This window comes from Phytophthora cinnamomi (assembly GCF_018691715.1).
Source record: "Phytophthora cinnamomi strain GKB4 chromosome Unknown Contig50, whole genome shotgun sequence".
Lineage (NCBI taxonomy): Eukaryota > Oomycota > Peronosporomycetes > Peronosporales > Peronosporaceae > Phytophthora > Phytophthora cinnamomi.
The window spans coordinates 691,013-759,847 of NW_027150983.1; the positions used below are offsets into that span (position 1 = coordinate 691,013).

General features: G+C 53.8%; 12 protein-coding genes across 13 annotated transcripts; 5 read left to right on the plus strand and 7 right to left on the minus strand.

Moving 5' to 3' along the window:
* Positions 1-14,030: 14,030 nt before the first annotated feature.
* IUM83_06573 (uncharacterized protein) lies at positions 14,031-16,131 on the minus strand (the record flags this gene model as incomplete). The annotated part of the gene is made up of 3 exons (XM_067930795.1): positions 14,031-14,087; positions 14,158-14,209; positions 16,022-16,131. The coding sequence occupies 3 exons, from the start codon at positions 16,129-16,131 to the stop codon at positions 14,031-14,033; spliced, it is 219 nt and encodes a 72-aa protein (XP_067789717.1).
* Positions 16,132-17,943: 1,812 nt separating this feature from the next.
* Positions 17,944-20,175, plus strand: IUM83_06574 (Intraflagellar transport protein 81; the record flags this gene model as incomplete). The annotated part of the gene is made up of 2 exons (XM_067930796.1): positions 17,944-18,343; positions 18,455-20,175. 2 exons carry the CDS (start codon positions 17,944-17,946, stop codon positions 20,173-20,175), a joined length of 2,121 nt encoding a protein of 706 aa, XP_067789650.1.
* Positions 20,176-20,281: 106 nt separating this feature from the next.
* On the minus strand, positions 20,282-22,089 carry IUM83_06575 (STE/STE20/MST protein kinase; the record flags this gene model as incomplete). Its single annotated transcript, XM_067930797.1, has 2 exons — positions 20,282-21,914; positions 22,022-22,089. The coding sequence occupies 2 exons, from the start codon at positions 22,087-22,089 to the stop codon at positions 20,282-20,284; spliced, it is 1,701 nt and encodes a 566-aa protein (XP_067789651.1).
* A 552-nt stretch (positions 22,090-22,641) lies between these two features.
* On the minus strand, positions 22,642-23,985 carry IUM83_06576 (pyruvate dehydrogenase complex dihydrolipoamide acetyltransferase; the record flags this gene model as incomplete). The annotated part of the gene is made up of 1 exon (XM_067930798.1): positions 22,642-23,985. One exon carries the CDS (start codon positions 23,983-23,985, stop codon positions 22,642-22,644), a length of 1,344 nt encoding a protein of 447 aa, XP_067789652.1.
* Positions 23,840-24,238, plus strand: IUM83_06577 (uncharacterized protein; the record flags this gene model as incomplete). Its single annotated transcript, XM_067930799.1, has 2 exons — positions 23,840-24,001; positions 24,182-24,238. 2 exons carry the CDS (start codon positions 23,840-23,842, stop codon positions 24,236-24,238), a joined length of 219 nt encoding a protein of 72 aa, XP_067789874.1.
* A 210-nt stretch (positions 24,239-24,448) lies between these two features.
* IUM83_06578 (putative secreted RxLR effector protein) lies at positions 24,449-26,527 on the minus strand (the record flags this gene model as incomplete). 2 transcript variants are annotated; one of them, XM_067930801.1, is made up of 2 exons in its annotated part: positions 24,723-24,742; positions 24,850-26,527. In XM_067930801.1, 2 exons carry the CDS (start codon positions 26,525-26,527, stop codon positions 24,723-24,725), a joined length of 1,698 nt encoding a protein of 565 aa, XP_067789870.1. The 2 variants fall into 2 exon arrangements, with proteins under 2 accessions (XP_067789869.1, XP_067789870.1); XM_067930800.1 differs by having other exon boundaries at positions 24,449-26,527.
* A 588-nt stretch (positions 26,528-27,115) lies between these two features.
* IUM83_06579 (cmgc mapk protein kinase) lies at positions 27,116-31,390 on the minus strand (the record flags this gene model as incomplete). Its single annotated transcript, XM_067930802.1, has 2 exons — positions 27,116-27,137; positions 27,240-31,390. The coding sequence occupies 2 exons, from the start codon at positions 31,388-31,390 to the stop codon at positions 27,116-27,118; spliced, it is 4,173 nt and encodes a 1,390-aa protein (XP_067789716.1).
* Positions 31,391-31,873: 483 nt separating this feature from the next.
* IUM83_06580 (Coiled-coil domain-containing protein C16orf93) lies at positions 31,874-32,902 on the plus strand (the record flags this gene model as incomplete). Its single annotated transcript, XM_067930803.1, has 5 exons — positions 31,874-31,876; positions 32,021-32,103; positions 32,198-32,305; positions 32,387-32,548; positions 32,626-32,902. The coding sequence occupies 5 exons, from the start codon at positions 31,874-31,876 to the stop codon at positions 32,900-32,902; spliced, it is 633 nt and encodes a 210-aa protein (XP_067789633.1).
* Positions 32,903-32,979: 77 nt separating this feature from the next.
* On the minus strand, positions 32,980-33,400 carry IUM83_06581 (Replication factor A protein 3; the record flags this gene model as incomplete). Its single annotated transcript, XM_067930804.1, has 2 exons — positions 32,980-33,177; positions 33,257-33,400. 2 exons carry the CDS (start codon positions 33,398-33,400, stop codon positions 32,980-32,982), a joined length of 342 nt encoding a protein of 113 aa, XP_067789714.1.
* Positions 33,401-33,550: 150 nt separating this feature from the next.
* Positions 33,551-35,520, plus strand: IUM83_06582 (metal-dependent amidohydrolase 3; the record flags this gene model as incomplete). The annotated part of the gene is made up of 5 exons (XM_067930805.1): positions 33,551-34,111; positions 34,204-34,246; positions 34,324-34,577; positions 34,647-34,779; positions 34,844-35,520. 5 exons carry the CDS (start codon positions 33,551-33,553, stop codon positions 35,518-35,520), a joined length of 1,668 nt encoding a protein of 555 aa, XP_067789732.1.
* A 652-nt stretch (positions 35,521-36,172) lies between these two features.
* On the minus strand, positions 36,173-37,940 carry IUM83_06583 (uncharacterized protein; the record flags this gene model as incomplete). The annotated part of the gene is made up of 4 exons (XM_067930806.1): positions 36,173-36,786; positions 36,903-36,958; positions 37,038-37,065; positions 37,199-37,940. The coding sequence occupies 4 exons, from the start codon at positions 37,938-37,940 to the stop codon at positions 36,173-36,175; spliced, it is 1,440 nt and encodes a 479-aa protein (XP_067789634.1).
* Positions 37,941-38,963: 1,023 nt separating this feature from the next.
* On the plus strand, positions 38,964-42,606 carry IUM83_06584 (Multidrug resistance protein ABC Superfamily; the record flags this gene model as incomplete). The annotated part of the gene is made up of 3 exons (XM_067930807.1): positions 38,964-39,777; positions 41,335-42,476; positions 42,595-42,606. 3 exons carry the CDS (start codon positions 38,964-38,966, stop codon positions 42,604-42,606), a joined length of 1,968 nt encoding a protein of 655 aa, XP_067789635.1.
* Positions 42,607-68,835: the final 26,229 nt, after the last annotated feature.

Consider the following 68,835-nt stretch of genomic DNA (forward strand, 5'->3'; position numbering starts at 1 on the left):
AAAACAGAACGCAGATACTCAGCAGCTTCCTCGCAACAAGCGGAGAAAGAAGTCGATGCTTCGATTGAATGCAGACGATGAAGAAAATATCGAGGACGACAAAAAAGGTTAGTGTTTTTCGTACGGACTTCTGGTCTGGGAGACTCACCTAGCGACAATTGTATACGTTGTAGCGTTTTTCGGGGGCATCGATGACCCACTGTTTCGTGTATGCGGAAGCTGTGGGGAGCTCGCAAACTCAGTGAATGCCGTGCTAAGATTGTACGAATTTGAATCCAGGTTTTTGATCCCCTTCGCAACGAGGAAGGAGCAGTGGAAATTATACCGGAGGGTCTTGTCTCGAGTGTGTCTGGCGGGGATACGCAGTCAACGCAGTCGATTTGGCTGTGTGATCGATGCTATCGATCACTACGCTCGCGAAGCACACCTAAGTTCTGTCGGAGCAGTGGATTCCGAATCTGTGAGGTGCCTAAAGAACTGGCTGTACTTAATCGGATGGAGGCAAGAATGGTCGGATTGGGGATCTCGTTCACTACGTGCGTGAATCTCTACCGTGGCGGCCAAGAATTCACTCGAGGCAATGCTATAAATTATTGGAATGACCCTGGAGCAAGAGTAAGAGAACTACCGAGGCCGTTGAAGGAATGTGGGGTTGTTTTTCTCACGTCCAAGTCGGACAAAACCACAGAGTATTTTCGCGTCCGGCCTGCATTGGTGCGGAGCGCGTTGAAGTGGCTGATTGCTAACAACGATCTCTACAAAAACGTCTCGATTTCGGAGGAAAATCGCCGTGCGCTAGAAGAAGTAGACACCACACAAGACATACCAACGATATCTGTAACAGATGAGGAAGTACAGGAGCTAAGAGGTCACACTCAGCAGGTCAACAGCGAGAATCGTGATTATCCCGTCACTAGCAGTGAGCATGATTCGCTGACTTTACCAGATTGTGTGACGGACGAACTCCAGGATCCGGCGCTCGACCCCACCTGCAGCACGGAAGATTGTGCAACATGCACTACCCAGTACGATGACGCGAGCGTGTTTGCTCAATCTCAATTGGCGAGCTCAAATGGAGATGATGAAAGAAGTGACGTACTTGACAATCTAACTGAATCGTTTGAACTTGAAGGCAGTCAGGGCAATAAAGAGAGCGAATTAGAACAGCTGATGAGAGCGGCAGGTGTAAATGCATCGGATCCTGCTATTCCTATTGGTGAGCTGCGACGTCAAGAACATCCGATAGATGAATACGGGACGGAGCATTTAATGCTGTGTTGCTTCCCTACCTTGTTTCCGGATGGAAAAGGAGGATATCACCCGGTTAATGATAATGAAGGTAGAATGCACGAGTACAGCTTAGCCGACTTCTGCGCACACCTTATGAGGTGGCATGACAGACGTTTTATAATTCACGGGAATTTCAAGTTTTTCTGCATGAATTTGATTCAGAGAAGACAAATCGATGGCCTGGTGAGACGAGTTCGTGTTACGGACAGCCGTGTCGCTGCAGTAGAAACTGCAGGGTGTGGGCGTGATCAAAGTCCCAGAAGAGATTGCGGACATCCGTTTAACGAAAAAGAAGAACTCAATGCTGCAATCCAGGTGTTAGATTCGTTAAAGCCATTTTTTCGGGTAATACGGGGTAGTGGGTTGTACTGGTTCAACGCCCGCGACGATTTAATGGCCATGATTGGGAACCGTGTGCTACCAACAAGGTGGCCTACTTTCGTTTTAACCTTGAGCGCCGCTGACTCTATTTGGCCGGACTTCGCTCGAGCATGTAACCCCGCCCTGACACTAGCAGAATGCAGGCAACTTTCTTTGAAGAGCGAAGAAAATACTTGAATCAAAACCCCGACATCAGTGCGAGGCATTTTAATCGGCGCTTCCAGACGTTTTTTGATACTATTTTGTGCGGTAAAGCACAACCACTAGGCAAGATCATTGATCATTTCTGGAGAGTTGAGTTTCAGCAGCGTGGTTCACCCCACGTTCATTGCCTACTCTGGATCGAAGATGCCCCAGATGTGCTAAAGCTGTCAGAAACCGATGAAGGACGAGCGGAGCTTGCCGCATTTGTTGATAAACATATATCGGTTTTGTCGAAAACACTACAACAATTAAATAGCTGTTCGTGTACTACATGCGGCGTGCATCGCACCGGTAAGGTGGATATCTTGGCGTTAAGACCCCCAGCAATTGGAACCGTCGAATGGGAATGTGATCTTTCCAGGCTCGTACAGCGCGTACAACAGCATGAGTGCTATGCAAACTCATCGTGTAGGAAAAAAAGCTCCAATTGTCGCTTTGGATTCCCTAAAAATCTGCAAGAGAAAACGATTATTGAAACAAATGTTGGCGCGGATGGAACTCCATCATTAAAGGTACATTTAAGACGTGAGGTGTCCACGATCAACAATTATTCACCGCATTTACTATCTTGTTGGCGTGCTAATATGGATCTACAATTGATCGGTAATTCATATGGAGCCGCAGAGTACGCGGGGGCTTACATTAGCAAAGCAGAGCCTGATACGCTACGCTTTCGACGCGTAATTGCTAGAGCGATCCAGCGGTGTGACCCAAACCTGTCGTATCACTCGGTTCTGAAACGCGTAGCAAATTCTACGCTGTCTGTGAGAGAAGTTGGTGCTCCCGAGGCGATCTACATCTTACTAAGAACGCTTCCTATGCATAGTAAGTCGCGGTCGGTCGTAAAAGTGAAAGTCCTGCGCCATAATCTTAGATACTACCGCGTGGAGCCGCAGGGAGTAGAGGATCTCATTGCACTGAACCAATTTAACTCGAATTCAATTAGAATCGAGCCCATCGAGCGAGCATACATGAACCGGCCAGCTGATACTTTATTCGAGTCGATGAGCTTCGCAACATTCGTTGAGGAATATGAAGCGATACCTGAGATAGTCAAAAAGCAAAAACGTGGTGATATCTGGAAACGGGTGGACGGGGAAGGGTGGATAGCACGCCGAAACAAGGCGGTGGTGGTGCAGAAGTCCCCGTGGATGCACCCGGTTTCGGGGAACGCAAATTTTTGCTTTTCGGAAGTGTTTCTGTATGTTCCCTGGAGATCATTGAAAGACTTGCCACAGACTGATGAGCAGTGTATCAAACGCTTTTTTGAAGTACAAGAAGCGAATTTGCATAAAGAGCTTCGGCAAGAGTCCAATGCTAAGCTGGCCCGGCAACACAAGCTAGATCTACTCAGAAATTCCCGCGATTCATGTAGTATTTCTTCTTTCCCTGCTTCTGAATACGTTTTTATTGACAACCCATGTGTAGGCGATGAACATTCTCAAGAAGAGCCAACGGATGAAGTCGCTTCGGGAAACCTCAATGGCGTTGACTTAAAACCTAGGCATACCTACTCGGCGGAAGTCATGAGCAAAGCTCGTGATTTTATAAATGTGCGTTTAAAGCCGTGGTCGAAAGAGAAACAAGACCAGCGTACACTAGGAAACGTATTTCACGAGAATACCAGGAAAATATCGCATTATCGCTATCCGATAAATGACTGTGAGGAAACTAGAAGAGAAAATAGTACGGAAACAATGGCCAAATAGCAGTGGGTGCCGTTTGCCCTTGCAATGGAGCAGTCTCGAAAACGGTTTAAATGTTCGCTGGAAAAGTCGAGTTGCAAACCACTCCAGATGATAATAAATGGCGAAGGCGGGTCCGAAAGAGCTGGTTGACCCGGCACATAGTGAAAGACGTGCATAACGTCTTCGGTGAGCACGGTTCGACGCGACGAAGATCAAAACGCGTTCTACTACTTGCTCACCAAGGGACAGCAGCGTTTAACATCAAGGGGAAGACGCTATGTTCGGCCCTTGGGTTTTCCTCTTTTTCTAAGTTTGCATTCTCTGTACCATATAAATCCTTGACAGAAACCAAAACTGGTCCGACTAAGCTGAAAAACATGCAGCAGCAATTCAAGGACGTGCACCTCGTCATTGTTGACGAGTTCAGCATGATTTCGTGTGGGATGCTGTACTGGATAGATAGGCGGATGCGAGAAATCTGGCCGAGTGACTCGGATGGGTTATTCGGAGGTAGAGACGTTTATTTTACAGGCGATGCAGCTCAGTTAGACCCTGTAGTACCGAGCTCGCTTTCAACACCACTAGTTAAAATGTCAAACGTGGTTCAAAGACGCGGAAGGGAGATCTGGTTTAGTATTCAGACTGTGTGTACCTTAACGAGCCAAAATAGAGGCAAACTTGATCCAGAGTGGTTTAGTGCTCTTCGTAGATTGAGGCAGAAGGTGTAGTGGGTCTAACTTGACTCACTACTTTAGCTTACACGTTGCGCAACGTGTATGAGGAAGCGTAAGTACTTAGTAATTACTTAGGTTAATTATATTTGAATACACAAATATAAGTTAACTTAGACAAGACTCCAAGTAGCTAGTTTAAGGTAAAATGAGAACTGTATTGCTTGTAAATTGATCTTCCTCTAAAATCTGCTAAAAACTGTTTATCATCTATGAAAGGGTTGACAGCGGCTGGCTGTCAGAGCTCCGCTAATATGCATGACTCTGATTGGTAGAAAGATGCTGCTTTCTACCAATAAGATCTTTGGGTATGTGTGGACCACTCACTGTGGTGGTCCACTTCAATGTATCCATCGGTGTGTCTTACACCAATGTGAGGAAGTATCCAAAACGTTTAACAGATAACCTATCTGTTAAATTCACAAGTGGCTTGCAGCCACTTGTACGTGTAACCCCGTTACACCATCCCCCCCTTAAGGTTAGACGCGCGGGGTCTCCGCACGTCAATCTTCGGAATTGACGATTCGTCAATTCTTCGCGTTTGGAGAAGAAACCCGCGCTCATTCAACGATGAGCGCGCCACAGAAGAAGACCTCGAAGTCGGTGGGGAGTCATCTCTCCATCGACGACTACTTCGAGCGCCAGAAGGCGAAGTACGGCGACGTCGTCTACTTCGACGACGACGATGAAGACATGGAGGGCGAGGAGGACTCGCCCTCAAAGCGTAAAGACTCAGTGTCGAGCGAATCGCTCGACCCTCACGCCAAGAATGTTCGCCCGCGTGAAGGGGACGAATCGGACGCTTCGAGTTCGAAGCGTTCGCGTACTGAGAGTGATACCCCACTCACTTCCGCTGGGGCTCTCAGTACTCCGCGCGCTGCTGCTGCAGCGCGTGATTCCAAAGCTCAAGGCTCTCCGCGCGCTGCGCCTGCAGCGTGTGATCCATGGATGCCGTCCGCGCCCGAGATCGCGGACCGGTTTGGGAACTCGGTACCTCCGAATGAGGTGCCGTTGTACGTATGCAGCGCCATCAAAGATGACGCTGTGGCTGCCGAGCTGCACTTTGATGCGGAAACGCATCAAAGGCGCGATTACTACATCGGACTCTTTCATGAGCTCCGATGGTTTCAAAGCAAGAAGACTTCTTCTCGCAGCAAAGTGCCCGAATGGCAGGCACTTTGTCAAAGCTGGAACGCCTTTGTTGAGAACTTCAACAAGAAACCGAGTGCTTACCGTGATCGGATTAAGCAAGCGCGTGATCGCTTCGAGACGTACTCGAAGCATGGAAAGTTGGAGCAACTCCACGTTGCTGCGGAGGAGGCAAATGTGCCGTGCGCTGTGCCCGAGGGCTTTCAGTGCACGAAGTGCTTTCCAGGCGCGGTCCGCTTGAGCGACCGCGACCTGAACGGGTATACGTCGTTCCGTGTGCCCGAGAGTCTCAAAGAGCTCCGTGCTAAGTTCTTAGCACGTGAGGGTGCGGGCGCTAGCGACGATCGCAGCGCTCGTGTTACTTCCGCTGCGCCAGCGCGTACTGCTCTTCGTACGCCCTCACCATTTCCGGAACGTCCTCCAGCAAGACGTTCCGCGGCTCCCATGTATCTCGATGGGGAGGAAATCCTCTCCAACGAATACGAAAACGAGCCCCTTGAGGGTTCGTTTTCGGGATACTATGGTCAACAATCCGCTCAACAAGCCAGCGGGTTGAGCCGCGGGCGTCACGGATCGGCGGTGGCGGGGGTGGGAACACGCCCCGGGTATGATCAGCCCCGGGCTGATCAGTATGCGCCTCTCCACGACCGGGTGACCGTCGTGGAGCGTCTGCAGGGCGCTGAGTTCGCCGCCCTGAAACAGGAGCTGGCGAACCAGAAGGCCCAAGTCGCGGCGGTCTCGCAGACCGCCTCGAATATCCAGGTCGAGCTGGGGACCCAGATGAAGGGGTTGCTCCAGCGCGTCCGCGCGCTGGAGGAGAGGTTGCTCGTCGCCGAGGCCAAGTCCTCCGCTTCTGCCTCGGCTCCTGCCGAGGCTTCGGGTCAGCCGAGCAAGATGGCTCGTGCTGCAGGTATGGCTTCAGCCGTCCGACGTAAAAGGTCGGATGGAGGCGCATGCTAGACGGTATGTCTAGCGTGTAAGCGTTGCCGTGCCGTGCCAACACAGTGAACGGCCCGATGAAGCGCGGAGCAAGCTTGCTTGCTCCGAAATCCGAAACTGCATGTTTAGGCAGGTTTTGCATAGCTAACAAAACCAATGAACTAATCTTGAATTCATTTGTGTTGCCTCTGCCCACATTGTCTGCGTTCAGCTTCTGTTGGTCAACAGAAGCTGCTATTGCATCTTGGACAAACCGAATTACGACTTGTCTTTTGGTAAGGAAGTTGATTGCATCCGAGCTGAAGTCATTCAGCTCGTTCTCCGCTAGAGGTCCGGCCTCTGCGTGGTTATTTGCGGTGTCTGCGCCCTGCGCAGACTCGTGGTTGTTGTCCTTGTTGGTGGAGGAATCTGCGCCCTGCGCAGACTCATGTGGTTTGTCCATCGTTGCAGCTGACACTGGGCCAGTGTCAGCGGTTTTCTGCGGCTGCTGTATTGCAGTCGTAGATCCTTCCCCACTTAAAGTGGGGGTCATCACTCCGAGTAAACTCGGTAGACGTGGATGCCGTATGGCATTCACGTAGAACGGTGTATGCCCGGTCGAGGCATGCACTGAGTTATTGATGGCAAACTCTGCCATCGATAAGCACTCGCTCCAGTATTGGAACGACTGGGCGTAGCTCTTCAAAATGTCGACGAGCACGCGATTCACGCGCTCGGTTTGACCGTCCGTCTGCGGATGATCCGCAGTCGACATTGAAAGCTGGCTCCCAAGAAGTGTAAACACTTCTTGCCACAGGTGCGCTGTGAAGCGCGGGTCTCTGTCCGACACGATGTCGGACGGCATGCCATGGTGTTTGAACACCATGTCGACGAGCAGACGGGCTGTCTGCATCGCGGTCACCTCTGCTGGCACCGCAGCAAGATGTACCATCTTGCTGAAACGGTCTACAAAGACCACAACACCGGTGTTCCCTCCGCTATCCGGGGGAAGACCAAAGATGAAGTCCAAAGACATGGACTTCCAACACTCCGACGGAGTCGGTAGTGATTGCAGTGGAGCCTGCGCGAATGGCGCAGGCTTCATGCGTTGGCATACTTCGCAAGCACGGATGTACTTGCGTACCCACTTATACTGGTGGAGCCAGTAGAAGTCGCGCGTGAGAAAGACGTAAGTCTTCTCACGTCCGAGATGTCCCGCAGTCGGGGCATCATGATACTCGTACATGATCCTGAGTCGCAGGTCATGGTCATTTGGCACGACAACGCGATCCGCGTTGTCGTCGATTGCATTGTAAAGCAGTAGTTCGTCGTGCACACGAAAGCGGTGTGCACGCGCTCGAAGGTGCTTGGGCAGCTTCTGACGGGACTTGTCAGAAGGCGCTGTGCCATAGGCCAGCAAGAGCTTCGCATCCGCGTCGTGCGCGTACGCAGCCTTCACATCATCCAACAGAGATGATGTGGGTTTGCTCGATCGCATGGCGTCAATGGCATTGACGTCAACAGCTTCTGCATAGTCCGGCCGACGTGATAACGCGTCGGCCACCACGTTCAATCTTCCGGGTTTGTATTCGACCCGGAAGTTATACTCCGCAAAGAATGATAGCCATCTCGCCATTCTTTGTGAAATGTGTGGTGACTTCACTGCAGTGCGCAGTGATGCATGGTCGGTGTAGACCACAAATGGTCTACTTCCAAGCAAATACACTCGGAACTTTGCGAGTGCGTATTTCATGGCAAGGAGTTCCTTGTCATGTACCGGATAGTTGCGCTCAGCTGGTTTCAGCTGACGCGACTGGTAATAGACGACACGATCACGGCCCTCGTGATCGTGCTGCATCAACGCGCATCCGATCGCGAAATCGGATGCGTCACACACTACGTGAAATGGGCGATCTTGGTCAGCCACTGCCAAGATCGGCGCCTCAGTCAAGCCCCGCTTGACTGCAACGAATGCTTTTTGGCAATCGGGTGTCCAATTCCACATAGCTTCTTTCTTAAGAAGTTGTGACAGCGGGCGGATCTTGCCCGCATAGTCCTCCACGTACTTGCACAAGTACGTGGCTAAGCCAAGGAACTGCCTCAGTTCCTTGACACTTGAAGGCGTTGGCCATTCATTGATCACTCTGACCTTTTCCGGGTCAGGGCGAACACCATTCTTCCCTACGAGACACCCGAGGACGGGTATCTCGCTCGCCCCGAAGATACACTTCTTCAGGTTCGCGTAGAGCTTATGTGTTCTCATAAGCTCAAGTAGCTTTCGGAGATGCACCCTGTGCATCTCAATGTCGGTCTTCCCGTCCACAGCCCGGCTGTGGATGAATACATCATCGAAGTAGCTCGGTGCGAAGTCGCGCACCGAGCGCAACAAGTGCGTCACGCACCTGTTGAAAGTCGCAGGGGCATTCTTAAGCCCCTGTGGCATTACTAGCCATTCCCAGAGCATGCTGCTTGGCGTGCTCACTGCCGTGAGAGGGATATCGCTCTCACGCATTAGGATTTGATAGAATCCATCTCGCAAGTCGAGAGCACTGTAAACGGTGCTCCCGGCCATCGAATCGATGATAACATCTTTTCGCGGTATCGGCGTCTGCGCCGGTACCGTCGCATCGTTCAGCTTGTTGTAGGCATGAACGATGCGCCATCCGCCCTGTGGCTTCTTGACACAGAACGTCGGAGCAGTGTGCGGGGACTTTGATTCCCGCACTTGTCCTGCTTTACGACGACTTTCAAAGAAGTCGTCGATCACTTTCACTTGCTCTCGCGGCAGTGGCCACTGCCGCGTGACACAGTACTTCGTGCCCGGCACGAGATCAATCTCGTGCTGAATGCCCTTATCCTGCGGAAGCTCCGCAGGAATCTCTTCCGGGAGTACGTCTTTGTACTCCCTCAACAATTCGTAATAGGGACTCGACTTCAGCGAGTCCCAACCTTGTTCCTCGAAGCGCTCTCGCTTCGTCTTCGCACTGAGAGTGTCTTCACTCTCAGTGGTACTTCCCATGAAGAGCTGCCTCAGCTCTTCGCTCTCGCTCGCCGTTCTTTCGCTGTCCGAGAGAACGCAGACTTGCTCGATGCGTCCATCGTGCAAGTCGCGTGAAGCGCTTCCAGCTCATGGCTGGAAGCGAAGTCAACTCCGACGCCGTCGTCGGAGGACTAGCGAGTTCCATGTCACGATACTGGAATTCAGTATCGGTGCGCGTCAAGACGCTTAGCGTCTTGACATTCGGCGTCACCGCCGCAGTCTTCCCAGCAGACTGCTCTTGTTGCGTCTCGGTCCCGGACCGAGACTTGCGCAGCGTTTTCCGCTTGCGCCGTCTTCTTGTTGTGCGGAGCCCGGCTCCGCACAGTTGTTCTTCTGGTCCAGGCCCGGCCGTGGACAGTTGTTCGCCGGCGGACCCTGTCCGCGGGCGCGCGGTATCAAGCCCAGCTTGACGGCATTTTCCTTCGTGCAGCCCGGCTGCACGGTTACGTGTCCCTCCGCCGGCAGACCCTGTCTGCGGGCGCGCGATATCAAGGCCGGCCGGGACTGTCCCTTACACGCTTGAACGTGGGTGTTGGTTCCCGGAACCAACACATCTTTTTCTTCCGACGTCGGCAGCATTGCCGACGTGGGTCTCACTTGTGCGCACCCTCGCGCACTTCTTGGGCACTCAGGGACAGCAGCATAAAGCGCTGTCTCGACTGGTGAGCCGCGCGCACCAGCAGGTGCGCGCGCTGCGGTAACAGGGCCATCGCTCTCTGTTCCGCTGTCGCGGCCGAAGCGCACGAGCGTGCGCTTCTTCCAGTCTATCACCGGATCATGCCGTGCAAGCCACGGCATGCCCATTACTACATCGAACTTATCGTCCAGGTCCAGGACGATAAAGTGTTCGACAAACACTCGTTGTTTGTACGAGAAGCGCACGTTCACGACGCGCTTCTCAGTCTTCACGATGGCACCTGTTGCCAGTCGTACCTCCAGAAGACTTCGAGGTGTATCTACCTCCTCGAAGTCAAGTCTCGACAGGCTTCGTAGTCGAACAAAGTTGCTCGACGCGCCTGAATCTACCAAAGCTCGAAGAGAGTCACTCGCTCTCTTCGAGTAAACCTTCAAGATGACTAGGTTCGGCCTGTCATCTTGTTTCTTGCAGTGAGAGCTGGTCTCACTGGGGGCTGCAGTCCTCAGTGTCGCGTGCCCGATGTCGGCACGCGCGACTGCATTACCAGTAGGGCGCCCCGCGCCTACTGGATGTTCGCGTTTTTTGTTGGTCCGCGGCGATGCCTAACATCGCCACGACGGCCACCTCCAGGGGGCATGGGAGCTGTGCACTCCCGTGCAAAGTGACCGATCCTTCCGCAACGGAAGCATCGCACGTTACCTCCCTGCTGCTGGTAACCAGCAGTTGTTGCGCTCGAGAGGTCCATTGGTTCTGGACCTCCCGGCCTCGCTACCGGGCGCGGTTGCGGCCTCGGCACGTTCACATGCAGTTTAGCCTGCCGCAGGCTAAACTCTTCTTGCATGGCAAGAGTAATCGCAGCTTCGAGAGTACTCGGGTACTCTCGGAAGAGATAGGTCTTCACAGGCCCATCTCTAAGCCCCTTCATGAACGTGACGACCTTGGTCGCCTCGTCAATCGGTTAGTCACGATATTTGATACCAAATATCGTGCGCGCTGCGCGTAAGCATGGACGTCATGCTTACCCTGCTGAAGGTCGAGGAACTCCGCCCTCGACCGGAACTCGTTTTGCGGGGGCTCAAACGCTTGTTTGAGCTCCTCTTTGAACACTTCGTACGTGCTGAAGCACGTAGGATCGGAGAGTCGGCGTCCATACGCCCAACTCCTTGCGCGTCCGCCAAGGCAGGACATGGCGAACGCGACCTTCGACAGCGGATCGACGATGCGTCGAGCCGCTATGGCTGTGTCGAGCTCGACAAGCCATCGGAGGAGAGGCTCGCCCTCTCTTCCCACGTAATTGCTTACGCTCAACTTTAATGGTTGAGCACGCGGTGTCGTCCCTGACGACGCCGTCACTGAGGAAGCAGCGTCACGTTGCTCCTTCATGATGAACCCTAGAGCAACACCATGTTGATCCGTCGGCGATAGCGTACGCAGCATTGTAGCTATCGCCGCTTCTCCAATGACTGTTGACAGTCGTTGGAGGGCTTCCCACTCTGGGCCAGACAGGTGGGGGCAGTCGGCGCGTGCAACATGCGTTGCAGGCGTGTTGGAGCTCTCCATGGGCACCTCCGTGCTCATGTGGTTCTCGGCTCCGCGTTCGTATACCTCGCACGAACGTCAAGCAGTCAGTCGTTGGACGGACTACAAAGTGCTACCAGGTGTAGTGGGTCTAACTTGACTCACTACTTTAGCTTACACGTTGCGCTACGTGTATGAGGAAGCGTAAGTACTTAGTAATTACTTAGGTTGATTATATTTGAATACACAAATATAAGTTAACTTAGACAAGACTCCAAGTAGCTAGTTTAAGGTAAAATGAGAACTGTATTGTTTGTAAATTGATCTTCCTCTAAAATCTGCTAAAAACTGTTTATCATCTATGAAAGGGTTGGCAGCGGCTGGCTGTCAGAGCCCCGCTAATATGCATGTCTCTGATTGGTAGAAAGATGCTGCTTTCTACCAATAGGATCTTTTGGGTAGGTGTGGACCACTCACTGTGGTGGTCCACTTCAATGTATCCATCGGTGTGTCTTACACCAATGTGAGGAAGTATCCAAAACGTTTAACAGATAACCTATCTGTTAAATTCACAAGTGGCTTGCAGCCACTTGTACGTGTAACCCCGTTACAGAAGGTGCCTACAGAAGCTGATAGAGATCTCTTCAACACGCGCTGTTTAGCAATGATAGATGAACCTACATGGACGGACAATGCAAAGCATGTAGCGTACAAAAATGTAGACGTAGCTGCCGCCAACGAGAAGAGTATTAGCTCCGCCAGATCACCGATCGTGAACATTACTTCACAGCATTTTGTTCAGCAGAAAAGGTTGGCAATTAAAAGAGATATTCCAGCGGGGACGGTACGCGCGCTCGTGAAGGATGCACAGCAAACCAACCCAGACCGTGATAGAGTAGTGACTAACAAGCTAAAACTTTGCATTGGTGCCCCCGTCACGCTCACATACAACATGGCCCAGTCGGCTGGATTGTGTAATGGTACTAATGCCTTAGTGTACGACTTTATGTTTGTGCGAGGTAGTGAATTACCTATTGTTCTCGTGCAAATTACCGACGTGTACTTAGGACCTTCGCTGCTGGACGACATACCGAACATTGTGCCAATAAACCCTAAAGACGTATCGTCGGGAAAGGAATCAAGCGATCTCCGTGTAGTACGAAGAGGCATCCCGCTTAGGCTTACCTACGCAATGACCGTGCATAAAGTCCAAGGTCTTACTTGTAAGTATGTCGTATTTCGCTCGAATTCGATTCCTAGCATACCTTTCACTTATGTAGCACTCTCACGGGTCAGACATCGGTCCTCCATCGTACTCACTCACCGATTAACATTAGATAAACTTACCGGTTCTCCTGCGAAAGTAAAGGAATTTCAGCGCGAAGAAGATCGTGTTTCAAACGCTGTAGCTCGAACTACACAGTCCGCAGTGCCGGTAGTACTCAACATGAAAGCCATAGCTATAGTGCACAACAGAATTATCGAGTCATTGTAATGGGGAAGTCGCAGCCATCTTAAAAGCAAGCAACTAGCTAACAAATTCGTAGTTGATGCTTAGAGCAAAACTAATCAGAAGCCATAACATTCAAGCGTGTATATCACGGATTACAGCTTGCCTGACTGAAAGCTATACCTTCAACGAGGGCCCCTGTGCTTCATCTACGTGATTTTATTCACCAGTAGAACTTTTGCGTTGCAAACAAGATGACGGCCTCGTGCCAACGTTAGGGCTCAACACAGATGGAGAGCCATGGGCGAACTCCTTCGGTGTTGCTGCCGTCGCAATGGTCTGGTCTCGAGTGCCGCTATCCTCGTCAGTGTGGCCATATTCCACCTGAGGCGCAACACAGGAGATGTAAGACGCTGGAACCGCTGTTGGCTGCGCGGGGGGGACCGAGACTGCCTGAACTACAATGTAGACGGATGGAGAAGATGCGGCAGCTACGCGAATGTGAATGGGCGGTAGGTCTTGCGCATGCGTGTAATTCACTTGAACAGACACATGGGGAAGCGTGTGTACAGCGCTCGCCGGTGGTGGCGTCGTGTGGCAGCCTCCCTCAACTGGTGGATCCAACGGCGCCGATTCTGTCGCGTTGGTTGCAACGTCTGTGTGATCACGCGCGCTGCAATCCCGTGCATGTTCTAGACGTGTAGGTCGTTCTGCGTTCCCAGCATCACCGCTGCGTGAGATTGGAGCCCCGAGCATAGTCCCGCGATCCTCTTCTACATTAGTAGAATCACGAATCTTCTGTCGTTTGGAACTTGCCTTCCTTGCTTTGCTTGATTTTTGGTAGCGCGCACGCTGCATCGCATTCTGGTGGTCGCGGTGGATAGCGCAAAGCCAGTGCCGCTGACCATTCGCCTTAAGCGCTCTCTCGTTGCCAGATTTCCCGGGATACTGACATTGTAGCGAACTGAGGTCTTGCGCCGAGCGCTTCTCAAAATTGGTGCTTTTCTTCGCCATGAGATGACCCTCACACGTAGCGGCGACGATGATGAGCTCTTGTAGGAATAGCGGCGCAGCAGCAATGCTACAGCAACACAAGGCAACGCACAGTATAAGTATGACGGACAGCAGCTCGCCCTACGTGCACGTCTAACCTCGTGGGGTTGGAGACAGTTCTCGACTCGATTGCAAATGAAGTTCAACTTTCTAACTAGAATATGTATGATATTTTGGGGGGCGTTGCCAAAAATATTCTGAAAGAGAATATTTGTGGGATTGCCCCCTTAGCAACCGAGGCGATGATTCGCCGTGCGGATTCTGCCATACTAGTTGTATTAATAATGCGTCTTACCATTCTTTTTCTCAATTACCTCAATGCAGCGTGGAGGCATTGAATCTATGAGCCTCGTAAGCGTAGCCTGATCGATGCTTTTCCACTCTGCTTGGATAGCTGCTGTCAACTCTCCAACATTAGCGTACTAGCGTCCGTTGGGGTAGACATTGCGAGCCAGCAACGCCCACAGATTCTCGATGGGGCTCAGATAGGGTGAACGGGCAGGCCAATCGACCTCGTTCACCCCTTGCTCTTAAAAAAACGCCTTGGTCTCCTGCGACGTTTGAATGGATGCGTTGTCTTGTTGGTAGACAAAGTCCACCCAGTAATTTAGGTGAGCATAGGGTAGCAAGAATTCCGACACAGTGTAGATGTACTGTGCTGAGGCCTGCCGACCAACCAGTACTGTGAACTCCGTCTCGCCCTTGGCACTGAAGCCGTCCCAAACCATTACAGAGCCTCCCCCGTATTGACGTCTCATCGTCGTCCTTGGTGGTCGTCGCACGTCGTGCCAGTAGCTTTGGAGGCCGTCGGGTTCGTCCAAGTTAAACTTCTCTTCATCTGAAAATATGATGCGCTGCCAGTCCTCCTTAGGCGTAACAACCATGTGTTTAACCCACTCCAGGCGGTGGGCCTTATGCAAGGCTGTCAGCGGAAGCGTGTTCTCCATCTTGGTATAGACTAGTCAGTCTACACAAGCAAGGAAACGCCGTATCGTGCGGGGTGAGCACGCGCACTTGCACTCCTCCTTCAATTGCGCGGCCGTGTAGTCGCCGCTGGCCGCCTTGCGGAGCAGCAAACGGGCTAGCCTCTCGGACATAATATACTTCTTTCCAGGTCGGTGGCAATTCTGGCGTGACGCAGCAAGTGCTCGTTCAACTGCGTCACGCGAGCGCTTTACTCTTCTTGCGATAGCTCGAACCGAGAGCCCTCCTTCGTGTAGTCCTCGAATGCGTCCTCTCTCCTCATCGCTAAGCCAAGGCGACATCCCCCGGTGAGTCTGGAAATGAAGCAAGAGGTGTGAAGGCCTGCGGTAGGCGCAGTCTTCCATGGTCGGCCTCAAGTAATGCAATCATTTCGTTACACTTATCTTTATTTCAGTATGGACTCATGTGGCCGGAAGTTTGGACCGCCCCGCAAACCGCAAAAACGCAATTGTTAGCACAAACACTGTGCTTCGCTGTACTATACAACTGTGCGTGACCGCCATGATGGATTGCCTAGTTTGGCATAATGAAACTTTTGCGCGACCACTATGACGAGTTGCGGCAGAAGTGGACGAGAATTTCGCAATATTCCTATTTTGAAGTTTTTGTGTGCGAGGTGGAGGACGATAAATGCAGCAAGATGGCCTCAACGACAAGAAATGTTGTTTTTCTTGATCGAAATATTATCTCGATCTCGAGGTCGACCATGTCACGGCAATCTGTATCAATGTTTGCAGCTGCACTGCACAACACAGGTGTTCCTAGCCAAGTCGCAGACGACCTCGTTCAGGCGTGCCGCCATAAGTAAGATACCTTCCATGTCCACGGCATTGATCCGCTATTCTTTCGTCTCTTAATATTTTATTTACTTAACATCATTAGTTTGCTAACAACAACAAAAAGTTAGGAAAATCACAGCATTCTCGGGTTGAGCAGAATTCTTTTCCCTGCTGCAGGAATCCTGCAGTACGGCAGTACCTGTTCATCTTCTTTTCGGCGTCATCGCCGTTCTGCAGCGGTGGTTGTTGTTGACCACGGCCAGGAGTGGGTACGAAGAGGATAACGACGATGTAGGGCAGGAACGTCATGGATTGGCTCTTCGGATGTGACTTGGAAATTTGAGAACTACCTTCCCATGACATACTGTCCTCCTCTGTCCTAATTTCAATGCGAGGTCCATTACTCCGATAGAAAATACGTGATACGATGCTCACATCCGGCGGCCACGGGAAGCAACACTTTTATCGTTGAGGCTGTGGATGTTTTATTTGGTAAACTTCTGAGTAACAATGTCCAACGTAGGTAAACTAAGGTGCGCAAGATGAGTTTCAATCTGGGAGTGTCAGGTAAACGATAGCTGTAGCTCTGTAAACAGATTTTATATCATAATCCACTAAAAGAGAAAAAAAATACAATACGGCCGTGACTGCAGGTACGGAGGAGAACTAGAGTGCACCCTGGGCGCAAACCGCATTATCCGCGGAAAATAAAATGAAAAATAAGAGAATGCATGTCATGGTCCACGAGTGAATTGAACTAAACCTTGACTGCTTCTTGGTAGCACGAAACTTTACAACATAGGTGACTTGAGGGCAATTTCTCAAGATTCATGGAATGCCAATATTGCTTGATCAATATATGCGACTTAGGTCTCGAAAGTGCAACGATTTGGGTGTAGAATAACATTATCTGATCAATAACCCGGACAATTTTGGTTCATCGTACGGTCCGCGCAAGCTAACACGTCCGTATTATCGACATAGTTCCTTGTGCAGACCACACGCATGTCCAGTTTTATCTACTAATAGAGTATCAGTTTCCAGCAGTGCTCTCGGAGTGTGACTGGTAAAAGGTGAAGGCGAGTTTCCCACTGAGTATTGAAATGCAGTTCTGTTTTAGCTCCGATTACTGTATTATATCCGTTTTGGGCTGGGAGAAACAACTAAACTACCTATTTCCAGAAAAGATGAGCGCAGTACTATACTACAGCAAGAACACATCTATTGTTATGCTTTGCGGTCCGTAAATGAAAATCCAGGGGCGAAGCACGGCTTTGTTAGAGTTTGCTGTGACCGCGACCACGCCGTGTAGGCTACGAGAAATAAACAAATCGAGGCAGGGCGTAGCTTTGCTTCATCTGCTTCAAATTTAGGCCACGAAATTTCAGAGCTTCTCTTCATGCGGCGCACGACTTTGTCTTAATGAACGGAGGCGACCACCACGAGGAATGCATGTTGCCTGAACGTGGAAAAAATCTGCGGATGTCGCTCGAGTGATCAGATAAATTACCTGTCACAGGTATTATACTCGAGTACAAGTTATTTGAAATAATAGTTTTTTTTAACTTAAAAAAAACGGGATGGGTCAACACACCAGCATAATTTGATTTGAGCACAGGTAATTCAACATCACAGTCCCCTCAAGCGCCTGTTGAACCGAATCAATTGAATCATATTCAGCAGGTGTTTCGATTGGACCATAATGGTCCCTGAGTTGCATCCGCCTAAGGACTCAGGATAAAACCCAGAGAATAGCGATCCAGAACTCGTTCTAGAAGCCTAGATTTGGCTTGAAACGTGAGTGTCCCAAACACAGTGTAGGATTTGCGAGTCCCGGGTTGTTTTGGCGTCGCTAGCCGGTGCACATATCGATCCCTTGACCCTCTATTTGTTCGATCTCCAAGCTTTCGCGGAATGTGAATTTAATAATTGAAAGAAGCGCTACTAGCATAATATTCTAGTTTCTCCTTCTTTGCGCGTAAAAATAGTATAAACTGAGGTTGAGTAGTAGAGCAATTCAGAAGTAGAGGATTCTTATCAACCAATCCACTGCCCAAAAACGATCAAGCGTCTTTTCGTACGGATCGACTTCAACAAGAGTGATCCTCCGTCACCTCCACCATGAGCGAGCTGCAGTTGATCGTCGAGAACTTGAACAAGGACCCGTTCCGACTCGGGCTCACGCTCGTGGCCTTCGATGAGAAGAGCAACTTCGAGCTGCTGCAGATTCTGCACGAGGTGTTCGTGGAGATCGACCCGACGCGCCACTCGGGCGTGGATCTGCGAGCCGAGGCCGACGAAGTGCGGGCGCAGCGCTACTTGGAGTTCCTGCAGCTGCTCAAGTTCCAGCTGCCTCGAGACATCGACGGGTTCCGCGAAGCTCTGGTCCACGGCGACCGACAAACCATCTACACGCTGCTGCACTGGGCTCTGAAGAGTCTACCGGCCCACCAGAAACGAGCTTATCTAGGACGCTTTCTGGCTCCTCTCAATGTGCCCCAAGAGTACTTCGGTGATGGCTGTACGTCGCCAAGTTTTGTGTTTTGTGTTTTGTTTTGTTTTTTGCATTGCCTCTAGTAGTTGTGAGATACCCATGATGTTATTGACAATGTCGGTGGGGTGTTTGACGCAGCGCTGAACGCCATGTACGAGCACTACCAGCAGCTACAGAACCAGTTCAAGGCAGTACACAAGGAAGTGGATCAGCTACGCGCGTCCAAGTCTCGTCCCGGAGAACTGCGCCGTGAGATCTCTCAGCTGGAGGAAGAGTCTCAACAACTGACGGAGAAGATCGCCAACCTGAAAAAGAAGACGACGTCGGACCCGGGATTTCAAGAGCTGCTGGCTGCTACCAGTGCCCTGCGAAAGGAGCAAGAGGAGCAAGCTAAACTGGCGGAGAGGAAGCGTGACCAGATGCTCTCGTTGTCACTGGCGGAGAAGCGCGCCAGAGAAGCTGAAGCCCGACTGCAGGACCTTCGAGCGTCATTATCGCAGGATGCCACCCCTGAGCAGCTCTTCGAAAGACTGCAGTCTCAGGTGGCACGCAACAATGACATTTTAACGACGAAGTTCCCAGCAGAGTTTCGCACTCAGCAGGAGACGCTACAAAGACTTGAGCGCGCGCTCAGCGAGCCGCCTAAAACGGAGCACGACATTGCCGACATGGAAGATGAGGTACAAGCCCTGCGGCGCGTTATCCAGCAATATCAAGCGCAGATTGCCGACGCCCAAGTCACTCAAGGAAGTGGGGACGGTGAAGACAAGTTAGCTGTCTTCCGACAACATGCAAACCTCCAGGCACGAAAGCTTGCTGAGAAAGAAGAAGACCTGGAGCAGCTGAGAGTTGATAAGCAACGACTTCTTCGGAACACGGAGGAGCTAGAAGCGAAGTTAGCATCAATATCCGGCAGCAAGTTCATGAGTCGGGAGGAGTTTAAGCAATACGCGACTACTCTTCGCAACAAAACGAACCAGTACAAGAAGGTCAAAGCTGAACTGGCCGAGCTCACCGCGGAAAGTGTTGTGTTGCATCGTACGGAGCAGCTTCTCAAGAGCAAAGATGCAGACCTTGAAGGCTTCCTGCGCGACCTTGAGCGTCAGAAGGGGGTTAGCGGGTTTTTAGCCACGCAAGACAAGATTGACGACGTCTCCGTGCAGAATGCACGAGTGAATGCACTCAAAGGCGAGACGCTCGAAGAGATCTCGCGGGTGGTCACCGACATTAACCAAGCACTTAAGGAGCGTAAGAATCAATTGGCCCCGCAGATCAAAGAACTTCGCACGGTGCGTCAACGTTACCAGGAGATGGAGCAGGTTTACTTGGAGCGCAAGGCGCAGTATGACCACACAGCCGTCGGGCTTGAAGCTGAGCGACTTAAACTTGAGCAGGAGTGTGCTGCCTTCCAGGAGGACGCCCTGCGGGAGGAGTCTCAGTTCCACCTGCTACACTGCCAACTTCAGTTGCAACAAGGCAAGGCTGGTAAAATTGCACAGGAGATCGAGTTCGAGCAAGGCTCGTCTAATGCTCGCCTCCTTCGTGACATTCGCTCCTTTCAAGAGCTCTACAAGCACAAGGTGGCTCAACAAGAATCTCTCACGAAGGAGCTGCGCAAGCAGCAAAAAGCGCTCAAAACTTCAGCTCCAGCCAAGAAGCAACAGAGGGAGATGTTCGAAGGATTACTGCAGCTTCTTTCGTGCAAAGCTCGTCTCGCTCAGCAAGAAACCCAAGAAAATGGTAGTGCAAACCGGAACGGTGGCGGAGTCGGAGGTGTGGGGCAGGATCTCTTCGACGGACGCGCTGACATTGCGCACTACGACGTGGGTGGGGCCAACGTCATGACTCTCGAGGCCTAAATGATTTGGAATGCTACCAAGCTGCACAGAGTGTAGGGACGTCTTCTCTTTCATAGCATCATTATACATCTCAATTCCTGTTAATCATTCGTGGCATCTGACCATCTTAGCTTTGAATACTCAATTCTTCAAGTTGACGTTCCAGTTCGGCTTTCTGCTTCTCAAAGCGTCGAGCAAGTTCTTGCTGATCACGTTCGTAATCTTCTTCGAGTTGACGAAGCTTCTGCTGAACAGCACGTAGTGTACTTACTGAAGCCTCCGCCGCAGGTCCAGCAGCGCGGATCGTCGCGGACTTCGATGAAGAGCTGGTAATTCGGCGGAAGTACTTCATGAACGAAGGTTCGTTGCTTTCGGCCTCGGGTCGAGCAGATTCGCCTTGACTACTGCCTCGACTACTGCTGCGGCTGCTAGTTCTAGAGTTGGAGGCTGGCATAACGGGAGCTGGCGGCGGACGAACAGTTCCCGATGCAGCCGTTGGAATCATGGTGCCGTACAAGTCGCTGGATGTGATGTCCCTCTCCCGATTTTCCGAGCTTGTGCTATCCATCGTGGAGTTGGTAGACTTGTTGTCATCACCTCGAAACACCATCGTGCCGCAGCTCTCGTCCTCAGCAGAGGCACTGGAAGCGAAGACGGTGGTGCCACCTCCAAAGCCATATCCCAGTGAAGACGCCGTGTCGGTCGAGTTGAAGTCACTGCGGCGGATGGATGAAAAACCCACAGCAGTGTCAGAGCCACCAAACCCTCCAAACCCACCGGTACTGCTGCTAATGATGGAGCCATTGCGCAGCATGGTGCTGAGGTCTGCAACTGAGAGTGAACCATCAGGACGGCCTGTGGCGGCACCACGGAACTCGGCTTCGTCCTCGACGCCCCGCTGTCGAGCCTCCTGCACGAGCTCCAAACTCTGTTCCACCAATTCCTGGAGCACGGGCAGTCCTGCCATGCGCGCTCCACTTGCCGTCGAGCGATCGGAGCTTGTACGCAGTCGCTGCACATTCCGTGCGATGAAAGGGTGAAGCAGCAAGTCTTGGGCCGACGCACGCTCCTGTGGGTCTTTCTTCAAACACGCAGCGAGGAAGTCGCGGAACTCGGCAGAGTACTTGTGAGGTTCACGGAGCTCGGGCGGCGCGCGGTTCGGGATCAGGAAGATAGCGCGCATCGGGTGCATGTGGGCGAGTGGGGGTTCGCCTTCCGCCAGCTCAAGAGCCGTGATGCCCAGCGACCAGAGGTCCGCCTTGCAGTCGTACTGGGCTTCCTGGATCACCTCGGGCGCCATCCAGAATGGCGTTCCGATGACCGTCCGCCGCTTGCCTACCGTGGCTGTGAGCTGCGCCGACACGCCGAAGTCCGCGAGCTTGGCCACGCCGTCGCCGTTCAGCAGCAAGTTGCCGGCCTTGATGTCGCGGTGGATCAGTCCTCTCGAGTGCAGGTGCGCGAGTCCGAGCGCCACGTTGGCGCAAACGGCGGCGATCTCGGCCTCGCTCAGCAATTGGCGTCCGCGCAGCACGTGCAGGTCGGCGAGCGAGCCGGCGGCGCAGAACTCCATGGCGATCCACAGCTGCGACTCGTACGAGAAGCTGCCGCAGTACTGCACCACGAACGGCGACTCGCAGCGCTCCAGGATGCGGATCTCGCGCGTGAGCTCATCGAAGTCCTCGCTCTCCACGGGCACCACCTTGAGCGCCACGACCTCGGCGCTCAGCTTGTTCACAGCTTTGTACACCTTGCCGTATGACCTGACGGACGACCGAGATCACCACAGAAATGCGCAGAGCATGAGCAAAGACTTGAGGCAGAGGAATGCAGGGTGGAGGCTTTGATGGATAACGGAGACGGCACTCACCCTTCGCCGACGCGCTCCAGGACCTCGTACACATCCTCGGGGTTTTCGTTCCGCTGGATGCTGGCCATGACGCAGACGCGCTCGCTCCCAGCGCAGAATTAGCAATGGCGTCCGAAAGGTTTGAGCGCGTGCATTGCGGCGCGTTCCTGCCGGAATTAGACGCGGCTGAAGCTGCTGGCAACGCCAATGCCTTGCAATGCAATGGCAGACAAGAATACACACCTCCTCCACGCGCAATGCATGACACGCGCTCACCTTGCCTCGAGGCAACTTCAATACCACCACCGCAGGCTTCCTAGACACATAAGACCTCTTGCTATTTCCAGCACAACAACGGACACACCAGAACGCCATGCAATGCGGGCAACCAACTCTCAAGGCAAGATTTGAACACGGGGAGACAACGTACGTACGCCCTTGTTATCGCTCAGGGCGACGGGAAACTACTCGCGCGACCTCCCTATCCTTCATGTCATGGTTGCCGTGGCTTGGCCGCTAGAAGCTCCGCTATTTTCCAGAAGCCTCGTCGTCCAGCACGCAACTCGCTTCACGCTCTCCGTGCCGTCTGCTATTGATGGGGGCGAGCTGATTGATCTAGCGCTCTACACATCGGGGGCTGCTTACAGGACCATGAGCTCCGGGCTCTCCATGTAGGCCTTGAACACCTGCAGGAACTGGCCGGCGATGACGCCGTCCACCACGCGACGGTCCGACGACAGCGTCACGTTCATGAGCGTGGCGATGCGCGGCTCCGGGTTCACGCCCTCCACGATCTCGAGCGGCGGCAGCACCTCCTTGCGGCCACCGCCGATAGCCAGGATGCAGGCCTGCGGCGGGTTGATCACAGCGCGGAACTGGTCGATGCCGAAGCTGCCGAGGTTGGACACGGTGAACGAGCCGCCCTGGAACTCCTCGGGCTTGAGCTTGTTCTGGCGCGCGCGCGACACGAGCTCCATAAATATGCGGTTGACGCCGCTCAGGCCGAGGGTGTCCACCTTGGGCACGATGGGGGTGATGAGGCCCGTGGGGGTGGCCACGGCCACCGACACGTCCACGGACGGGTTGGGCTTGACGCTCTGGCTCTTGACGTCGAAGAAGCAGTTGGCCTCGGGCACGTCGCGCAGCGCGAGGGCCACGGCCTTGAGGATGAAGTCGTTCATGCCGACCTTGACGTCGTGCTTGCCCTTGAGCTGCTTGCGCAGCTTGAGGATGTTGTCGATCTCGCAGTCGATGCTCGTGTAGCTGTGCGGCACGTCCTGCTTGGAGGCCGTGAGGCGCTTGGCGATGATCTTGCGCATGTTGGACAGCGGCAGGTCCTCGAACTCGGCGTCGGCAGCCACGGCGGCGGCCACAGGCTGCGCGGGGGCAGCAGCAGCAGCAGCAAGCGGCTTCACGGGCTGCTCCAGCGGCGAGTGGTTGAACTCGGGGATGAGCGCGCGCTTGCCCAGGAACTTGATGAGCGGCACGCGGCCGCCGTGCGTGGGCTCAGCGGCAGCAGGAGCAGCAGCAGCAGCAGCAGCAACGGGCGTCGCCTCCACTTCCGCCTCGGCGGCGGGCGCGGCCTCGGCCGACAGGTTGGCGAGCTGGCCGCTCTGCAGCAGCTCCTGGTACGTGTCCAGGTCCTCCACCGTGTAGGCCAGCAGCGCGCCGATGGGCAGGTCGGCTGCACCCTCGGCGCACACGATCTTGGCCACGACGGCGTCGTCCTGCATCTCGTAGTCCACGACGGCCTTGTCCGTCTCCACCTGGCACAGCACCTCGCCGGCGCGCACCTCCTCGCCCTCCTTCTTGAGCCACGCGGACAGCGAGCCCGTCTCCATGGTGGGCGACAGCGACGGCATCGTCAGCGGCGACACGCCCTCGGGCAGCGCCGACGAGAAGGCGCGGCGCAGCAGCGGCGCCACGCGGCGCTCGGGGGCGGCCAGCGCGCGCACGGGGCGGCTCAGGAGAACGCGGCGCATCATGGTGGGGCGGGGCTGGGTGGGTGGCTTGAGCGCGTCACACCTAGCGATACGATGCTGAAATGCCCATTGTTGGGGGGCTCCAAGCACCAAACGGGTGGCCAATCCCGGTGGGCGCTCCGGCCCACTATGGCCGTTTGTATGGGACGCGCCTCCGCATAGACAATCGCAGTCGCCTCCTTGATGGGTGGGGCTGCAGGCGGGATTTGTACAGTTTGGTGTGGAGCTGGTGTGCACGGTGCGCCACATCAACTAGCGGCGATTGGCCGGCGATGTCGAAGCTGTCGATTGTGGCGAACTCTGTAGTCCCTGCCACTCTCGTACCTGTAAGTTGCTTCCTGTGTGAAAGTATTCACGAAGCCATTGCCAAATGCAAGCTACTAGTCGTACATTTCAATACCTCAAGTGTCGCTGGAGCACGCCTCCATTGCCATGAACTGCTAGCGTATACATATCTATGGGCTATCTACCAACCATCGGTAAAGCGGCCGAAGTTGCCGCGGTTCGAGCGTCCCTTCGAGAACGACGCATCGTAGTTGCTGCGGTTGTTATTGCGGCGGAAGCCGCCGTCGCGGTCGTTGCGCTTCCAGTTGTTGCCACCATCGCGGTCGTTGCGCTTCCAGCCTCCACCCTCGCGTTTGTTTCCTCCGAAGCGGTTGTTGGAGAAGCCGCGCGAGTTGTTGTTGCGTCCGCCACGAGAGTTGAAGCGGCCACCATTGTTGTTATTGCGGCCCGCCCGATCAATCAGCATGCGCGGGAACTCCACAGCAGCGGTCACCGTGACTTCATCACCGGGTGCCGAAGCCGTCAGATGCTCCTGGAGGCTCTCCAGCTTGCCTTCCGGGATGTCAAACACGAGCTTGCCACCCTCCACCGGGTAAATGTCCACGCGATCAGCCATGAAGGACGAAAGCAGGCGGTTAAGTTCACGCGCGTTCTGCACGCCTTCGACCTCCACGGTCTGCATGCGGAAGCGTCCCGTGAGCATCGAAAGCGTCGTGAGCTTCTTCGAGTCGAAGCCACACAGCAAAGCAAGAGCAGCGCTCAGCACGCCCGGTCCCTGCTGCTCGATCATAGCCTGGGCGGCTTCATCGAACAACTGCGCGTTCGCCTTGGGCAGTGAGGTCAGCTGCTTGTTCACGTCCTCCAACGCACCGTCGATCATCTGCTCAGGGCGAGGCGGGGCCGCGTGCGCGAACTTGAACTTGTAGCGACGCTCAAAGTCCAGCACATCGCTCGCATCACTGCGGTCGAAGAAAACAATGTTGGTGCCCGAGCGTCCGGCACGGCCCGTACGTCCCGCGCGGTGCACGAAGCTCTCCTTGTCACTGGGAAGGCGGTACTGCACGACGAGCTCCACATTGGCGATATCGAGGCCACGCGCAGCAATATCCGTGCACACCAACGTCTTGACGTGGCCACTGCGGAAACCATTCATCGTGGAAGTTCGCATTCCCTGGGAGAGGTCGCCGTGCAGGGCGCGGGCGTCCTGGCCGGGCAGCGAGTTGGCGATCTCGTCGGCTTCCTGCTTCGTCTCCGTGAACACGAGCGTCTGTCCGTCGTGCGCGTGCAGACGCAGCACGCTCTCGAGCACCTGGATGCGGTCGCGCACGGGGGCGTTGATCGCCTTGTGCGCCACGGTGGCGGGCACCTGGTTGTCCTCGTCGCCCACGAGGTCAATGGACACGGGCTCCTTGAGGAACTTCTTGGCCATGGAGCTCACCCACTTGGGGAAGGTGGCCGACCACATGACGGTCTGGCCGCCCTCGGGCACCCAGCCCAAAATGGTCTCCACGGCCTCCTGGAAGCCAAATTTGAGCATCATGTCGGCCTCGTCCAGCACGGAGACGTCCACGTCGTCCAGCGAGAGCGAGCCCTTGTCCACGAGGTCCATGATACGGCCGGGCGTGCCCACGAGGATGTCGGCACCGCGGCGCAGCTGGTTCTCCTGCACCGTGTAGGACACGCCGCCCACGACGTTGACGGTGCGCAGCTGCGGGGCCACGCGCTGCACCTCGTCGTGCACCTGCTGCGCCAGCTCGCGCGTGGGCAGCAGCACGAGCGCCTGCGGGTTGCGCGTGCTCTTGCGGTTGGCCAGGATGGTCTCGACGATGGGCAGCGCGAAGGCCAGCGTCTTGCCCGAGCCCGTCTTGGAGCGGCCCATGATGTCGGCGCCGCGCATCATAACGTCGAACGACTGCGTCTGCACCGGGAAGAGGTGCGTCACGCCGGCGCGCAGCAGGTTGCGCTGCGTCTCCTGCGACAGCGCGAAGTCCTCGATGGGCTTCTGGTCCACGAAGCCCTTCTGCAGGGCCAGCGGCTCCAGCTCGGCGTCGGTCTCGGCGTCAGCGTCGGCCTCGTCGTCCAGCTCCAGCGCGGCGGCGGCGCCGAAGTCCACGGGCGCCGACGAGTACCAGGCTGCGGCCGCCTGGGCGGGCGCCACGCGCAAGACGCGAGAGGACGAGGCGAGAGGCGCCGAGCGGCGCAGGGCCAGCGCGGCGGAGCGGCCGGCGAGGCGGCGGAGGGTCACGGCGAGCGGCAGCATCGGAGGTGACGATGAAGAAGTGAAGCTGAAGCAGCGTGCGGCCAGCAGCCGTCTCAATCGGGTGGTGGCGCCCAGTGCGATTTTCACAATAGGGGTATAGTCAATCCAGGTGAGTAAGGGTGAGATTGATTGTCAATGCCTGCCTAATGTGATTGTTGCAATAGAGAGCAAAGTGAAGTCCGGTGCGATGACAAGCAAAAAGGCAAGGTGGACACTTTTTCTGAGACTGAAGGAGACGAGGCCGAAGGCAGGCGTGGGCGTGTCATTGACATTGGCTATTGCTCAAGAAACGTTAATAGGGTAAAAGGAAAATGGGCTGCCGGGTCCTCGCGCGGCGCCCGATACAACATAGTTCTCTGTCTGCTCTCTCGCTCTAGGTCTCTACATGGGAAGCTGGGGTGACGCCGGGCGAGGTCTCTTCTCCGCCGCCGCCACCGCCTTCAGTGCTGCTGCCATCGATTCATTCACCGCGCTGCTGCTGCGGTTCTTCCTTCATTCACCAAGGAAGAACCACGTGAGCGCGTCTTGCTCCAAACACGTACACGCACTTGCACGCATACCACGAACACAATGAACCGAAGCGGACACCTACGACGCGCTGATACCTTCCCTGCAAAGTCACAGACGAGAACCAGCAGCAACAAAGCACAGTTAGCGAATGAGACTACTTTACAATTCACGCACACAGTATCCCACTTATTGTCATGCGTACTTTTTGAAGGCTTGGGCGATGCGGTGCGAGTCGAAGGTGCAGTGGATGCTCACGATGCTGCCGCCGCTCACGCTAACGATGTCGCACGATTCCTCCGTCACAATCTCGCTGTTGCGCAGAATGCGGAATGTCGTGGACGTCATCACCACTGCGGTCTCCTCATCCTCGTCTACCAGAATACGGAGCACGCGGCCGCTACTGCGCTCCACCGTCTCGTCACGGATCTTCCAGTAGTCACACAGCCGCTTGTAGCCGTGGAACTCGCCCCAGTAAGGCACGCAGTCGGGCAGGTTCGAACTCAACACGCACCCATCCGAGACGGGGTCAATTTTTTCTTCCATCCAGAAGGACGCTGGCGCATCCAGCGGCGACGAGAACTTCAGGTTGGGACCGAACAGGTTGCGGTAGAACTCCATAACAAGCTCTTTCATCTCTTCCTTGTTGCACTTCAACGAGCACACGGAACTTGAGGTCGCGGACAGCCTCTGCTTCGGTGCATCGTCAGGCAGCAGTGATAAGCGCTGCTTAGGAAGCGGCGGCGATGAGTTAGCATTTGACACACAGACCAAAATCTCCGTCAACCACGTGAGGCGAGTGTCGATCGAGTCCACCAACACCATGAACGAGCCGTGTCCTTGTGTGTTGATCTGGAATCCAAACACACTGTTCTGGCCCTGCACGTGCATGGGGAGACCCTCCGACACTGTGAGCGGACGCGACGTACCGCGGACAAAGGTGCGGTCCTTTGCATGAGCTTCACTGATGTAGTAGCTCAGCGACCCATCCGATCGGTTGAGAACGAAGTAATAACGCTCCCACACGTTCCTGTGACCAGTCTCGGGGTATTTGTTCTTGTACATGTAACCGGACGTGATCACATTCGTCGCTGACTCGGCCGATTTTGACGATGCGGCAGGAACGTCGGTGACCACCACGCCTGCATCACGCTTCACGAAGGTCGTGATATCTTCACCGCGAGAAGTGTCCACTACGAATACGTCCGTCTGACGCGGTGCAACGTTCGGCGACGCGTACGCTTCGTTACTCAAAGCAAGCACCTTCTTGTCTGCTTTTTCGTTGTGAGTCGTAACCAGGGACTTCCGAAGGCGCTTGAACACACTGTTCCACCCAAACGAATTGCGCTGCTGGTTCTCGCCGTTCGCCTGCGAACCCGAGTCTTGAGCTGGCGGAGCAACCGGGGGCTTAATAACGGAGCCCAGGCGCATCGGTGACTTGAACACAGGCGACTGAAGCACATTCTTGAAATAGTGAGACTTGCGAGAGCCATCACCTTCACTGTTTCGAGTAGTGTCCGGCGTTTCCTTCGGCGATTCCTCGGCCGAGTTTTTCGGTGACACCGTCTTGGTATTGCTAGCATCAGTGACAATTGCAGGCGGCTTTGCCTCCTCCTTTTTCGCATCCTCATCCTTTTCGGAAGTTTCTGGTTCATCGTCTGCAGCTTCCAGCTTGCTGGCCGGGAGGCTTGGAGAAGAAGATGGTGTCAATGCATCCTTTTCCTTAACGGAGCTGCTTCTGCCTGTAGAGAGAAGCTCGGATGCCGTTTCCGGTTCCTCACTGGATGCAGGCACCGGCTCCTCTTTCAACAAAGGTTCCGAAGTCGGGGTAGACTCAGTTTCCGCCGCAGCTTCCTCCGCGGTTGAACCACGTTCGCTTACCGCGGGCTGTTCGCCCACTGAGCTTCTCCTCTCGTCAGAGCCACGCGCAGAGTCGGACTTCTCAGAACCACTGCTGAAGCGCGTCTTCTCCGATAATTTTGCCCAAGAAGGACTACGCTTGCAATGGAACACAACCTGCGCGTTGTTTTGGGATAGCGCCTTGCTGGTGAATACTTCATCAATCACGTCGTGCAGGATGGCAGCGTAGATGTCAAGAGTAGGAATATCAAGCTTGGCACGCAGCAGCAAACTGACGATGTTCTCAGGCACCTTGATGTCGACACCGAACAAGTCCTTCGTCAGAGGACAGTTCTTTGCTCGGGAAGCATCAGCATCTCGGAGGATGAATGAGATCGCCGGTACAATGTGGATGATGAGCATGTCAAACGACGATCGCTTCTCGAGAATAGAGAGGTATGCCTGGATGAGTCCACTCTTGTGCAGTTCCTCGTCAACGGTGGCATCGTTTAACAACACGAGGTTGTTTAAATACTTAGCCAATGAGATCTCCACGGAAGAAGGAAGGCCCTTGTTGAGCTGCGCCACAAAGGAGCCACACGATTTTCGAGCCACATCCAACACAAATGTCCAGAGAGCGTGGCCTCGGGGCAAAGACGTCAAGTTGTACATGGATGTCTCGTTGGCACCTTCGTGCGGCGAGTTGGGGTACTGCTCCGACGCAAAACTCGAGTATCCAAACATTTGCGTGTTCTGGGTCTCCATTTCGGGCGTCTGATTGTTGTCGTCGTCGCTCTCGACGCTTTCGTTCAGCAGCTTTTGGCACAGAACCAAGAGCTCAGCCACCACATGAATGTTCAAAGCACTCGACACTTCGGTTAGTTTCTTTTCGCGAATAATATCCAGCTCATCTGCAGCGTTTTTGAAGAGCTCCTCGACGATAGTAGGCTGCTTCGACATCTCTTCCAGCAGCATGTACTGGAGGAAGTTGTGGTAGCCATGCGTCATGGACTCGAAGCCACGGATCGTACCAAACTGGTCTCGTACGAAGTACTTCGACAGGTACACACCGCCCTCGCGGCGACTAAACGCCCCTAGCCGGTCTGCCTGGTTCGCTTGCAGCATGTCCACAAGCAGGTTGGTCGTGTTTTCCACAAGTGGCAAGTTCTCCGGCTTTGTTGGGTACACGCGGGTTGCCTCGGCGAGCAATGGCGCCGCAATTTCCATGGCATCGTTGCGACCGGTAATCGGGTGCACGCTTTCGTAGCTCTGCAGAATGAGTGTAAGCATGTACTTGATAGTGTTCGAGTACAGGTGCGGGACCACCATGGGCAAGAAGCGCTTGAGCACGTTGTTGACGTATCCTTCCTCGAGACAGAAGCCGTCGTGCAGACGCACGAGCGCCTTGCTGAAGAACAGCAGCTGCATTTCGTCCAGCGGAATGGGATTCTTGAAGATCGAGTAGAGCTGCTCCCACTTCTCAATGTCCTCCGGTTCCTGGCACCCGAAGACGGCAGTAGACGCAGTCGAACCCGAACTCGAGTCCGACGAGAAGGACTCGTACAGGTCCTCCTCGCCAGTATAGAGCTTCATGATGATCTCGGAGCACAAGAAGTGTTTCTTGTAGTAGCCGTACTCCTCGTGCGGCTCGCCACTGAGCACGGGCGGGGTGACAAACTCCGCGAGCACCTCCTTGACCGTCTCGGGCTGCATGAGCCAGAGGCGGATGTCCGAGTCCGTGTCCTCCAAGATCTCCAGCACGGGGTCGATCTGCATGTCCAGAAACGCCGTCAGCGTCATCTTCTTCTGACTCAGCGATCCGGCGAACAGCTGGTCATCTGGGTACGAAGGTAATGACCGGCGGCGGAACGTGTCGGCGTCGTCCAGGAACTTGGACAAGCTGCCGGCGCGCCCGCCACGGTTCGTGATCACCTCCATCTCGTTCACCGAGAAGCTCATGGTGGGGGGCACGCTGGGCTTGTCCTGCAGGCCGCAGTCGCCCAGCAGGTCCACGCCGTCCTCCATGGCCTCGTGGAACTCGTCGTCGTCCTCCTCGTCGTCATCGAACGCCGCCAGCTCCATCAGCACAGCTGTCTCGCTGTCATTACTGCCGGCAGTTTCGTTCGCGCCGTCGGTGAGCCCCTCGACTGGCGTCGCCGTCGTCTCCTCGACACTGTCAGCCTCCGCCTCCGTCTCCACGACGGCGACAAGGGGCTCACTGTCTTCACTAGCAGCAACGGCAGCAGCCTGTGTCTCAGCCTGCGCCTCCGTCTCCTCCGTCTCTTCCTCCTCCTGCTGCTGCTGCTCCTGCTCGTTGTTCTCGGGCGCGTGCGCCGTCTCCGCGGGCGTGTGGGCGCTCTCCTTCTCCTTCTCCTTGCTCTTGCCGGCGGCGGTGGGCGCCACGAGCTCCTCGAGCGTCACGGGCTCGCCCACGATCTCGGGCGCGTCCTCGGGCGCCGCGGGCGTCTTGCTCGGGCGGGCGGCGGCGTCGCCGGGCGCGGCGGCGGCCGCCTCCATGTCGCTGCTGGGGGTCGCCGTGGGGACCGGTCGGGGGGACGCGCGCTCGCTCCCCGCTCTCTCGGTGGGTCTGGGGCCTTCTTCGCCCGGGGCAACGCTATCGCTTGTCCGGCGAGGAAGCAGGCAGGCGGAGCTGTGCTATGCCGTGTCAGAGGAGGGAGAGGGGGGAGCCATTTCCCATTGGCAGAAAAAAGAGCCAGCCAAAGCGTGGGCGCGCAGGTACGGACCGCGTCGGTTTAGGGACACATGGCGCTGCCATCACAGTCAAACTCCCCGAGTGTGAGACGGCAGGGTACGAGTAATACCTGGCGATACGGACCTGATCTGCATCCTCTACGATTGCTGTGCAGCGATTGGCTGCGCAAGAGCCACTCTTCCGAATGGCTGCATAGACGGCTTAAGTGCGGCGCTCCCGGCAAAGTCCGACGCCAAAGGACGTCAAAGGTCAACTTCGACTTGAAGGTCTGGTGTGTATCGGATACCATGGTGCGTGCGGCCGCAAATGTGAACTCGACCTCGCCTCGTTTTGCCTTGCCGAGGCAGCGAGAGTACAGAGGATACTTTTGCTGCGAGTGTCGTGACGTGGTCGGATCGCCCTGCAGAGCGCGCTGACCGGTCTCTGCACTGCAGACGGAGGCGATCGTGTGGAAGCACGCGACCGAGGACGAGCTGGCGCGCTTGGCGACGCGGCACTCGGTGGACGACTGCAAGAGGTGGCAAGATCTGTTGCTGCTGTCGTGGTGCTATGCAGCGAGCTGAAGTGGCTGATTGGCAGGATGACGTTGGCTAACTGTTGTTGATGCGCAGTGCGCTGGCGGAGATCTTCGATTTGGACCTCGCGGATGAGAAGCAGAGCTTCCTGCTGGACTTCCACCTGCACAACTACTCATATCCTTCTCCTACGCTGCAGTTGCTGTAGTTTCTACATGCGTTTGGATTTGCCGTAGGGACGAACGATGGACGCGCTCCTTAACGGTTGGCTTTTACGTTCTGCAGACAGAGGCACTTCCAGCTCAGCCAGACGTCCGTGCTCCTCGGGATCTGTCAGACGCTGATGAAGCGCGACTTGGCGCGTGACAGCACCACCGACCTCAAGATCAGCTATGACTTCTTCCAGGCGACATTGCTCACGCACAGCGTCAACCGCTCGCCCAAAAGGTACGCTTGAAACACGCAACAAAGCACGTCGGGAACACCACATCAAAGGACTCATTCAATGTCATATCCACTTGTAGCGTGGCGATCTTTAGCCGGGAAGAGGTCGCAGCTATCGTGGACTACGTCACAAACTCGTACTACCGCCACTTCCAGCTCTACAAGTGCATCTACACGCCGTACTACCACGAGCACCTCGTCCAGCGCGAGATCAACGACATCCAGACGCCCAGAGCTCCACGCCCGCTCAGCCACGGCTTCCTGCACTCCATCAGGCCACTATCGGCCGTCGAACCTACCGAGACACCCAACACAGACGCAGCAGCAGATACCCCAGAGCCCCTGGCAGACGCATAACTCGACGTGCAAAATCTATATATTCTTCTGTCTCATCCACCACGAGCCCTTTGCATTGCATCAACGAGAGTGCTGAGCTACTCGAACAGGTGCTTGTACTTGGACTGCGAGAGCTGCACGAGCTGGTCGTACACGTCCAGGTCGAAGCTGTCGCCGAAGAGCGTCGTCTTGAACTCCTGGATGGTCTCCGAGTCCACGACGCGGCCGATCACCTCCACCACCTTGCTGCCGTAGTCGGAGCCCGGCTGGATCGTCACGTTCACGATCTCCCCGTCCTGCGAAGGAAGACGACATTAGAACACACACACACACACGCACACCTCAAGAGCTCCAGCCAGGGGATCCGCGACTCACCGACGTGCGCAGCACCACAGCGGTGGGCGAGTGGCTCTCCACGGCGCCCACGAGCGCCACCGTGTGGCCCACATAGGCGCCCATGCTCTTCTTGTTCACGCGCGGGTGCGTCGCGTTGCCGCTCGGAGCGCCGCCGAAGTCCATCGTGAGGCGATACTGTAAACGGTTGGGAAGTGTTGGCGCCAAAATGGAGAGAGCCAAGTCGCGCCACCCGGATTTTGGACCAATCGGAGCGGATTACGACCAACGAAGCCAGCACCTGATAATCCGATCAGATCTGATCTGATCATCAAGATGAAGGCGTTCGTGAACGGCAAGATCTGGCAGTGGGCGGGCCCGGGCTCCTCCGTCGCGGGGCCGTTCGCCGAGTGGATGACGCTGGCGGAGGACGGCCGCATCGCCGCAGTGGGCACGGGCGCGCCTCCCCCCGCCGACGAGACGCAGGACCTGCGGGGCGCGCTGGTGCTGCCGGGCCTGCAGGACGCGCACACGCACGTGTCGATGCTGGGCGAGAGCGCCGAGTGGCTGGACCTGTCGGGCTGCGCGTCGTTCGACGAGTTTCGGCGGCGGCTGAGCAGCTACGACGCGCGCCACCCGGACAAGGCGTGGGTCGTGGGCGTCGGCTGGGCGCAGGACGAGCTCTCGAGCAACGCGCGGTACCCGAGCCGCCACGACATCGACGCCGTGATCAGGGATCGCCCCGTGCTGCTGCACCGCGCCTGCTGGCACATTGCAGTGGTGAACACGAGGGCGCTGGAGATCGCGGGCGTGGACGTGACGGCCACGAGTCACGACGTCGGGCACGGAGCTATTGATGTGGACGAGAACGGGGCCACGGGCATCCTGAGAGAAGATGTAACGAGCTCGACGTGGTCATTGGCTGCTGCATTAGGTTGAGGATCAAAAGTAGTTTTACTTGTTTTTATTGTGGTGGTGATGGAGTGCAGGCGGTGCAGATCGTGGAGAAGCACGCGAACGAGCCGTCCCTGGGTGCGTGGAGTGACGGTGCTGGGGGGAGGGGTTGCTGACTAGTTGGTGGGTTGTGCTTATTGTTTGGGGTCGTGCAGATCTTCGCGTCCAGTACTTCCGGAACGCGTTGCAGAGATGCGTGAGCTCGGGTCTTACTGCTGTTCACACCAACGATGAGGACGCGTTGCAAGTGTACACCATGCTGCAAGAAAAAGAGGGGCTGCCGGTTCGTGTATACCTGACACCGTCGATCCATGAGCTGGGCAAACCCAAGACGCCGAGGCCTGGAGAGTGCTGTGGGCTGCTGTCGTGCCACCGGATGAAGATCTTCAGCGATGGCAGCCTTGGAGCGGTACGTCTTACTGACTGTGAATACGCGTGCGCATGTGAAGGTGCTTACCGCCTGCGAATTATTCTCTAGGAAACGGCGGCGTTGCGTGTTCCATACAAAGACACGAAGAACAAAGGGATCCTCATGAATTCAGATGAAGGTCTTGTGAAGAAAATTGCCGACGCCACTAGTGCCGGTTATCGTGTCGAAATCCACGCCATTGGTATGCTCTCTCTAAATTGCAGTAGTTGCCGTACTTTATCTGAGGAGTGTTATTGGAACCGCAGGTGATCGCGCTGCGGAGCAGGTTCTGGTAGCTCTCCGTGCAGCTCATGTTGGATCGGAAAAACGCCCCATTCTCACGCACTGCCAGATCCTTGGTGAAGATTTGATCTCCCAGATGCGTGAGCAAGGCGTTATCGGCAACATCCAACCATCCTTTACTGTGACGGATGCAGCATATGTCCGCAAGCGCTTGGAAGACGACATCATTCCCTTTTCGTATTGCTGGAAGCGAATGCTGCAGAATAGGGTCGTGTGTTCTGGAGGCAGCGACGCACCCATCGAGACGTGCAATCCGTTCCAAGGCATCTACGACGCGATTTACCGGCGTAAGCCTGGCTGTCCCCAGGATGTGTTTTTGCCAGATGAACAACTCTCCTTCGACGAAGCCTTGGCGCTGTACACGAAAGGTGGCGCATTCGCAGCAATGGAAGAGGATGTCCTCGGTGAGATCGCTCCCGGTTTCCGTGGAGATTTTGTGGTGCTCCGCACAGACGTGACTCAAAACCATTCGGCGCTCGTGTCACGTGACCTAGTGGAGAGTGTCTGGGTGAATGGGAAAAAGACATTCGAGTATGATCCGGTATCAGTGATGTCTACGAACCCCCAGTACGATCTCAGTAATAGCTTACTGCCGGGCAAGAACGGACCCATGCGAGTATGCCGGTGCTGTCGGCGATAAAAATCGCGTCCAGGGAGAACTAACTTCAGCGGTTACAGTCTTCCCTAAGATCTACGGGCTCCCAATGAAATGCTGTTGGCACCGTGTTAGCTTCATTATTTTTCCCGTTCTGTCGCGTGTAGTGTTGCATGTATCAGATGCACTCTCCGACAGTGCGTCAAGATTTCATGAGCACATGTACCTAGTATTGACAATACACTGTGCTTTGCAGATAAATGTCGCCCTGTTTTTTAGTGCAGATTGAGGTCGACCCCTCCACAACGGGTGAAACTAAAGAGTCATTAGCATGAGCGACCTCGATGTACATGTATTTTGCCGGAAAACACCTTTTTCGGATTTGTTTTGCATCAGCATTCTTCTATTATTATTATAGGGGTTCTCACGGTTGGAAAGTAAGAAAGAAACGACGCATGTCTGTATTGTCTTAAATTCACCCTCGAGCACAGCTTGAAGGACCACACGACAATTGGGGGTGCACGGTGCACAGTGCCAACCGCGTATGCCCACTAGTCACAAAAAATGTACCAAAATGCGGTCAACACTTTATGATTGACTTTCTAGCTTCGGTTTGTAAGATAGACAGTTTCGTTTCATTCAAATTCAAACAACGACGCCATTTAGCGGTGTCATTGACGCATTCTATTCCGTGCCTTTACGCGTCGTTGGCGGCTGCAGAAGCTGCCATTTGCAACACATGGTCGACGCTGGCGATATGTTGCAGAGTAGCTGCTTGAAGCTCCCGAACTGCAGCCAGCGACAACGACAGCGTCATGTCTTTTCTATCCGTGTCGTCTTGGTCCTTTCGTACGGTGGTGTCCTTGGTACACTTCTGCTGAATTATTTCTTGCTGGCTGTTCATACTGCAGCGGACATTGATACGCTGAAGTTCTTGCGCGACGATTGCCTCGACTTCCTGCCTCTTGACGTGACGCTGCATACGCTCATCCTGCGGCGAGAAAGCCCAGTCGCCGAACTCCAGCGCCTGGTAAATGTACGCGCGGTGCCGCAGTGGTGCGGAAGCCAACGTTGTCTGAGTCGAGCTCCCATCGGCAAAGAAGAATGAGCAACAGTCGCCGTCGCGTTCAACCTGGAGGATCGTACGATCTGCGAATGCAACTCGAACTCGACCGTCGCGGAATGCACGGAATCGCCCGTGTTCATTTTCAGACTCCTCCACCAGCTCCAGTTCCTCCTTTTGCAGCGGTGACGATGGCGGATCGTGACTACGAGCTTCAGCAGGGCACTTGAAGGCCTGAAGCACGTACTCTATGTGTAGACACAATGAAGCCACAGAGTTACTTGTACTCTTGGTATCGATAGTGGATGTCGGTGGAATGGTTTCGCGCGTGAACCGGTGCTGCGGTCGCCCAGTTTCATCGTACCACGTGTAAAACCCATCGGACCCCACCAACAGTGAACGTTCACAACCCACTTGAACCTACTCAACCAAAAAAAAACAATAAAGTTAGAGGCAAGCATGAACAATCACCTCCAGACAATGCAGATGCCAAACAAACCACAAGTTCCGGGGATGTATTCCCCTGCCTGCGTGACACGAGCAACGTCGCGTCCTCCCCCACGACCTCCGCCACAACGCGATGGTACAGCATCTTCGAAGGAAGTGTAGCCACTCGCAGTATATCAGTCAACGCCAAAGCGTTCTTATGTCCTCCTCCACCTCCGGCAACACCGTTGTTAGTCGAAGCGATGACCGAAAAGGCCGGTCGAGCAGCGAACGCGCCATTCCTCGGCAGCTGCGACACAGCTCCACTCACGCCCTCCTCCCCGTCCACTGCAGCAAGCTCAATCTCCGCCTCTCGGTCTTTATCCCACGCTGCTTTCGCCGCCAGCAACATCCTCACCGGCAGCTCAAAGCTCTGCGGCGTGTGGCCCACAGCGAACGTCTGACGCAGCGTCGCGTAGTGTGCGTGGCTGCTGTCCTCTATTCGGTCGTCCGAGACCTTCACCTCCGCCACGTACTGCAGCTCCACCAGCTTCCCACTGGCATGCAGCTGCACTTTGGCCGCGCCCTCGATCGACTGCAGCTCGAAGCATCGCTCCTGCTCGTTGTACAGCCTCGACACCTTCACGCTCCCGCCCGACGCAGGCCACCTGGCTCGAAGCGCTCGGATGCGTCGCTGCTGCCTCACGTCCTTCGCCTGCATCAGACGCACATGCAGGTACGACGGCTGATCGCTGAACCGGTTGCGCAGATCAAGCGTGTCGACCACCAGCGGCCGGTGGCTGGACAGCGCAGTGGGCGTCAGGTGCCGCGTGCGCGTCCCGTCGGGCTGGATGTACGAGTACGCGTGGCCCGAGGACTCCAACACCACCGTGTGCGTCTCGTGCACGTTGCGCTGGTAGCAGCCGATGGCGCTGCCGTCCTCCAGCACCACGCAGCGCCGCCGCTGCGACATCATTTCTAGACGTTCTGTCCATCACAAATTTGTGTGCTTTCCTAATTTTAGATTTGTCTGCCCAGAGCCCAGTTTTTGTTGTTGAAAATAATACACTGGCAGTTTGGTTCTTCAAATTTAGACCACGAAATTTCAGAGCTTCTCTTCGTGCGGAGCACGACTTTGTGTTGGTGTAGCTTCAGCTACAACAGCTCTCAGATGAAACAAAGCTACGCCCTTCCTCGATTTGTTTATTTCTTGTAGCCTAGGCGGCATGGACGCGGTCACAGGCAAGCTCTAACAAAACCGTGCTTCGTGCGGAACAGCTCTGGATTTTCCTGGTAGCGCAACGGGTACGTTGTCCTGGTACCGACTTCCCTGGCTTGTAGTGAACAACTGCATATAAGAGCGGCCAATGAAATTGCAGTATTTAGAGCCAGCTGTCGCCTCAGCATATAAGTTCCGCTATAATCATTTAGATACAAATTTACCGGTTTGGTACAAGTATTGTGATTCTGATTGCCACTCAGGAAATTGCAGTACAGTGGTCACGCAGCGGTATTTCTACCGGTATACGTTGGTAACGTGGGACTGGGCGGAGAGAGCGGTCAAGACCGGTTTTACCGGTTTACTCGTTCAAAAGGCAGCCTCACATGCCGCCGGTTGAACTTCAACTTGAAGTGTCACCTTTTTTTTTAAGAAGGCGACACTGCCGAGCAACATGGCGGCGAGGTACTGATGCGCGAGTCCGCACGGACTTCATTTCGGGATTTGCCTGTTGGAAAACATTGCAAGTTGCTGCTGTTGAAGTTACAGTGAAGTGCTGCTGGAGCAGATAAGGGACGAGGCAGTTGAGGTAGTGTAGTCTAACGGTTGCCTGCATGTCTAGGAGAGAGGGAGAAGGAGTTTGGCTGCGGCCATTCCCCAACTTACCGCCAAGAACAAGTTGTATTTGTGCGTGTGAGCTTTGTGGTGACATATTCCAACAGAGTTCTGAGCCCAAGGTATTTGGAATTGGCATCGCTGAGAAGTCTCTGAGCACGCACTATGATGTCGGGAAGGGCAAGTACAACTAGTGGAAAGCCGAAGGCCGGCTTGGAGGTGAACGCCAAGGGAGTTCCTGTGAACTGGAACGGGGAACATTGGGACTTCTACAAGGCGTTGATGATGAGCCTCTTCGAGGAGGATGACCTGGAGAATATCGCAACTGGGAAGGCGAAGCCCCCAGACTCATCGGCATCTGAATCTGATAAGAACGAGTGGAAACAAAATCAGGCAACGATTAGACGCTTAATCCTCGGTTCAGTTTCGCTGGCGTTGGCTCAGCGAGTGATGCGGAAAGCATCTGGCACTGAGATGTGGAAGACACTCGAGGAGAGTTTTGAGGCGCCGAAGAACCAGACTATTTTTGTACATCAGCAGAGGCAATTAGTGCATCAATTAAGGAACACCAGGGCGAAGCGAGAAGATGACATGAATTTGCACCTGGGCAAGATGTACGACATCCGTGATCGTCTCGCGACAATGAAATATGCGGTGCATGATCTGGATATGGTGAACGCAATTTTGAAGAGCTCACCTAGACACGTTAAGTACCAGCGCTTAACAGAAATAATTACTTTGACTCCTGGTTCCGCGTATTCAGTGGACGACGTGCGTGATTTGGTTCTTGTGGCGGCGTCGCAGTTGAAGGAAGAGAGCTACGAGAATTCAGGTGGTCGCGTGGAGAACGGTGGCAACCGTGCTGGCGGAGGCGATGCAATGGCTGGGAAAGCTGGAAAGCAAAAGAACAAACCCAAGCATCAGCAACAACACCAACAGCAGTCGGAGTCGTCAGAAAACCACCTGAAGTGCTTCCAATGTATGCAAAAGGGTCACATTAAGCAGTACTGTCCAGAATTGAATGGGAAAAAGGAGGCAAATGGTGCTGAAGTATCGAAATCAATTTCTCATCGTGACAAAGTCTCAGAGGAAGATTCTCGCCAGTCGCAACGTGCAGGAAATGCAGACAGCATGCAGTGCAAGGCGCAGAAAGAACATAGTGATCCTGGAGAGAAGAAATTCTTGGATGCAGTGAGCGAGCCTAAACAGGTGGTAGAGGTGGCGGAATACAATCCCCGTCACTGGGTCTATGACACCGGTGCTAGTACGCACATTGTAGGATCCAAGCAATATTTTGTATCGTACCACGAGTTTGAAAAAGCTTTTGAAGATATACAAGGGTTTGCAAAAGATGGTCATTCACCAGCACTTGGAGTTGGAGTTATTGCGCTCGCGACTGATGTGGGTGATGGTGCTCTGACAACAATATTCTTGGAAGAAGTGCTGTTTGTGCCGGACGCAAACTGGAATTAGTATTCTGTGGGCTTGGCGATGAAGCAAGGATTCGTTGAGCGGAAGAACAGCAAAACGGGTGAATGCAAAGTGTATCGGAATGGTGAGTTAGTACTGCGAAGCCTACCTGCTTCGAACATTGTGTGGGATTTTGAGGCACACAATGCATGGATTGAAGACCCGCCAAGACAATTGGTGGAGTATGGCGAGATGGCAAACTTCACGAACGCTGATGGCGTGGCGAATATTCGCACGTGGCATGCAAGACTCGGTCACACGTGTGCCAGCACCTGAAGCAGATGGTGGACAAAGAGCTTGTCCGTGGAATGCTTCTAAAGGGCGCAAGCTTACGACGTGCGGGACTTGTGAGCTGACTAAGCAGAAGCGAAAGAAGCGAAGCAAGCGATGTGAGCGTGGTTTTGAGGAGCCAAACGAAACGATTTTCATGGACTTGATGGATCCTGGAAAGAACAACCGCACTGCCTACACACAGGCACTGGTGATAGTTGATGGCTATTCGCGGTGGATGACCGTATATGTATTGACCGACAAACTGAGGCATCTAGCTACTTTCAGCAGTACGTGATGTGGGCTGAACAGCAGATTGGAAAACCTGTGAAACATGTAGTATCTGATACTGGTGGTGAATTCTTGAACACACCAACAAAGGAATGGTGCGCGGAACAAGGCATCAGTTTGGTTCCGGTGGCACCAGGTGGTTCTTCGGTGAACTATGCAGAGCGTGCAATCCAGACATTGCGGAATACAAAGAAAGCGATGTTGAGTCACTCAGAACTTCCGCAGAACTTCTGGCCGGACGCACTGAGGAATTCAGCCTACGTCCGAAACCGCGTTCTCTGCAAAGGAACGAAGCGAACACCTTTCGAGCTGTTCTTTGGCAAGAAGCCGGATCTCCATCGAATTCGGACATTCGGATCGCTAGTGTATGCACACATCCAGAAGCACCTGCGAAAGAAAATGGCAAATACGAGTGAAGCTGGTTTTCTCCTTGGTTATTTGGAAGATTGCATGGGGTGCAAGGTATACTTCCCACAGTATCGTATATCGCGTGTTGTGTACACAGTGAGAGTCCACGAGGATGTCCTATATCATGATCGACACTCGATCCCCAAGTCGGTCGATCATGGATGGCCAGATGATCAACAAGACGATGTTGAAGGGGGGGATAGCGAGGATGACGAGAGTGATAACGACCAGGAGAGCTTGGTGGAAGCAGATTTGGAAACTGTGTCGTCTAATGAAAATGATAAGGACCCGTCAACTTCAAGCGAGAATAGCGAGGAGGAATCCGATGCAAATGAAGACGCGGAAGGTGTTGCAGAGAGCGACGAGGACGCTAGACGTGAGCCATTGTTGATGCACCCACGGGTGTTCCTGCGTCCGATGGCAGATGAAAATGCAGATGAACACGCCAACGAACACGTAGTCGACGACGGAGGTGAAGAAGAAATTGAAAGTAGCAAATCTGGTGAAGATGTCCTGGACGCCGAAAGTGTGGAGGATGCAGTTAGTGGAGAAAAAGATGATTCAGTCAATGAGTCTGAACATGGAGATGTTTCTGCTGTCAGTGAGGATGCTGCATCCGAAGCTATTGATGAAACGGAATCGGTAACATCACAAGATGAGCAGACTCATGAGGAAAATGATAATGAAGATGTGCTGCGTGATTATGAAGATGTTGTTAATGAGGGAGATTTACCAGGTGTTGAACAAGAGAGAGCAGATGAATATCCGCAGGACATTGACGTTGAGACGTACGGTCTGGAGGACGATGACGTCGAAACCACGATGATTGAGAAACGCAAAAGGGTAGATCGCATTCGGTCGTTTAGCGAGCAGCCAAAGTATTGTGAGAAACGTGGTCGTGACTCGATTGCTGGACGTAGGGAGAACAAGCGGCAGCGGTACGAACCTCGTGAGCGCAAGAGACCGAAATATCTGGAGGACTACATCATGGACGCGACCCTGCATCCGGAACTGATGAGTCAGCGAAGATGGAAGGCGAGTGAGGTGCAGATCCCCAAGACGGTTCGACAGGCGATGCGATCACCGCAGTGCAATGAATGGGTGGCCGCGATGGAGACGCAAATGCAAGCGCTAATTGACAAAGGCGTGTTGACACCTATTGATGAACTACCTGACGGTGCAAACTTACTGGAAACTAAGTGGGTGTTCGATCCAAAGGTGGATGAAGATGGATACATCGTGCGCTTTCGTGCACGTATTGTAGCAAAGGGATTCAAACAAAATCCTGGCTTGGATTTCAAGGACACATTCTCACCCGTGGCACGACTGTCGAGCTTCCGATTGCTGGTGGCTCTAGCAAGAGAACTAGGATTGAAGATCTGGCAAGGAGACGTGAACAACGCATACTTGAACGCAAAGCTGAAGATAAAGCAATACATAGGCGGAATTGAAGGCTTCGGCAACCAAATGTACCGTGTGGATCAAGCGTTGTATGGTCTAAGACAGTCAGGCAGGGAGTGGAATGAAGAGTTAGATGGCTGGATGAAGAAGTATGGCTTCACGCCGTGTGAAACGGAGCCGTGCCTGTACTTCTACTCCAAAGGAGATGTTATGGCATTCGTTTTGATTTACGTTGATGATGTAATCACTACGACAAGTTCGGTAGCGTTCAAGTCTGAGTTCTTTGCCGCATTGGATAAGGACTATGGCTTCAAAGACTTGGGATTGCTAACGAACTACTTGGGCATTCGAGTCCGTCAGAAGAAAACAGAAACCGTGCTAGTGTGACGAGGTCCGAGCCAATTCTTGGCCAAGACCCATCAGTCAGAAGCCCAAACCCTACCACGTACCGGCCACATGTCACTTGAAACGTGGATATTTCTTGACCCAAGTCTGGTTTTTGTACATACTTCAAGTTGTGCTGGCTACATCTGGAAACTGAGCTCTGCGAACGTCGAGTTGCGGCGACCCCAGATCCCCAGGTCTGAGATTTGAATTCGGTCTGGAGTCCGAGGTCTGAGAATCGCTCTAGAGGCCACAGATCTGAGGTTCCAGGCCTTGAATCGGACTCTGGGCGAAGAGCTGAGCCCTGGCCTTCTGGGTTTGTGATTTGAAGTCCCATGGTTGCTTAAGTCTCAGACCTCAGGTCTCAGATTGGTGATCTCACAGTTTGGAATGCCCGGAGTTCTGAGACCTGAGAGTGGTGGCAAAAGTCTGAGACATGGTGATTTGGAGTTCAGTCTGAGGTTTGCCTGTGGACCAGACCCTGAGATGTGCAGTCTGGGGTCTGGGAAGAGGGCGTGGCGTGCGGCGTCTGATTTCATCTCGGCTTTGGGGTGCCACAACTGAGATATGGAGTCAACATCGTAATTTTGCCCCCAGCTCAGATTCCCAGACTCAGAGTCCCAGAAGTTGCACCAAAACTGAGACTCGTCAAATTGGTTGGACAGCCGGGGTATGGAATCAACATCGTATTTTTGCCCCCAGCTCAGATTCCCGGCCTCAGAGTCCCAGAATTCGAGCCAGAATTGAGACATGTCAAATCGGTTGGACAGCCGGGGTATGGAATCAACATCGTATTTTGCCCCCAGCTCAGGTTTTCAGCCCGGCAGTCCCTCAACTTGTGCCAAAACTGAGACACGGTGATTGTGGGCGCAAGTTGGTGTCAAGATGCGCGATGTTCGTGAGGATAAGTGGCAACTGGTGAAAGACAGCTGACGCTCCGAGCCTAGGACGTGACTAAAAGCCTACGGCGTACCTGCAGGGCCTGAAGTGCGGCTTCGTGGTCTCACATATGAAGTGGGTACACAAGCGATGGCTACATTGCCGGTCTGGGAGCTGCGGTAGTTGCTCTTTGGAGTTGGCGGTTGCCGCTTGGAAGGTCGCTCTGAAGGGTCGCCCCGTTGTGGCTTTTCGGCCCCTGGTGTCGGGCACACAAGATTCGGCCTGACCAGTCGCCTATGGATTTGGGCCAACAGGAGCCGCAGAATCTTGGCGTCATCCTGATTACACACTGATTTGTACCCAGAGTAATCAGTGTAATCAGGTGATGACAGACCAAGTCCGCCCAATCCCGGCCACAAGATCCTGGCGTAATCAGGATATCACTGATTTGCACCCAGGTGTAATCAGTGTAATCAAGTGATGACTGACCCAGACAGGCCAGCGGAAGGACGCCAAGGCAGCGACACGCATTCACGGGCGCCGCCAAGCCAGTAGTTTAGTGGGTGTCTCACCCTTGTTCAAGGTGTACCCAGGAGATGTTTGCACCCTTACTTGATAGGCCCTTTGTATGTGCATGTGCATGATAATAATCAGAGTTTGTTTTGCCCCGAAGACCGCAAGCTGCGGAGTTCGTCTTGCGCCGACGGGCGTGTTGCTTCACAGGGACCAAGTCCCTGCCCCCGGCGGCGCGCGCAAGGTCAAGTGGAGTCGCTACGAGTGTTCTACGGTCAAGCTCAGCTAACTCCAAATAAATTCAAGTTCAACAACCAAGCCTTTTCGTGTTTCGGCCCGGTTTGCCTTCGTTGTTGTATTTCCACACACGGGACATTGGTTTTGCTGGTTTTGCTTGCTGGTTGGCTGGTTTCCTGGCGGTGCTTCATATTTTCGGGCGGAAGGCGCTCCGCTCTGAGGTTTCGGCAGAGCAACACCTGGGATAGTGGTTTCTGGGGTTGCTGGTGGTATCCGTGTGGCGCGAATAGTCTGGGATAGTGGTTCCCAGCTTCGCTGTGTCGCCTACATCAAGGCGTGGTGCGCGGAAGTCCCAGGGTGCAGAGCGAGAACCCTGGATCAAGGCAGGCTCAGACCGAGCCAACTCTCGGGGCCACTCTGGTCTGAGGGGCGAGTGAAGACCGTTGTGCGCCTCTCAGTCTGAGCCGCCGGAGGAAGTGTCGTGACTGGAAGTGACTCGAAGCCGGAGTCGCTGAGCAAGGAGGAGGCTATTAAGGCCCAGAGTCCAAGGGCCTGAGAAGAGAAGTGGACTAAGTGTGTGTGGAGTGAACGTGTTTATATTCAAAGAAAACGGGGCACAGCGGACTCAGCACGTGCGTACAAGGGCGTTCCAAGCAAGGAGCAAGCTTCGTCTGGGGGCATCTGGGAACTGTCGAGTTCGGAGGCAGCTGGTGTGGCCGACGCAAGTCTGGGCCCACAGCGTAGCCTTAGGAAGAACCAAGTCAAGGGATTGCAAGAGTGAGGAACACACGCCTCACCCAGCTTGGGATCTGAGATCTAATCTCAGATTCTGAGTTGAGTGGTCTGAGATCGAGGTCTAGCCGCGAGGCTATTCCCTGATTTTGGAGCCCGCATCGCCACAGCTGGTGCGCGTGCCCGGATCAGGAAACGACTTTGGTGACGGACGTGTGCAAGTCATGTCGACTGCTCCCGACTCGAAAGTTTCCAAGACAAGTGGTGAGATGCCTGAGTCTTCGCTTCGGCGAAGTCTCAGAGTTGCTGGTTTGCCGGCTGAAGTGATGACGGAAAATGCTGGGACGCCCAGGTCCAGGAAGTCGGAAAGGGTCCCAGAAAGTGATGATCTGAGCGTATCTGCTGAGGAAGAAGCTGAGATGAGTGCTGAACCTGAAGCTGCGCCCAAAACTGAGGATGCCGAGCCGCCGCCTAGCTCGCCTATGAAGAAGCAAGCTGAGACTGGTCGAGATTCGGATCCAAGGCAAGATGTTCCGAGAAATGATGGTCCGAGTCTGGGATTACCACCAGCGAGTCACAGTTTGACACATCGAGGAAGTTTCTCAGCTGAGATGACCACTGCTCAAGCGCCGAGTCTCAGCCCAGAGCCAACTACTGGGAGTAACCCCGGTAGCCAAGCCGAGGGTGGTGCGCTCAGCCTTTTGGGTAAGCGCGAGCTACATTTGAGAACAAAAAGTGTTTCTGGGACTGGGACGACCCCTACAAGGCTGAGTTATGCGCCTGGTGTCACACTTCCCAGCTATGCAAGTGGTGGCGGTGCTTGGTCAAGTACTCTGTGGCCTGAGCAGAGAACCACTCGCAGATTGCAAGGTGTGCCTGAGGGAGAAGCTGAGACTTGGGCTCTAGCCCCACTCCCAGAGATGACTGACGAAGAAATGCTGAGCTATGCGCGATCCCAGTTTGAGATGTGGATGGGAGTCCCAGCTGAGACTGTTCACCCGGTCGACATCGCGTACAACCCGTGTCACGGTGGTTACTACCTGTGGGGATTCATCAAAGCTGCTGAGTCGACCGGTCGACACTTGTTTTCTGTGACCCGGTCGCCTGCCGCTAGGTGGTTGAACGTGTTTCGAGCTGAGCGACGTCGACTCCCAGTCATCTCAGACCTGAGAGCTGTGAAAGTTTCGCTGAAATTGCTTCCACCGATTGCCTGCGTGGCGCTGTTGCAGACTATGCTCTGGGAACCTGGGTATGAATTTGTGAACCGAGTCCCAGCTTGGCCCAGCTTGGATGAAGTGTCTGGGGTCCCAGATTCTCGGGTCCGAGTTGAGATCGAGCGAATCGCTCATTTCCTCGGCATTGAGCTGGCAATTTGGAAATCTGTGGTTGGTACTACAGCATACTATGTTCGACAAACCTCAGATTCTCTTCAGACCCAGTCTGCAGCTCAGAGATCTGAGACCCAACTCGGATTTCCAGTTGATCGAGATGGAGATGTGGCTATGGGTGAGGATGCCCAGCTTTTCCTTGGCCCAGAAGTGGTAATGCGTCTTCAGCTGACTGGTCTTCGGCCGAGAAGCCCAGCTTCGAGCTTGGATGAAGAACCAATCCGCAAGAAACCCCAGCTGAGCCATGAACCGGCTGAGATTCCGCTGCCCTCGTCGCGCTCAGATCCATCGATCCCCTCAACATCTCTGCTATCCTGGCACGGGTCTGGGAGTGATTCGGATGCTATGCGAAGTACAAGATCGGGCACAGTTCCAAGTGTGGTTGGTGCGAAAGCTAGTTCTGACGCCTCCATGGCTGGGAATGACCAAGGGACGGACCTGTCTGGATTAAGTTCCTCGGGATCGTCTCTGATGTCTTTCTCAGATTATGGTGTTGGAGCTGGGACGTTTGGACCCACTTCAAGTGCAACGGTGATGATGGGATCTGTGACCTCAGCCGTGCGGAGTAATTTCCCAGCTGTAATGGTCTCAGTTACACCCCAGACTACTTCAGCCTCAGCTCGGTCTGAGACTGGGACGTCCAGGGACGTGAACCCCTCGCAAGTGCCATTGCCTGGCAAACCAGAATCTGAGAAGAACGCTCTCAGCGGTATGAATGATGCGGAACCTCAGAGAACTGTGACCCCATCTGTGAAGCCGACCTGGGAAATTCGTCAGACCCCGCAATATGCTTTTCCGGAAATTTCTCAGCCTCCTGTGACTGACACTGAACTGGAGAATTTGTATCAACGCGAGATAGCCCGAGTCCGAGCTGAGGCGGAAGCCAGAATTGCTGCGGCTCAGGCAAGACGAGCTGAGCTCGAGGCTGAGCTGAGAACTTTACTGGTGGAGCAAGGAGCTGAGACGATTGATCACCGCTCTCAGCAGTACATTCCCCGAACAAGTTTAAACTCAGCTCCCAGGTCTCAGAAGTCAGAGCAACAACTTCAGTTGGAAGCACTTGAGCGGTTGGCCAAGCAGAGGGCTGAGGAGGAGTCTCAGAAACGCAAGGAAGACGAAACCCGAGCTCGGTATCTCTTGGGTGTGCAACAAAGTCTCAGAGAAGCTGAGGATCGAGCTCGGCAGGCTGAGCGGAAGAAAGCTGAGGAAGCTGAAGCGAGCCGCATTCGAGCCGAATACGAATCTGAGCTGAGAATGATGAATGAGAAATATGCCCAAGCTCAGATCGACCACAAGAAGGCAGTGGCGATCCAAGAAGAGAAAATCCGCCGCTTCCAAGCGGCTCAAGACCAACTTCGCCAAACTGCTGTTTCTCGATCCCAGCCTGAGACCCCAGCTCAGATTATCCCAGCCATCCCGGTTACATCTCAGACTCCTGGAGACTCTGTGACGGCCCAGCTTGCTCAGCTGACGAGTATTGTGCAACAATTGGTAAAAGCCAGTCAAAGCAAGCCAAGTTCAGCTGGGAAAGCCCAGGCTTCAACCAGGACCAAGACTTCTGAGACCAAATCTGAGACCAGGTCTGAGATGAAGTCAGGCTCAGCGTCTCGCCGAAGTCAGAAATCTCGGACGTCGCCGCCAGAAGGCCCAGATGATAGCGGATCTGAGTCAGATGACTCCAGCTCAAGTGACTCTTCTCAGGATGAGCTCGAAAATCAGTTTGGAGCTGTGGCCCAGTCCAAGATTGCTGATCCCAGCTCTGGGACTCGAGTGGTAGTCCAAGCGATGATTCCCCATGATGCTCTGGAGAAGTTCAATGAATATGCACCCCTGGAAGACCGAGTCAACTGGTGGGAGCGTTTCATGTACTATGCTACCATGGCACCCTGGGATGAACGAACTCGGATTGTCCAGCTTCGTATGAGACTCTCAGGTTCTCTGAAAGATTGGTGTACCCAGCTCTCAGATGATGTCCGCTCAGACTGGAAACAGCTTTCTCACGTTTTCAAGAAGGAATGGTGCCGAAGCATTGGTTCCAAGGCTGAGCGGTACTACGAGATGAGGATCCGAGACCGGGAGACCCCCAGAATGTTCTTCTACCGCCTCAACCGTGCTGCAAAGAAGGCCAACATCGCTTATTTGAAGCCAACCCCAGACCGTGAGGCGCATATTAGGCGCTTCATCAAAGCTGTGGGTGATTCTCGGCTGAGAACCACTCTGCAAGGTCAGAAGTTTGACACGCTGAGCGAGTTGGAGGAGACTTTGAAACGTATTGAAGCTCTGCAGCGAGATGAAAGCCGGGATGCTCGGCAAAAGCGAAGCCCATCTCAGACTGTGCAGTTTGGCAGGTTTAAGCCTCAGCAACGACGAGCTGAGGGCCGGGCGTTCTTGGCTGATGGAGGAAATTTCGACTCAGATCTGAGACGACATGTCCATTTCAAGGATGACTCTGAGATTCCCTCAGATAATAAAGCTGAGACCGAAACTGAGACTGGAGCTGAGAATCTGAGCCCCAAAGAGGCACAGATGTCCGGGAAGGAGATCACAGAACCTTCTGAGCTCAGCTGTACAACAGCCCTGCTGGATGAGGAGATTTACCGAGTTGCTGAGAAATTGGCTTGGAAGCCCAGATCCCAGCCCAGAAGTGATGAGTACCAGCATGCTGAGACTTGTGGGGAATGCGGCAGCAGCCGCCATACTACGGAGAAATGTTGGAGCAAGCTCATCTGTGGACGTTGTCACGAAGAGGGTCACCCGACTCAGTTCTGTCGACGCCAACCATGTTCCAAGTGCGGCGAATACCATCGCCGGGGTTTATGCGACATGTGGTCGGCTCTAAAAGCAGTACAGGATGTCATCCGTGCTGGGGGTTCCATCGAGGGCCTCGCTCCTGAGGTAGTCCAAGCTCTATTGGATGGCCCGGAGTCTGGGATGCCGTTAAACCACTAGGCTCGCTGGTCTGGGAACCAGTGCGTGACGAGCCGAAGTCCCAAGCATGCTGCGCATATGCATATGTGGGCTCTGCCCTTCCATGTTGGCGCAGTAATAACCCCAAATGTATGTCTTCATCTGAGCAAGGATGTGTTTATTCCGTTGGAGCTGACCTCGAAGACCCAGACTCTGAGGCTGAGCTTGAGAACCATCTCGAGTTTGCCCTAGTCCCAGGTCAGAGATATGGCTGGTGGAGCAATCACACTTTACTTGGTGAAAGACGGGCGGTGGCAAAGGTGCATGGAGCGATTTTCGATCACAGATTACAGATTATGTTGGATTCTGGGGCTACTACGAGTTTTATGAGCTTAGACCTTGCACGCAGGTTAAGGCTCAAGCTCAGACGTGGATACAGACTCAAAGTAACTGGGGTCGGGGACGTTCCCACCTATCTCTCAGCACAAGCTAGGATCAAGTTGACGCTCGGAACTCGGGTTGTCTACATCATGGATATCTGGGTTGGCAATGTTGGAGAAGGTGTTGACTGTCTTTTGGGAATGGACTTCATGATTGCTGCTGGGGTTCGCCTCTGTGCACGCGAAGGCATGGTTCAACTCCCAGATGAGGAAAGTCTTTTCTTAGTTGGAGGACCTGAGGTGGATCACATCGGTTTGGAAATCGGAGTCAGAATGTTGGAGACCGCCTGGCTACAACCAGGAGAATCTGTGATTCGCCCTGTGAAGTATGACCGTGCCGACCCTCAGAAAGTCCAGGAATGGGCTGGGAGGGGCAAACAATGGGTGATACAATTTATCTATGGAGCTGGGCGGAAACCGAAAGCAGTCAAGATTGTCAATATCTCAGACCGGTTGACCCCAGTATATCAACACACTGTGGTTGCTTGTTTGGTGGAGAAGGATTACCTGCCACATGGAGACTTTTTTGTGCGGCCGCGATCTCGGAAGTATCGGGAATGGGCACAGTTGATTTTTGAAGCAGAGCCCTCTGAGGATTTTCTGAGGCGAGAAGAGGAAGCTGAGAAACTCCGGGAGTTGAACGAACCCCCTGCCGTTGAGAAGCATTCTTATCCTTGGCCTCAGAAGATCCTAACGAACCCGAGATTTGCGCGAAAATCTGAGCCAGCGACCTCTGAGAATGCTGATCGGGAACTGAAGAGAGTTTTTTCGAGACAATCTGAGACTTTTGTGGGCAACCCCAGATCTCAGCTGGACGAGACTTTTTCTCGATGTCTGAGAATGGAGGCTGAGATAGATGAAGAAGCTACGGTGTTTTATCACGAAGGAAGCGCGCTGCAGAGCGATCTCCGAGATCAACTAGCGGCTCTCCCTGAACTGAAGGACTTGAACCCCAAAGCGGACCTGAACTCAGCTGACATCGGCGAAGTTGGTGAAACCACACCTGAGATGGACTCCCAGATCCGGGAGATCTTGGAAAGACATCACGCAAGTTTTCTGGGAGATGGGAATGCTGTCCCACCCCCTGCGCGAGGTGTTGTCTGTGACTTAGATGTTAGTGACGCCAAGCCTATAGCTCAGCGCTCGAGATCGATTCCTCCGCATCTGTTGCCGAAGGTGTACGATCTTCTCAAGAAGTTACTGGAAACTGGACTGATCGAGACTTCACACTCAGATTGGGCATCACCCATTGTCATTGTGATGAAGAAGAATGGAGTTGATATTCGACTTTGCATTGACTACAGACTGGTGAACCAGCTGATCAAGCTAATGCATTACCCTCTGCCTTTGATCGATGACTTATTGATTGGGTTTGAGAGTGCGATGTGGTTTCTCAGCTTGGACATGGCTAGTGGATTCTGGGCTGTGCCTATGACGATCAGAGCTAAGCTCATATCAGCTTTTATTTGCCCGTTAGGCCATTATCAGTGGACCCGCATGCCGTTTGGACTGAAAAATGCCCCGCTGATCTACCAACAAATGTTGGACAATTGTCTGTGGGGATTTGTCCGCCTTCCAGCCTCGGAAGAGGCTCAGGTGGACCCAGATGTGCTGAGGTTTCTGGGGATTAAGCCAAAGGCCTCAGATGGAGTTGAGAATGAATTGCCGGTGTTGTGTGCAGAGCTGACGGTGTTTCGGAGAAACATACCAGCCCCTCCTCAGCTGAACCCAGTTCTGGGACGAAGTTCGTACATCGATGACATCGCTTATGGAGCTGAGACCTGGGATCAACTGTGTATTGACCTGAATCGATTGTTGTACCGACTGCGATACTGGGAAATTTCTGTGAGCCTACCCAAGAGTGAATTCGGTAAAAAGACGATCTCGTACTTGTCCCACGAAATTGGGGCTGAGGGGATCCGAGCTAAGCCGAAAATCGCCAAGGGAGTCCGAGATTTGCCGTTCCCGTCGACTTTGAAGGGAGTTCAGTCTTTTCTGGGAAGTCTCAATTACTACAACAAGTTTATTGAAGACCTCCCAGTTGTAGCCTCTGTCCTCTACGAGTTGACCGACGATCAAGTCCGGGAAGGCCGAGATCTCAGTCGAGCTAAGGAGGCGTTTGGGATCCTGAAAGAGAAAATTGTTTCGACGCCGTTGCTCAGACACCCAGACAGGGAAAAGCCGTTTGTGATCATAGTTCACGCTAATCCCTGGGCTGTCTGTGCCGTGCTGGGACAAGAGTACGATGGAGTAATTCATCCGGTGCGTTACACCGGAAGGGTGCTTCATGATCAGGAGCTCAGATACCACCCAGCTGAGAAAGAGGTCGTAGCCCTACTCAGGGTTCTCAGAGTTTTCTACACAATGCTGGTTGGATGCAAATTGCTGAAAGTCTACACCCGGTATTCAGTTCTGAAGTGGTTGTTTAGGTCTCAGTCCCTGGAAGGTCGCTGTGAGCAATGGGCTGCTCGCTTGGCTCCATGGCCCTTGGAGATTTACAGAGTAGAGCGTGATGAAGACGGACTCGCTGCAATTCTGGGAGCTGGGATTACCCCCGAGCAGCTTGATAAAATCGCTGAGAACCTGATCCCGGCTAAGGGACATGTAGTCCGAGCTCCACCCATCAGTCTGGAGATGCTTGAAGCTGATTACGAGGGATGGCTGCTTAGTTTTGACGGAGCAGCTAAACTTTCAGATCGGCGAGGCAGTTCTGGATGCATCCTGTGGAAGTTGCCGTCCTGGGACGTTGTAGAAGCTCGAGGTTTTCATTTCGAAGGTGTCACGGTGAACGAAGCCGAGTATCATGGTCTAATCGAGGGCACTCGCATGGCCTTAGAACGTGGAATATCAAATTTGGTTGTAGTTGGAGATTCTCGAATTGCTATTCAGCAGGCACAAGGTTTGATTCAATGTTTGAACCCTGGGCTTCAATTATTGCTGGCTCAGTTCGAGTCTACCCGCCTCAAGTTTAAATCGCTGAGACTAGTACATGTCAAGCGAGAATTCAATGCTGCCGCAGATTATTTGACCTCAAAGACACTCCTTGCTAAGGGCCCAGTAGTGGTTGATGACCCGGTGGAGCTGAGTCAGCTCAGACAGATGAATCGAATCCCTGAGAAATTGGTGAAATCTGAGGCACCTGAACCTGCTAACTCCGCGGCGGAACACTTAGTTGTCACAAAAACTGCGCCCGGACCCAAGACAGAACCAACCTCTCTCGAAGCTGCGGCTGAACCATTGACTCCTGACGCAAAGATTTTTGTGGTCACTCGTAATCAAGCCCGGCGCCAAGAAGCGGGCGCTGATGCAGACAGGGAACCCCCAACGGAGACTTCAGAAATCCAGGCTGAAACAGAGCCCAGGTATGTACCTGAGACGACGACACCCGCCGCATCAATAGCCGAAAGGTGGCGACGAATCCTCGTGCAGCAAGAAGCTGAGCCCTGGACAAAACAGCTCAGAGCTTATCTTAAAGGTGAACTTGAAGATATGTCCGCTGCCGAAGCTGAAGATGTGGCGAAGGTTGTCGATCGTTACGTGCTAGACTCTCGGGATATCCTGTATTATCTGAGCCGTCCTACCCCAGGTCGACCCAGGGACGCTGCTGGGAATCTGAGATTGGTAGTACCTTCCGCTCTCAGGGACGATCTGTTGCAGCTGAGCCATGAAGATTATCAAGGCGGTCATCAGGGAATTACTCGCACCTTCGAGAGACTTCGCCAAGAATACTATTGGCCTGGGATGTATGCAGATGTGGAACGCTATGTCAAGGAATGTGTGGATTGTGTCACTGCTAAAGGAGCTCCGCCCAACCCAAGGCCTTCACCCGGAAATATTCTGGCGTCTCGGCCCTTTGAGGTGGTCTCTATGGACTTTGTGACACATCTTCCTAAGTCAGACCGTGGCAATGTATTTCTGCTGCTTTTCCAGTGTGCTTTCTCAGGGTATGTTATTGGGCGGCCTATGAGTTCTACTACAGCTCAGGATGTGGCTGAGGTTTACATGGAATATGTCTTTCAGAGGTTTGGAGCGAGTGAAATGCTGCGTCATGACCGAGATCCTCGGTTTATGAGTGAGGTTTTCACCAAGTTCCGGGAAATATTGGGAAGTCGACAGCGTGCGACCCTAGCCTACCGCCCTCAGGCCAATGGCCAGCAAGAACGCTCTGTACAAACCGTAGTCCGAGCTATCCGAGCTTACGTCTCCGAGCCTGACCAAAGCGATTGGGACGACCAAGTGGAGAAGTTGATGTAGGCTCTGAACACGTCCTTCGACGCTACTCGTCTCGACACTCCATTTTACTTGGTCCACGGTTGGGATCCGAAAAGCACAGTCTCAGCTATGCTGGGATCTCCCCCCGCTGGGCTGGATCAACGGACAGCTTATGAGTGGCGACGGAACGTGCAGAGGCAATATGAGTACGCCCAATCTTGGGCTAAGAATCTCCAAGCTAAAGCCAAAGAGAAGCGTTCGAAGTCTCAGACTAAGGTCTGGGCTGAACTCTCTGAGAGGCTGAAGTCAGGGTTTGCTGTCGGTGATGCTGTTTGGTTATACCTGGCCCGAGTGCAACCTGGACTGAGCAAGAAATTTGCTCATCTCTGGCATGGGCCGTTCCGGATCTTGGAAGTCTCAGGTGACTATCGGTGCAAGCTGAAAATCGAGGGGACTGGGTACAGGCTCTACCCGTGGGTCCACGTGAGTCGACTCAAGCCACGAGCGCTGTTCCCAGACCGACCCACAGCTGAGATTGAAGTTTCTGAGGAAGATGATCTAGATTCAGCCTTACTGCCCGAGGATATTGACGAGCCCGATGAAACTCAGGATGTCTATGAGGTTGAGGCCATCCGAGATGTCCGCTGGGTCAAGAGAACCCGGACGTCGAGAAGAGTCCGAGAGTATTTGGTAAAGTGGAAGGGTTATTCGGAGTTGGAGTGGCTGCCGATGTCGCAGCTGAATTGTGGAGCTTTACTTTACGAATTCAACAAGAGCACGCGAGCGCAGGCACGGTTTAAAGCTATGCAGGCTGGCGATGAACCTCCTGAGCCCGAGGCTCAGTAGAGGTATTCAGCCTAAACCGTGCATGTGTTAGTGTTGCTTCGTGTTTGAAATTTGTTGAAGTTTTACATGTTTACCCTATTCTGAAGATGCCTGGAGTGAGCCGAAGCGGTTCCTAGCTGAGGAAGTGAAAACAAGCTGAGATGCATAAGAACTCAAGTGACACACGCAATGCAAAATTGTGAGGACGTCATATTAAGTTAAAAACGCTACATCTCTGTGAACTACTCATCCTCCTCTCCTCGGTGGCGCCGAAGGCTCTCCAAAACTCTCTCCAACTCAGCTTGATCGTAAATGATGCTTGGGTCGATCGGATTCTGGGCTCGCTCTTCATCGTCCAGTAGGTCTCTTTGGAGCTCGGCCGGGGCCAGGTCCAGAAACGCGTCGTCCGAGCTGCGAGTGGCGAATTGCGTGCGAGCCGGCTCAGCATCGTCCAAAGTCTCGAGCTGATCCGGGAGCGAGATCTGGCGACTTGGGTCGCGAAGGATCCAATGACAAGGATCGTGAGGGACGACCCAGAGTCCGGGCTCGTACCAGATATCATCCGTGTAGCCTTTGACGCGTCCCAGGTCATCCATGAGCTCCCGACGTCGAACCTCGAACTCGGCACTGCGCTCCTTGCGGTCACGGTAGAGATCCACAAGCTCAGGAATGCCCAAAAGTGCAGCCATGGCTTCATAATCAAAACGTGTATCCATCGTGACCCAGTGCAAGCGTTCCCAGTAAGCTCGCCGCCAGAGGCTCATGAAGTTGACCACGCGCTTCAGAGCGCGAACCATAACCGGGCCCAAGTCGCGACATCGAAAGAATACCAGAGTCTGGATTCGCTGATTCCACATGGCATCCCAGGGCTTTGTCTTGAGAAGTTCCAAGTACTCGACCGGTTCCCAGCGCTGGTGCAGGTGCTGAATATGGCTCTTGCACGGCGCGTATCTGGGGAAGCCAAACGTCTGCCGAGGAAGGTCTTGGACTCTGATGCCATAATGCAGCCAGCTACCTTGGCCCGGTTGCGGTTCTTCGATAACTCCATCATCTGGGCGCGCTGCGAGTCCTGCCTTAGAGCGTCCACTCGAGCGAGTTGAGATCTGCTGCGGAGCCAATGTACGAGCTGGGTCAATCGCTTGGTCAGACACTGGAACCTGCAGATCAACAGGACTGGACCTACCATGCGAAGTTGTACGGGACGAAGTCTTGCCGCGCTTGGAAGTTGAGCCACCGGCGGACGAAGTTGGGTCGCGTATCCTTTTGCCCCCACTGGAGCTTCTCCCTGAAGCGGCACCTGACTTGGAGCTCTTGACTTGGTAGTGCCCGCCACTGCCCAGCTCATCATCATCGTCGTCGACATCTGAGAAGTCAGTGTCGATTGAAGAGTCGTCGTCCTCGTCCTCCGGGCTGGGCTTCTCAGGCAAGGGATCCCAGTTGGGCGGCCGTTGACTCAAGTGCACGTCGCGGACCCGCTTGATCGCTGCCTCGTAGTACGCCGACGGCACGTACGCCAGCCAAGGCGTGGAGTCCAATTGCTCCCAGTAGATCGCCGAGACCAGCATGCTCACGAGGGCCTTCTTCCCAAATTGGTCATGCAGGAGTTGTGACTTCCCGGCTTGGTCCACGGCGTCCCAGAAGTCGACGCCGGCGCGCATCAACTCCCTGACGTCGCCACGGACATGCTCCCACGGCAGATGTCGGGGGAGTTTGAGCGCTGCCAGACGATCTGAGACCCGGGACGGAGATTCCTTGGAGGCGCGAACCTTCTGGGGCGAATGGGACGAAGGGTAGCCGGGCAGACTCATCCGATCGTTGATACGCTTGATCCTGAGGTGCTTGGATGGACTTGTGCTGGAAGCGGCGAGAAGACCTGAAGACTTGCTTGGCTGGGCTGGAGTTTTGGCTACCTTGCCACCAGCCTTTCGAGCGCTGCTCAGCGAAGGAGTCCGGGTGGAGCTTGGCTTCTTGTTCTTCTTCTTGCTCGGCTTTGCTGTCGACGTGGCCTTGGGCTGAGCTAACGTGCTGCTGGGCTGAGCTGAGGCTTGAGTTTGGATCGGGACCGAAGTGGTAACCTGAGCCGATGTCGCTGACGTCGCCGGAGGCACAGCCGAACCCAGGAGAGACGTCAACGTCGAAGCCGCAGCGCTGAGAACGATCGCGGACGCTGGGCTTGGGACTGGGTCGGCGGTGTTGAGCGGAACGTAGGGCCCACAGTCATCCGAAGTCTGGTCCCGCGCCGAAATTTGGAGCGTCGTCCTGAAGCTGGCTGGGACGTCCGTCTGGCTCTGGAAACACTGAAGCAGCTCATACAGGCGCGCCCAGTGCCTCGAAGCGCTGCAGTTCGCCATCAGGAAGTTCATCAGCGCCTCAGCTGAGAACGGGACCGCGCTCAGTAGCTGGTGCTTGAGCTGCGCGGTGTAGACGTCGCTGGCGTGCAGGGAGCTCTGGCAGGCGGCGAGGTCGCTGCCGCACTTCTTCAGCTGCCCGCAAAGCGCTTGGTTCTCAGCTTGCACGTCGTCCAGCCTCTTGGCTAGCGCTTGAACTTCAGCTTGAAGTAGCCGATCCGGACTGCTGGCCGGAGGTGGGGCTGGTGGCTGTGCCCTGAGCTGAGCCCGAAGCTTCTTGTTCTCGGACAGCTGGAAATTGAGCTGAGCCTCAGCGGCCTGGAGCTCACCACGGACCACCTGTTCTCGCCCGGCTGCGGCAGCGTCGTACTGGTGAGAGCCTTGATAGTCGCGCATCTCCTGAGCGTGGCGCTCGCGCTCGCGCTTCAGCTCCACGGTCAGCCGATTGATCTCGGCAGAGAGCTGCCCGACTTGAATATGGGCCGCACCACCGGGACTGGGACGCTCGAGTGTTTGAGCGTAGTTCAGCACGCGCTGCAAGCACTGGGCCGTGCCGACAACGCGGCGCGCGAAGTGTTCCACGCCGAAACATTGCACCAGAGGGACGGTCTCTCGCTCGAAGCGAATACGCGATCTTGGATCCGAGAAGTTCAGCGGCACGGAAGCGGCTGGCTGGATCACGTCCTGCGAAGCGGTGAGGTGTGCCATCCTGCTCAACCACGCCAACTCGGTGCTCGAGAAGCGCGTAACATCTTCGATGCGCGCGACCCCATCCAACCCATCAACGAGGTTTGCGCGGTTCTCCACGTCGTCAAGCGTCGCGGGGACCCGAATGGTGGACGGCACGGGCGACGGGTGGCGTTGCGAGGGACCGAAGAGCGTGAACGACCGCCGTGGCCCCGCCGGAGACGTCGCCGTAGGTGTTTGCAACGCTGGCGGTGGCGTCAAAGCTGCCGTGCTCACTGATGCGAGCGTCGTGGATGCGGATGGCGGTGTGATTGACGTGCAGGAGCTCGCTGTGCTGCCGGACGGTAGCTGCGAAGCCGGCAGTGCCGGTGCAGAGCGCGGGACCGTCGAGGCGGATGCTGGAGTCACTGGAGACATGCTGGAAGCTGCCGAAGATGTCGTGGAGCCCGTGTGCGCCCTCGTGGAGGTCGCCGACGACGCAAACGCGCTTGTGGAGGTCGCCGTCGCCGTGAACACGGAGGCGGAAGCCGTGGGAGTGCTACCAGAGGCCGTGAACGTGCTGCTTGTGGACGTGGACACGCTGCCGGAGGTTGTGGGAGCCGCAGGAGCGCCCCGCGACCCCGCGTCTTGTTCGCCGCCACCTTGCGATGGCGCTGGGAGCCGCTGGTCGTCCGCGTGGTCGTCGGCCATCCGAAAAATGTGCTGCGCGTGCCAGCGCTGCAATGTGAAGTTCTGTGACTCCGGACTGTTCACGAAATGGCTGGGCCCGAGACCCGGGAGCCGCGGCAAGAGATTTCGCGGCCGGGACGGGGCGAGTGTGGGCATCTTCCGGTTATGTGCGCCGGGGCCAACTCGAGAATGATCTCTTTGGACCCAGCGCACATAAGGGACGGTTGTGACGAGGTCCGAGCCAATTCTTGGCCAAGACCCATCAGTCAGAAGCCCAAACCCTACCACGTACCGGCCACATGTCACTTGAAACGTGGATATTTCTTGACCCAAGTCTGGTTTTTGTACATACTTCAAGTTGTGCTGGCTACATCTGGAAACTGAGCTCTGCGAACGTCGAGTTGCGGCGACCCCAGATCCCCAGGTCTGAGATTTGAATTCGGTCTGGAGTCCGAGGTCTGAGAATCGCTCTAGAGGCCACAGATCTGAGGTTCCAGGCCTTGAATCGGACTCTGGGCGAAGAGCTGAGCCCTGGCCTTCTGGGTTTGTGATTTGAAGTCCCATGGTTGCTTAAGTCTCAGACCTCAGGTCTCAGATTGGTGATCTCACAGTTTGGAATGCCCGGAGTTCTGAGACCTGAGAGTGGTGGCAAAAGTCTGAGACATGGTGATTTGGAGTTCAGTCTGAGGTTTGCCTGTGGACCAGACCCTGAGATGTGCAGTCTGGGGTCTGGGAAGAGGGCGTGGCGTGCGGCGTCTGATTTCATCTCGGCTTTGGGGTGCCACAACTGAGATATGGAGTCAACATCGTAATTTTGCCCCAGCTCAGATTCCCAGACTCAGAGTCCCAGAAGTTGCACCAAAACTGAGACTCGTCAAATTGGTTGGACAGCCGGGGTATGGAATCAACATCGTATTTTTGCCCCCAGCTCAGATTCCCGGCCTCAGAGTCCCAGAATTCGAGCCAGAATTGAGACATGTCAAATCGGTTGGACAGCCGGGGTATGGAATCAACATCGTATTTTTGCCCCCAGCTCAGGTTTTCAGCCCGGCAGTCCCTCAACTTGTGCCAAAACTGAGACACGGTGATTGTGGGCGCAAGTTGGTGTCAAGATGCGCGATGTTCGTGAGGATAAGTGGCAACTGGTGAAAGACAGCTGACGCTCCGAGCCTAGGACGTGACTAAAAGCCTACGGCGTACCTGCAGGGCCTGAAGTGCGGCTTCGTGGTCTCACATATGAAGTGGGTACACAAGCGATGGCTACATTGCCGGTCTGGGAGCTGCGGTAGTTGCTCTTTGGAGTTGGCGGTTGCCGCTTGGAAGGTCGCTCTGAAGGGTCGCCCCGTTGTGGCTTTTCGGCCCCTGGTGTCGGGCACACAAGATTCGGCCTGACCAGTCGCCTATGGATTTGGGCCAACAGGAGCCGCAGAATCTTGGCGTCATCCTGATTACACACTGATTTGTACCCAGAGTAATCAGTGTAATCAGGTGATGACAGACCAAGTCCGCCCAATCCCGGCCACAAGATCCTGGCGTAATCAGGATATCACTGATTTGCACCCAGGTGTAATCAGTGTAATCAAGTGATGACTGACCCAGACAGGCCAGCGGAAGGACGCCAAGGCAGCGACACGCATTCACGGGCGCCGCCAAGCCAGTAGTTTAGTGGGTGTCTCACCCTTGTTCAAGGTGTACCCAGGAGATGTTTGCACCCTTACTTGATAGGCCCTTTGTATGTGCATGTGCATGATAATAATCAGAGTTTGTTTTGCCCCGAAGACCGCAAGCTGCGGAGTTCGTCTTGCGCCGACGGGCGTGTTGCTTCACAGGGACCAAGTCCCTGCCCCCGGCGGCGCGCGCAAGGTCAAGTGGAGTCGCTACGAGTGTTCTACGGTCAAGCTCAGCTAACTCCAAATAAATTCAAGTTCAACAACCAAGCCTTTTCGTGTTTCGGCCCGGTTTGCCTTCGTTGTTGTATTTCCACACGCGGGACATTGGTTTTGCTGGTTTTGCTTGCTGGTTGGCTGGTTTCCTGGCGGTGCTTCATATTTTCGGGCGGAAGGCGCTCCGCTCTGAGGTTTCGGCAGAGCAACACCTGGGATAGTGGTTTCTGGGGTTGCTGGTGGTATCCGTGTGGCGCGAATAGTCTGGGATAGTGGTTCCCAGCTTCGCTGTGTCGCCTACATCAAGGCGTGGTGCGCGGAAGTCCCAGGGTGCAGAGCGAGAACCCTGGATCAAGGCAGGCTCAGACCGAGCCAACTCGGGGCCACTCTGGTCTGAGGGGCGAGTGAAGACCGTTGTGCGCCTCTCAGTCTGAGCCGCCGGAGGAAGTGTCGTGACTGGAAGTGACTCGAAGCCGGAGTCGCTGAGCAAGGAGGAGGCTATTAAGGCCCAGAGTCCAAGGGCCTGAGAAGAGAAGTGGACTAAGTGTGTGTGGAGTGAACGTGTTTATATTCAAAGAAAACGGGGCACAGCGGACTCAGCACGTGCGTACAAGGGCGTTCCAAGCAAGGAGCAAGCTTCGTCTGGGGGCATCTGGGAACTGTCGAGTTCGGAGGCAGCTGGTGTGGCCGACGCAAGTCTGGGCCCACAGCGTAGCCTTAGGAAGAACCAAGTCAAGGGATTGCAAGAGTGAGGAACACACGCCTCACCCAGCTTGGGATCTGAGATCTAATCTCAGATTCTGAGTTGAGTGGTCTGAGATCGAGGTCTAGCCGCGAGGCTATTCCCTGATTTTGGAGCCCGCATCGCCACACTAGACCAGGAACAGTACGCTCGAGAAATCCTGGAACGATTTGACCTGGTGGTGGGACAGTCGAACAAGAGTGGCATACCTATGGAGACTACCACGAAATTCAGAAAGTGTGAACAAGCAGACGAAGGAAACTGCACCCATACCCTCGACAAAGTGCCGTACCGTGAGGCAGTGGGAAGTTTGATGTATTTGGTAACTGGAACTCGTCCAGATCTGATGTTTGCAGTGTGTCAGCTTAGTCGATTTGTAGACCACCCTACTGAGCAGCATATTGGTGCGCTAAAGCGTGTGATGCGTTATCTACTTGGCACTGTCGGAAAAGGGATCACTTACCAGGACCGCGAAAATTGCGAAATCGGGGTGCACTTACAAGGGCATTCCGATAGTGATTGGGCTAATGATATGGATACACGAAAGAGTACCACTGGGTACGTCTTCACGCTTATGGGTGGAGCAATTTCATGGGCGTCGAGACGCCAGACGATTGTGGCTCAATTGACTGCAGAGGCCGAGTACATTGCAGCATGTGAAGCAGCAATGGAAGGCAAGACTTTGATGAACATTTTCGATGAAATGCTACCCGAAATGAAGCGTAAGATTACTTTAGGTGTGGACAACCAATCATCCTATGTAATGGCGACTAACCCCACGTTTGGACGCCGAACGCGTCATATCGAGTTGAAGTGGCGCTACGTGAGGGAGCAAGTACGGGAGAAGGAGCTATACATGTTGAAGGTGCGATCTGAGGACAACCCCGCGGACTTGTTTACGAAGCCACTGGCGAAAGCCAGGTTCGAGCGTTTGTCTACCAAGATTAGCATGTGCACCCGGAATGTGCAAAGCTAGCTGTGTTTGATTTGCCAGCCGCGTAGGTCCAAGCTACACCGTCAATACAAAGGGAGGACTGTTGGAAAACATTGCAAGTTGCTGCTGTTGAAGTTACAGTGAAGTGCTGCTGGAGTAGATAAGGGACGAGGCAGTTGAGGTAGTGTAGTCTAACGGTTGCCTGCATGTCTAGGAGAGAGGGAGAAGGAGTTTGGCTGCGGCCATTCCCCAACTTACCGCCAAGAACAAGTTGTATTTGTGCGTGTGAGCTTTGTTGTGACTTGGTACAAGTATTGTGATTCTGATTGCCACTCAGAGTAAATTGCAGTACAGTGGTCACGCAGCGGTATTTCTACCGGTATACGTTGGTAACGTGGGACTGGGCGGAGAGAGCGGTCAAGACTGGTTTTACCGGTTTACTCGTTCAAAAGGCAGCCTCACATGCCGCCGGTTGAACCTCAACTTGAAGTGTCACCTTTTTTTTTTAAGAAGGCGACACTGCCGAGCAACGTGGCGGCGAGGTACTGATGCGCGAGTCCGCACGGACTTCATTTCAGGATTTGCCAGGTCAAGTGGCGGAAATGGCTACCGGTCAGCGTCAGCCACCAGGCGGTGACGAAGACGAGGACTTGCTACAGTACTTAGATACTGCGTACGAAAGGGAGCAATGGAGAGCCCGACAGCAGCCGGCGAGGTTACGTAAAAAAACTGGAAAATGAAAGTGCCTTTCTCGACGCAATTGATTCTAGTATTTCCGTCTCAAAGTACATGCATCAGGTGAGCGACGAGCAGCAAGAGCGATGCATGAAAACATTACAAGCTGCGCTCGGCGCGGAAGGGTTGGATGAATGCGTCTGTTTAGTTTGTGATCGGCTAGTGCTTCGCCGTGAGACAGTGCGGAACGAAGCAACAGATTGGCAGTACGTCGATTTGCTTCGCAAAAGTTTGGGGAGCGCCGCTGCAGATATCCCAAGACATTAATGGATCAGTACACCGCCCCGCCACTTGTGGACGGCCGGGATAATGTTCTTGTTTCACCTCGAGGCGTACATTGCTACAGTGACGACTGAGATTGCCCAGGTGCGTGGATGGCTGTTTGTTTGGAATGCGATTACTCCGCTCGCTCGCAGCAGCTACCAAAATTTGGTGTGGCTAATGTATTTTTCATTGGGGCATTGCCGAGACCACTGCGTGGCTTGACCATTCCTGAAAGATTTGTGACTCAGCTGACTAGCATTGGCGCTATGACGCGTGTGATGCGTGGAGGTCGTCACAGGTGCATACGATCGCATTGTGTTGCGTTTGACTGCACACCTGAGCCACCGATTTCCTTGTTGCCGCGTTCCCTTGGCGACGTAAACTCGTATCGCGTCGTCATGGTTGGTGAATTTACCGAGGCCCAGACAAAGACAGTCAAGAAGATGCATCGCGTTCGCAACAAGCTGGTGAAGAACGTGTTCAACTTCTACAAAACATGCAGCCATTTATACGACAGCGTGTTTCCGAGTGATGAGGTATTGGATAGTCTCTATTCTGATGAGATGATGAGATGATGAGATGATCGCCCAGCGCTTTGTGGACTATGGAGATGATGATGAAGCTCGCTACGATGAGGCCTTAAGTGGGGAGCAAGAATCTACACGTGGTAATTCGGATATGTGGCATGGGCGTCAGAGTGATGAACAAAATGTGCTTGAGCGACGTGTAGGACTTTGTGATACCAGTAATACGATTCCCACTACCGCCGCCGAGCCCAACACGACTACAGCTACAATCGGCTCGGAGCGTACGTTTCTTATTCGGCGGTCCAACCAGATTTCTAGTGGTATTTCTGCCGATTGGTTTGCTCGAATATTCCCGAATTTATTTCCGTTTGGCAGAGGGCACCCAGGAGAGTGCCGGTGCAGAGCTGTTTCGGTGAAGGAGTGCGTGAAGTATTATCTCTCACTGAGTCGACGCCAATTTTCGGAGGATGAGCTATTCAAGTTAGTTGCTTTTGACACTATTTCAATCCAAAACATGTACATCCAAAATTCCGTTCGTTGCAAACGCTTTCCTGGGATGTACGAAGGTTTTGAAAGCATTGGAGTTGAGCAGCTTAGCAACGCGCTTCGCGAGAATGAACGAAGAAGACAAGGATGATTTCCTAATCAAGCGCAACCCGACCGCGTTGCGAATAACTTTCTAAAGACAGTTGATCTTGCTGCAGGATCAGTATGGGGAAGTAATTCGGAGAGATCCCAGTGCAGCGCAAGGCATTCGGTATCAGACCCGTTTCGGTCAACCTGCGCTGTTTATCACCCTTACGCCGAATACTGATGAATCGATGGTAACTGCCCAATACACAGGAATATCATCAGTGGAGACATTGTTCGACATACTTGAGTCGAGGACACCAAGTAAGTCGGAGCTCCGGGAAGCAAGTTTAGGGAACGACTGCGTCTGCAAAACTATTTATCCGTCAAGTTGATGCCTTCATAAGATACGTTTTAGGAGTTGACCCGAAGCCGAACAAGCCGTCACCTGATGGTGGGTTGTTGGGCGATGTGCAAGCCTACTTTGGCATGGTAGAGACCCAAGGACGGGGTACCCTAAACGTTCACTTGTTGGTGTGGTTGACGCGCTGCCCTCCAAATTCTGCAGTTATCGAAGCAATACTCAGCGGTGAGAACGCAGAGCGATTTTGTGCATCGGTTACTTCTTACGCTAGTAGTATCGTGAAGAATGAATTACCAATCGGTCTGGATGGATATTTATGCTGTGTGTGCGGAGCGTCGTCGACGCATCTCGCCCCTCTTCCAATACATGACTGGGCACGAAAAGACCCCATGACAGGCATTTACAGTGCCCGAGCGAGAGCCAATTTGGTGGAGCCGGGGCTTTTACGTTGTGATTCTTGTAAAACAAATTTCACTTCCCAAAACGTGCTTCGAGGCGCTCTGCTAAAAAAGAGGTCTTTTCACTGGCCAGTATGGAAGCATCCTTTATCATTAAACGAAGTGGTGGAGCAAGCAAACATAGAGATGACGTGTCGTAACACGAGAAAATGTGCTATCAAAATAATTGACGATCGTGAACGATTAATGGATAGTTTGAGTCGCGAAGGGGACGTGAAAACGGAAAATGGTCTGACTCCTTTAGACACTGCAGCATTACTAGACCAGTCAAACAGTGCGCAAATGCGTTTCTGAAAACGTGAAGATGACCTATTTCAAAGCGATTACATTTCTAGGCTTATCGAGCTGTTGCCGCCTTCGCTATCCGATAATCGCATGGGAAACGTTTCAATGGATTTCATGGTCTCTACGTTAGTTTTGCTTTTCAATCAACACTGGTTGGGGCACACTAACACTTGTTTCAAACAATCTCGAGCTACACCTGACGCTTCGTTCTGCAGATACTTATTCCCCCGGGAATGAGTTGATATGACCACGTTTACTTCTTCTGGAGTTGAGTTGAAGCGACCGCTTGCACATGACTTCATAAATGGTTTCAATTACGTGATCATGGCTACATTCAAATGTAACCATGACATCCAGCTACTCTTGGGTGGGATGGATACAACAGAGCGAATCTACTACTGCTGTAAGTACGTGACACAACAGCAGAAGCAGCTCGACTCGACTATAGCAATCGCGTTGGCTGCGTTAAAGAGACGACAAGAAAAGAAAACGCAGAAATTGAAGCCTCGCTGGTTGTAGGAGATCAAGAGCGAATTGCATTTGCTCGAAGACGAGTTGCATCAATCGCCTATACCATGACCAGCCGTCACGAACTTGCCGGGCCAATAGCAGCACTATATCTGCTGCGAGGGTCGTGCTGTTACTCTAGTTCAGCGTGCACTTAGATTCCTCTGGGAGATATTGTCCGGCAATTGAGAAATTCAGATAGCTACACTTGCTATCTTATCAATGAAAGTGCGGAAACGCCGCAATTTCAAGCCGTTTGCTTTCTCGATGGTTACATTTACCGCCCTGAGCAGCTCAAATATATCAATGTGCACGAGTTTGCTATGCGTTTCTTTCGAAAGAAAGACGTGCGAGTTCTGCAATCTTCGATGCGATTTCTGCCCACCCACCCACTTTCCCGTACCCACAGCATTGGGCGGCGTAACAGTGAGTCATGTCTGTCGTGTATGGATACCGAATGCCATATACTGACGGTGAATCTTCTCGTGAATTGCAGAGCAAGCACGCAATGTTGTCGCTCATATTGTTCAAGCCATCCCGTTTTCTGATCGACTTGCTTGGCACTCAGACTGTTCAGACGACGCGTGGCTACAAGCATACACAGAGTGAGAAGGAAAGCGAAGTGAATTTGTAAAAACGATTATGAATTACATGCGTGAGTATTACTATGGACTCAGTCGCGCACAAATGCAGACTGTGGCCATCCCGGACCAAGATTCTAAGAGTACTCGTGGACGGCAGAGTGATGATGAGGGTTCGAGCGAGTAGGAAATCGACGCTTTATTTGGTACAGCAGACGTATTTTCCGACGACGATACAGCTTTGGATGAAGGCTTTGTCGAACTTTGGAGCGGTCTGGACATCGAGGCCAGTATCCTAGAAAGCGACTTGGTAAATCCTGCAATATGTCCAACGACCGCAGCGCCAAATAAAAGCATTGCTCACGTCTTAACCGCGTTTAGTGCCCTCGATTTGCTGGAAGGAGCGGTAAAGAAAACAGCAGTCCTTTCCGAAAGACAACAACTTTTTGTGAATTTTGCACAAGTACCCGAAGTGAAGAAATGGATATCTAACCCATGCACTGACAACACGTTGCATTCTACGAATCGCGTAGTTCAAGTCGCTGAGAGCAAAACCACCGAGGTTATTGAGTTACTGAACCAAGCGCTAACGAAAGCTAAGACGGACTGGAAGAAGCCAAACGTTGACAGAACACAGCTTCCTCGAAACGTTAGCCACCAAACAAGCAACCACAGTGTGTTGATAAACTGGGGTCAACCGGTCTGAGATATTGACAATCTTGACTGCTTTCGGTTTCCGCCCAGCCCCGTAGATGAATTGTGTCACCCATTGTTTGCCCTCCCAGCCCACTCCTGGACTTTCTGAGTGTAGTGGGTCTAACTTGACTCACTACTTTTGCTTACACGTTGCGCTACGTGTATGAGGAAGCGTAAGTACTTAGTAATTACTTAGGTTAATTATATTTGAATACACAAATATAATTTAAATCAGATAAGACTCCAAGTGAGTAAAATGAGAACTGTATTTGTTTGTAAATTGATCTTCCTCCTAAAACTACTAAAAACTGTTTATCATCTATGAAGGGATTGACAGCGGCTGGCTGTCAGAGCCCCGCTAATATGCACGTCTCTAATTGGTAGAAAGATGCTGCTCTCTACCAATAGGATCTTTGATCTTTGGGTAGGTGTGGACCACTCATTGTGGTGGCCCACTTCTATGTATCCATTGGTATGACTTACACCAAGGTGAGGAAGTATCTAAAACTTTAACAGATATCCTATCTGTTAAATTCACAAGTGGCTTGTAGCCACTTGTACGTCTAACCCCGTTACACTACCCCCCCCCCCCCTTAAGGTTAGACGCGCGGGGTCTCCGCACGTCAATCTTCGGAATTGACCATTCGTCAATTCTCCGCGTTTGGAGTAAAAATCCGCGCTCATTCAACGATGAGCGCGCCTCAAGAGAAGAAGACTTCAAAGTCGACGGGGAGTCATCTCTCCATCGACGACTACTTCGAACGCCAGAAGGCGAAATACGGCGACGTCGTCGACTTCGACAACGACGATGAAGATATGGAGGGCGAGGAGGACTCGCCCTCAAAGAGCAAAGACTCAGCGTCGAGTGAATCGCTCGACCCTCATGCCAAGAACATTCGCCCGCGTGAAGGGGACGAATCGGACGCTTCGAGTTCGAAGCGTTCGCGAACTGAGAGTGATACCCCACTCGCTTCCGCTGGGGCTCTCAGTTCTCCGCGCGCTGCAACTGCAGCGTGCGATCCGTGGATGCCGTCCGGGTCCGAGATCACGGACCGGTATGGGTACTCGGTACCTCCGAATGAGGTGCCGCTGTACGTATGCAGCGCCATCAAAGATGACGCCGTGGCTGCCGAGCTGCACTTTGATGCGGAAACGCATCAAAGGCGCGATTATTACATCGGACTCTTTCATGAGCTCCGATGGCTTCAAAGCAAGAAGACATCTTCTCGCAGCAAAGTGCCCGAGTGGCAGGCACTTTGTCAAAGTTGGAACGCCTTTGTTGATAACTTCAACAAGAGGCCGAGTGCTTACCGTGATCGGATTAAGCAAGAGCGTGATCGCTTCGAGACATACTCGAAGCGTGGAAAGCTGGAGCAACTTCATGTTGCTGCTGACGAGGCAAATGTGCCGTGCGCTGTGCCCGAGGGCTT